This window comes from Lactuca serriola, chromosome 4 (genome assembly GCF_051521515.1).
Source record: "Lactuca serriola cultivar US96UC23 chromosome 4, Lser_US96UC23_V15, whole genome shotgun sequence".
Lineage (NCBI taxonomy): Eukaryota > Viridiplantae > Streptophyta > Magnoliopsida > Asterales > Asteraceae > Lactuca > Lactuca serriola.
The window spans coordinates 360449527-360521615 of record NC_136411.1 but is presented as its reverse complement, the minus strand read 5'-3'; the positions used below and the strand labels follow the sequence as shown (position 1 = coordinate 360521615).

The following is a 72089-nucleotide window of genomic DNA, read 5'->3' as shown; positions in this document are numbered from 1 at the left end:
GAACATGAGATAGCGAAGATGGGTGGAATTGCTAAACGACTACGAATGCGAGATCAAGTACCATCCAGGTAAGGCCAACGTGGTAGCTGATGCATTAAGTCGGAAGGAGTATGCTAATCGCCGTACAAGAACGCACTCGATAACCATTCAATCTCATCTGGCCACTCAAATTGCATCAGTCCAGTCGGAGGCTATGCAAGCGGAAAATAGAATTAGCGAGGCATTGCGCGGGATGGAAAAGAACCTAGAAGCAAGAGAGAATGGGGTATACTACTTCATGAACCGTATTTGGGTCCCAAAAATCGGAGGATTTAGGGAGACCGTTATGAAGGAAGCCCACAAGACACGGTACTCCATTCATCCTGGTTCGGACAAGATGTATTTGGACATTAAACAACACTATTGGTGGCCTAACATGAAGGCGGAAATCGCGACCTATGTTGGTAAGTGCCTTACGTGCGCCAAAGTAAAGGTGGAGTACCAGAAACCTTCAGGATTGTTACAGCAACCGGCAATCCCTAAGTGGAAATGGGAGGGGATTTCTATGGACTTCGTGACCAAGCTGCCCAAGACGTCGGACGGACTGGACACCATATGGGTAATAATCGACCGACTGACGAAATCTGCCCATTTCCTACCAATCAAAGAGTCCTACAAGATGGAGAGACTGACGCGTTTGTACCTACGAGAAATCGTAAGACTCCATGGAGTGCCAAAATCTATCATCTCGGATAGGGACAGTAGGTTCACGTCGCGCTTTTGGCAGTCACTCCACAAGGCAATGGGCACTCATCTCGATATGAGCACCGCATATCACCCACAAACGGACGGTCAAAGTGAACGAACCATTCAAACGCTTGAAGACATGCTTCGTGCATATGTGATAGACTTTGGAAAGTCTTGGGATACCCACCTACCGTTGATCGAGTTTTCATATAACAATAGTTACCATTCGAGCATCAAGGTGGCTCCTTTCGAAGCACTGTACGGGCGTAAATGTAGATCACCGTTATGTTGGGCTGAAGTAGGTGACACCCAGCTAGCAAAAACGCATACGTCAAACAGGGCACTAACGGGACCGGAGATCATTCGCGAAACCACAGAAAAGATCGTCCAGATCAGAGCTCGATTACAAGCATCGCGTGACCGACAAAAGAGCTACGCTGATAGACGGCGAAAGCCCTTAGAATTTCAGGTCGGTGAGCGAGTATTGTTGAAGGTCTCACCCTGGAAAGGGGTTATACGTTTCGGAAAACGAGGAAAGCTGAACCCGCGATACATTGGACCTTTCGAAATCGTCGCCCGAATAGGTCCGGTGGCCTACAAGCTACAACTACCCGCGGAGCTAAACGGTGTACACCCCGTGTTCCATGTCTCGAACCTAAAGAAGTGCCTATCAGACGAAACCCTTGTCATTCCTCTTGACGAAATCGAAATCAATGAGAATCTCCTGTTCGTCGAAGAACCAGTCGAAATCATGGACAGGGAGGTGAAGCGTACTAAACAGAGCCGCATCCCGATCGTGAAGGTACGGTGGAACGCAAAGCGTGGGCCAGAATTCACTTGGGAACGCGAATACCAAATGAAGCAAAAGTACCCACACCTATTCTAGCATTCTCAAATCTAGCTTTCAAACAGAATTTCGGGACGAAATTCCCTCTAACGGGGGGATGATGTCACAACTGGAAATTTTGTGTCATGTAAACTATACACTCAAGCTAAAGTGAATCAAAAGCTTAAGAACATGTGTAACACCTATGATTATGACTTCAAAAACTTCAATCAAATACATCATACAAAGTACTACAAATAGTCATCAAATAATTGGAGATCCTAGAAGTCCTTGCTTAAGTCCATTTTGGACTAGGACTCCCTTATTGGATCCAAATGAACCAATAAGCTTCCAATTAGACTAACATGGGCTTAGAACCCTAATTGGGCTCTAATTGGACCCACACTAATTTATTTCAACATTTTGGGCCATGTTGGACCTAGAATGAAATGAATTAAAAGCCTTGATACATGAATAACCTAAACTAGTCCAATAAAAATATAAAAAAAAAATCCTACCACATTCCTTTAGACTTAAAACATACTCAAGATTAACTCTAACATTGGGCTTAGGGGCAAAGGCCCAAATTTTTCCTTTTCCCTTCCAAATTCTCGGCCCACTGCCCAAGCCCAAGAGGAAATGGAAGAGTTGACTTTACCATTGCCACCTCATTTTTATCCATTGGACATCCATGCATTATTTCTCATTCTTCCATGCACATCACCTCAAATATCATTTCTCCTTCTTCTCTCTCTCACTCTCGGCCACACCTCAAACACACACACATTTCACAAACTCTCTCAAGAACACTCAAGAAACTCTCTCCTTCCTCTCCAAAATTTCGAGATTCTAAGAAGTTTTCAAGAGGATCTTTCAAGCTAATCACCATCTTAGGTAAGTATTTACTTATATACATGATCTAGCTATTTCATTCCGTCAAAAACCTCTTCTAAATCCATTCCAACTTGTGATCATACACCTTAGAAGTCACCAAACTCGAGATCTACCAAGGAAAGGTGCTAAGGCCGAAAAATCACTTCATTTTCTTCCATCTTTTCCCCGAAAACCGAAAGCTTCAAACAAGGTGAGCTTCATACTCCCTATTTTCTGTTTTTATGAGTTTTTTTTTGGGGGGGGGGGAATACAAGTGAAAGTGTAGATCTATATGTGTTTTGTATGCTTTGTATGATTTCCATGCTTATATGTGTGCTTTTGTGTGTGTTATAATGTTGGATCTAGCCATAAAATCCCTCAAAACCGTGATATACCTCATGTTAAATGATTTTAGCATCAAATATATTTCTACATACAATGTGTTTCTAGAAAAATAGCTACATGGCTTAGTAACAATTTCTTTGGGCTAAAAACACAATTTTTGGACTTAAAATGTGAAAAATACAAAATTTAAGGGCCCAAATTGACAAATCACGAATTCTGATGGATGAAGTGTGTCAAAACAGTTTCAATAAAACAATTTCTGGAAATATACTCATTTAGAGGATTAAAAACATAAATTTCAAGCTTAATGGGCTAAAAATGACATATTTGGCCCAATGAGGCCCATTATGCGAAATTTTCTGTTTTGGAGGGCCAAAACTATGTTTTTCTGTAAAACAGTGGACCATAAGTGATCCAAGTCCTTTTCAAAGGTTTAAAATGCTTTTTAAATTTAAAAAGGACCAAAGTTGCAAAAATTTTACAATTTGGGCCAAAATTATCAAACTTGCGAAAAAGAAGGGTTATAACCGAGAAAACTGAAATTTCAGGGACTTAAGCTGTTTTCTATGAAAAATATGCTTGAAAATATTTATTTCAATAATTTTTGGTGTTAAAATGTCAAGAAAATTGATTTAAGGACCAAACCGGAAAGTATTTAAATAAAGGGTTGAAAAAGTAAATTTTACAAACAAGGAGGGGTTGAAAACAAAAAATTTTCAAGACTAATTCAATACATGCAATTTGACCAAATAATGGTACCACGACTATCGACAAAATACAATACATTACAACACCAAAAGTCGTTGTTAAACGAATTGGTTCGGTCTCGAACCAATAAAAATCCGAAACTACTAACACGACGACACTATGATACTACAACACTACAATTCATAAAAAATAACGATTGGGAATTCATTATACATGCGAGTGTGCACAGACGTCTACGCACCATCTTTGGGCCCCACAAGTGTAAAATCTTGTTTGTTGAGCCTAGCTAGCCCAACGACCTGATCTTAAGGCCCGAAGACTTCTATCTTACGAATTGTTGGGTTTTACCGATCCGACACGACATAACCGGACTTTCAATGGCTTGTATACTACTGGTCCCCAAGGGTCCTTTGGTGTCGCTAGTAGAGTCTACCTTTTATGCAAGGCGGGTCTGGGACCCCTCGTACCTTTTTATCCCCAACCGGCTAATGGAGTCATCGAGGCCTTCGTGTCCTCTTTCTCTTCGGATGTGGGACTACACGTAGTCAGGGCGGTTGGATAACGTGATTAGTATGGACGACGCCTACGGGATCGTTAGTATTGCTATAGACTAGTCGTTTGTGTAACGCGTGTTTGTAGCAGATAATCATGCTAAAAAATAATCCAATGTCGCCTGGTAATGATAACTTCATGCGTTGCAATAGTTTCAATGTAAATTCATGGAATTCAAAGAATTAGGAAAACATCGGGTTTTCCTAGGGTTTTCAACACATACAGATTCGAAATACCTACAATTTCAATAAACAATTTTTTTTACAAGTATAGAAACAAACAAGCATACTGATGGATCTTCACAAACGTTTTCAAAAGCTTCTCTTTTCAGAAAATATCGGATTTTCTGGTGGTTTTCAAACGATACGAAACATTGTTTCAAATACAACTTATGAACTCACCAACATTTCATATGTTGACGTTTTTTTTCAAAATACTTGTATTCTCAGGAACCAGTGAATCAAAGGAAATCGTATTCTGTGATGGCTTGCCATTTATTTATGTACGAATCGAACAATTTATTTTGGGAATGTAATGGTTAAACAATGTACTTCATGTAAACTTTACTGGTTGTACAATATTAATGCATGGTGATGAATGTTGTTACGTTTCATATATATACAATGTTATGGTATTCAATTGAGTCACGACAGCCCCCGAACGTTTCCGCCGCTTGGTTTGGGGGTGTGACACCAAACTTCACTACTCTTTCATTTTCCAAACTTCTAAAATCACGCAAATTCTCTTTCCTTCCAGTCATGTGACGTGAGCAACCACTATCAATGTACCATTTCTCATAATATTGCTCGCCACACAGTACCTATAATCATTAAAAGAATTTAGGTACCCAAGGCTCTTTGGGTCCTTGGTCATTAGTTTGAAAAAGTGAATGAAATTTAGAACCTAAAGCCCAATTGCGAACTTTGGTTTTGAAAGTATCAATTAAGTCGACATCATCAGTTAAAGATATCGAAACATAATTTTTCGATAGTTTTGGACTTTCACTGACTTTCTTCTTGTGCTTCTCAGTATCTTTTACTTTTGAGATTGGTTTCCATTTCTGAACTGGAGTATTTGATTCTTTCGAAGATGAACTTCCAGATGAAGTATCATTCAAATACTGTTTATAGGTCTTCTTGATTTGATGTTGAGAAAACTTTCCCGATTGATACTTTTTCCCTTTTTCCTCAAGCCAATGATGGATTGTTTCCACCCTAGATGAACCTTTTGTGTATGAAACTTTAGTGGCTTTGTGTGCAGATGGATTCAGAAAATTTGGTTTTTGTGCAATAAACTTTGCAGATGTTTTGGATTTATCTTTCACAAATGTTTGATTGTTTGCTAACTTTCAAAATTTTTCAAATTTTCAAACATTCTCAAATTTTCGAGCATTTTCGTATTGACGAATATTATCAAATTTTTGAACATTCTCACATTTTCGAACATTTCCGAATTGACGAACATTAGCAAAATATCGATTTGTTCTATTTGAAGAAAATATGTTTTGATTATTTGTTGGTTTTGGAAAAGATGAAATTGAAGTTAAAAACTTTTGTTGGCTTTTTGATTGAAAATTCTTTTGTTGAACATTTCTTTGAAAAGTCTTTGAAGATGTTGATTTTGAAAACTTCATTGAATAATTTTGAGAATCAAAAGAAATTGGTTGAGCGGGATGTTCATTTTTATCCGAACGAGTTGAAAACTTTGTTTGTATTGATTTAAACAACCCATTTTCAGACATTTTCTTGATTGGTATTTTTTTATTGCTTTTCATTTGACACAACTTGCCAAAAACAAATCCTTTCGTGACCGTCTTTTCGAAATACCCTTTTCATTTGAAGATTTTTCAACAACATCCTTAAATTCTTGCAAATTAAGTTTCACATTCTCATTTGTTTCATTAGATTCTTGTTTCAAAATCTCTTTTGTATCTTCTTGTTTTTCAACCCATTTTCGTTGTGGTTTTTGTCTTTGAAAAACATACGAATTCTTTGTTACATTATTTTTGATAGTGTTTTGATTTGAAAAGAATCCTTCGTCTGATGTTTTCTTGTTATCTTCTTCAATTATTTTTTTGAACTCCAGTTTGATGTTTTCAACATTCCCAGTAGTGATGAGCACTTGATTTGGAAATACAACATCATCTGTGCACAAAAAATTTGGATACACCATAGTGTTTGTTTCCAGAAAATGAGCACCTTTTTGAGATAACACTTTGTCAAAATTTTCAGTATCTCTGAACACATGGTTAACAACAATTCGTTTAATGGTTGTTTTGTTTGTAACATACTTTTCTGTTTTAGAATTTTTCAACACTTCTTCTTCATTCTCATCATTACTACTTTCTGTTTGACTGTCTCTTACGCTCACGTGATCAAAGTTACAAACATTCGAAGTGGTGGGTCTATCAGTGTCATCCTCAAGCATCGAATCATCACAAATTTCTTTACCTTTTGAATTAGATGTGACATTAATGAAAGATAACTGAGAAGAATCGATACTTTCCTCCTCTTAAATTTCACTGATTTTGCTAAAACTATCATAATAATCATCGGTATCTGCAAAATCAGATTGAGAGTCAAGTTTTGAATTCTCAGGTCTTTTCAAAATTTTGATTTTTTCACTTTTGGTCAAAGTATCATTCACTATCTCAACAAGTTCATCAACATTCAAATATTCATCTATCTTAATAATACCATAAGCAAATCGATTATCAGGCACTTTATCGAATTCTGCTATGGTTTTCTCCTAATCATAGGACAAACTATCAACTTTCTCAATTTCAAAAACAAGAAAAGGAAATAATTTCCTATGTTGTTCTTTGCTTATATTAGATGAATGATGCAATGAAGTCAATTTAGCATACAGTCTTTTTGCTGAATTAAAGTAAATGTTTCGCTGAGCAAGTAACATTCGAACTTCATTATCTAGACATTCCCTATCCTTATTCACATTATTCAATTGCAATTCCAGATACTCTACCCTATTTCGTTTTGAATCTAGCAATTTTTGGGTCTCTAGCAACTGGATGTTTAGTTTCTTAGCTTCATTACTAGCAGAAACCACAATTGTATCATAGTAAGCAATAGTATCATCAAATGCAATTATTTCAGAATCATAAGCTTGTAAAGGAATGTTAAAAGATTGAAGAATAGAACGTACCTTCGTTGTCATCGGTTATTTGTCTCCTGATTTGGTCATGAAACAACAACCAGTCACCATTTCGTCCTCATCCTCTTCAAATTGTACAAACATAGCCTCTGCGTCGGATTATGCATCTCTTCGTCATCAAATCCTGAAGACTAGATCTGATATGTGCTGGCTTCCTCACCTTCTCCTCTTGCAACCAATGACATCCCTTTTGCTTTTGTACGTACCTCTTCCAATTTCTCCACATAATATGTTTTGTCCTTGACCTTATTCTTTTTCTCTTCTTTCTTACGAAGCATGCAATCATTAGCCAAATGATTTACTCTGTTGCAATAATAACAGTCAATGCCCGAATCTCCCTTGAGTTTCTTCTAGCTTTTGGATTCAGTTGCCTTCACATCATTCTTCTCGAATTTCTTATACTCCCCACCGATAGATATATTAATGACACATAGTTTAGCATCACCTTGCTTCACCTTGTGATTCTATAATGATTGCATCTATAGATCAGTTCATTAAGACGATCATAGTAAACTTTAATCGTTTCATTCTCTTTTTGTCTGAACTCTTTCAGATCCACAAGACATTGCTTAACAGAATTTATCGTCGTATTCTCGCTTCCCTGATACTTTTCCTTTAGAGTGTTCCAAATTTCCTTTGTAGTTTTACAACCACGGACTTAATTGTAAACAGCAGGTGGCAATGCACCTTACAATTCTCTCAAACAACGCTTTTCGTTGTTCTTCAGCCTAGTGGATTGATTAGTGGCTACAGGTGTTGATCTAGATGATCCAATAGTAAAAACATTCGATGGAGGTTGAGCGATTCTAGTAATACAACTCCAGAGTTCCTCATCCAATCCGTTCAAGTAATCCTCCATTCGATCAGCCCACTGATCATAGTACTCTGGAATCAACATAGGAATCTTCATAGAAGATCCTAACAGATGAGAAAATGAAGTCATCGTGTTCATGTTGAAATTCGCCATTAACGTATGGATGAGATCTTTCAGAAAAACATGAAGAAATTTGAAATTTAATGAATGAATTGATTAGAAACTCAAAATCAATTACTCGATTACACAATTCAAACATAGAATCAAATCAATATTGTAGATCAGAGATGATTTTCATAATCAAACAGTGCGGAAACTTTTGAGACAAACTCGTGACTAAAAAACTAGAGATTCAATTGAAAATCAGATGTCCGCAATATTGATTCCTGCTCTAATAACAATTGTAGAAATGTTTAATCGAGTATGAGAATCAAATCAGAGTAAAATGATGTAATATGAACACAATAAGTAAATAAGATATGGTTTAGCTCATATTACTTTTAGTGAAAAAGAGTACAAAACTGATAGTAAATGATTGGAAAACTCTCCTATCAACTCCAAGTTCAGCTCCTATTTATAGTAGTCTAAAAGTACAAAAAATACTAAGGCTAGACATTAAGCTTCGTTAGTATGACACCTTAGCAAATACATAGAAAACATACGAAAGTGACAAATACATAGACTTCAACATATTACAAGATATTTTCACTCTACAATTAGGTGATAAACATTAAGAGTGCCAAGTTAATTTTCATGGTTATTCACACCTTGTTTTGTGATCCTCAGCATCCCAGTCACAAAACTTGAAGGGCACAATCGAGATTGAAACATGCCATTGAAATGTTCAATGAATCTCAAAAGAATCTAGGAGTTTCAAAACCAATTAAAACCTAATAATACATTTCGTTTTCATGGTCGAAATTGTTGAATCGTCATTAACCTACCTTCAAATATTTTATAGCTTGGATTATGGCATACCTCTTGTAAGTTGTAAAATATTGTGTTGGGTCCTAGCCTTAATATTACATTTGGGTGTCTTATTAAGGACTATCTTTATATCTAATCTAAACTGGTCTTTCTTCCTTTTCAGATGTCTTCCAACAATGCTGCTTCTGGCTCAAATCCTACTAGCTCCTTCTCTCTCATGAACCTTTGTGGGAGAGCCATCTTTGATGGGAATAATTTCACTGATTGGATTAGGAACATAAGGATGGTCACTCACTATGAGGACAAGGAATATGTCCTTGACAAGGAGCTGAAGGAACTTGATGAGTCTTCTACTACTCCAGAGAAGATCGTTGACTTCAGGACTAATGAGAGAGATGCCACTAAAGTGGCATGTATCATGTTGGCCATGATGAAAGCCAAGCTCCAAAAGTCCTATGAGGACTTTTATCCTTTTGAGATGCACATGGATTTGATGGAAAGATACCATCAGAGTGCTTGTCAAGAGCGATATGAAATAATCTCCTCCATGATAACGACCCAAATAAAGGATGGTAAACCCATCACGGGCCACATGCAAAAAATGCAAAGGTTTGTGGACCGTCTGAAGAAGTTAAATGTGAACTTCCCCGAGGAGTTGGCAATTGACATCATATTGTACTTCTACTCCTACCACCGCTCCTATTCTGGCTATCTGGCAAGGTAAATGGAAGAAGAGGAGGAGCCCTTCGAAGGGTACCAAGGAAAAGTCTCTTGATGGATCCACTTCAAGTAGAACCAAAAGTGGTTATGTCACTCCTTCTGCCGAACCTAAAGAGGTTGAATGCTTTTATTTCCATGAAAAGGTGCACTGGAAGCGAAACTGCCCAAAGTACTTACAAGATGTTAAGGATGGGAAAGTGAAACCCAACCATGTAGGTATTTACACTATATTGTCTAATAACTCACCAAATTCTAATTATTGCGTCGTTGATACACGTTGTGGTATTCACATATGTTTTGATTTGCAGAGACCAAGAAGAAGCGAGAATGTGGAGCATGGGAAGATAAACTTGGTCATGGGGAATAGGAAAGCTTCACCTGTCACCAAGATTGGAGTTTATTCTTTGTTGCTAAGTAGTGGGTTAATATTAGATTTGAATAAATGTTGTTACTCATCTGAAATGGCGAGAAATATTATTTCCTTTCATGGTTTGTACAAACAAAGATTTACTTTTCCATTTGATAATGAATGTGGTGATATTAATGCTTTTTATAATAATGTTCTTTATTTTAAAGCATTACCTTGTGATGGTGTATATGAAATTGTGTCGGTTGTAGATAACCTAGGAAATAATGTGTTGTGTATTGATTCTTCCACTAGCTTCGATAAAGCATCATTATGGCATTGTCATCTTGGACATGTGAGAAAGAAACACATAGGCCAACTCCAAAAGGATGGAGTCTTGGAGTCATTTGACCTAAAGTCGGATGATAGTTTTCAATCTTATTTACTTAGAAAAATGAAAAAATCACCCTTCATTGGTACCTGTGCTAGGGGTCAAGGTTTGTTGGATCTCGTACACACAGATGTGTGTAGACCCTTCAAAACCGCCACAAGGGATGCTAATCGCTTCTATGTGACTTTTACTGATGATTACAGTTGATATGGCTACGTCTACTTAATCAAGCATAAGTCAGAAACCTTTGAAAAGTTCAAAGAGTTAAAACAGGAAGTGGAAAATCAGCTGGGCAGAAACATTAAGATGCATCGATCCGATCGAGCTGGTGAGTATCTTAGTATAGATTTTCATGACTATCTTGAGGAATGTGGGATTGTCTCACAATTGACACCTCCTAGAACACCACAACTTAATGGTGTGGCTGAGAGGTGTAATCAAACCTTGTTGGACATGGTTTGTTCCATAATGAGTTGAGCTTCGTTACCAATCTCATTTCAGGGGTATGCCTTAGAGACTGCCGCCCATATCCTTAATTTAGTCCCTACCAAAAAGGTTGCCAAAACACCTCACGAGATGTGGACTGGGAAAGTTCCCAATTTGGACCACATCAATATTTGGGGTTGCAAGGCTTTAGTGAGGCGTGAGAGTCACGATAAGCTGTAACCTCGGAATGATCAGTGTATTTTCAACGGCTGCCTAAAGAAATCCTTTGGTTACCTCTTCTATAGACCCAATGATAATGTGGTCTTTGTGGCAAAGAGAGGAGTCTTTCGCGCGCGAGAGAGAGATAGTTCATAAGCCATTGAAACAGTGGGAGGCAAATTGAACTTGAAGAAAATTAAGAGTCAAGTGGTGAAGGAACCTAAAACCCTATGAATCAACCTGAGGCGGAAACTCCTGTTGATCCAAATGACGACTCTATACCTCTGAGGCATTCCACTAGAGTTAGGAATGCACCTGAGCATTAATCTGGTTTTCATATTACTGCGGAAGGTGATACACTTATCAATAACAGTATACTGGTAAGTTTGGATGAACCTAACAACTACACGGAAGCCATGGCAAGCCCCGAGTCTACTAAATGGAATGAGGCTATGTATAGCAAGATACAGTCCATGTATGACAATCATGTTTGGAACTTGGTTGACAATGTACTAGGTCATAAGACAGTCGGGTGCAAATGGATCTTCAGTAAGAAGACGAACATGGATGGGAATGTACACACTTATAAGGCGCGACTGGTTGCAAAGGGATTTTCTCAAACTTCGGGAGTTGACTATGATGAGACCTTTTCACCAGTAGTGAAGATTAAATCTATTAGGGTTATGCTTGCCATTGCTGCATTTCATGATTATGAAATATGGAAAATAGATGTCAAAACCGCTTTTGTTAAAGGAAAGTTGGATGAGGATGTTTACATGAGTCAGCTAGAGGCTTTTGTCAGCACAGAGTACCCTAATAGAATGTATAAGCTTGAGAAATCCATCTATGGATTGAAACAAGCACCTCACAGATGGAATCTTTGTTTCGATGAGAAAGTCAAAGAGTTTTGTTTTTCCAAGAGCGAAGATGAGTCCTGTGTATATGTCAAGGCTAGTGGGAGTATAGTTAGCTTTTTGGTATTGTATGTGGATAACATACTACTCATAGGAAATGACATCCTAACTCTGCAGGAGATGAAGTCCTGGCTTGGGAAGTGTTTTGCTATGAAGGGCCTTGGAGAAGCTGCCTATATCCTAAGGATAAGAATTTTTAGAGACAGGAGTAAGAGACTAATTCGACTTAATCAAAGTACCTACTTGGATAAGGTGCTGAATAGGTTCAGCATGCAAGATTCCAAGAAAGGAGAGTTACCGATACAGAGTTATGCTGGATTGAGTAAGACTCAGAGCCCGAGTATAGAGGTTGATATAGCTGAGATGAGTCGAGTACCGTATGCTTCTTTTGTAGGCTTGATCATGTATGATATGACTTGTACTCGTCCTGATGTGCCATTTTCTTTGAGCATGATCAGCAAATATCAGGGGAACCCTGGCAATGCTCACTGGACTGCGGTAAAGAACATTCTCAAGTACCTACGGAGGACTAAGGACTGGGTCCTTACACTCGGTCGGAGTGATGACTTCAGAGTAGTAGGGTATAGTGATGCTGGCTTCTAGACTGATAGGGATATTTTCCGTTTGCATTCAGGCTGGGTCTTTACCTTAAATAGAGAAGCAATTCCTTGGAAAAGTTCCAAGCCGGAGACAGTGGCTAATTCAACTTGCGAATCAAAGTACATAGCAGCAAGTGAGGCAGCAAAGAAGGTGATATTGCTGAAGAACTTCATTGGAGACCTTGGAGTAGTACCAGCTATAAAGGAGCCTATGGAGATTTTCTGTGATAGTGAAAGTGCAGTTGCCTTAGCCAATGAACCAAGGGATCATGGGAGATCCAGCCACATCGACAGAAAATACCATTTCGTTAGACATAGAATACAAGAAGGACCCCTCGTGGCAAAGAGGGTATCATCGAATGAGAACCCAACATTTCTCCTCACGAAGGGACTAAGTAGGGTTAAGCATCTTCAGCATGCGAGGCGTATTGGGCTAAAGGATGATATTAGTTTTAGAAATTAGATAGCTTTTGAAATTTGTAAAGTGTAATTAACATTTGATGATTAAATAAAATTTGTTATTTATTTATATGTAAAGTGTTACTATCTTCTGTTAATCGTTTACTATCATTTCAATTTTGCATGTTTTGAATTCTAGAATAATTATGTTATGGTATATCATATTATTCAAACCATGTATAGTCACCCATACTTTGGAAGTAGGTAATGATGCAAGACTTTCATGAATGTGTCTCCAGTTTGTCTGGTACAAAGGGGCTGTAGTGTTCATGAGTACTCCTCGAATAGTGATTCGAGTATTGGATTCAACCCACACTCACTTGTATCACTTTATGGAATTTATCTCGAGTGATCGTGAGACGGTAATATCCTATAAGTTTTCAAACCTAGAGATATGAGTTGTTGACTATGAGTTGGTTATACATTGATTCTACGAAGACACATTGGTAACTCGATGTTATAACACATGCCTTTGTGTATAATTCAACAGGTAGTAGAACAAGCATATGAGTCAAAGCTTAGTTGTTCCTTTTAGTCCCTGGAGGAATAAAAGCGATATTTGGTCCCCTCAATGATTTTGTGTTGACCTATGTATTAGGCCCGATCAGAACCAAATTGATGTGTTCAGTTTAGTTCTATGTCAAACAAATCGGAAATCGGGATACAAACTGATGGGCAATAAGTACGACATTGTTCCTTGTATTTGTCCGGCTGATATCTTAAGAGCAGAGGATTGTATGATCACTTATCTTAAATGGCAGGTCATCTTAGTTTCGTGAGACTTTGAAAGAGCTACGATTACTGATTGGTTCCTGAAGTCATACTTGCAGTTATAGTTATTAGACATATCCAAGTGGGAGACTATTGGATAAGGTGTCTAAGTCCATAACTATTTTTGGTATGTACTTGACCCGGTTGGCATGGTCCATTTGGGTTGCATGGCATCATGATAATTGGATAAACAAAATGAGAAGGAAACTTATGATTTGTTAATATATTATAAGTTATAATATATTAACATGAAATCATATTGTTTATTTAGTATTAATCAAGAATTAATTTGGAATTAATTTTGTGATAAAAAAGAGATTAATTAAATATGGGGGTTGCTTTGTAAATCATCCATTCTTATATAGTGGGCTTATTATCCATGGTTTATTGGATTGGGCTAAAACCCATAGGGTGCTCCATGGATGGTCCATGGAGGTTAAAACCCATGGATCATGGAGGAAATGAAAAAGCCATGTCAATTGGGGTTTACATGGTGTAACCCTACTTGTGACCCACTATATAAAGACCCCATAGGCTAGCAAAATCGGCACTAAGACAAGAACAAGGAGGGCTAGCCGATTTTGATTAATAGTGTACTACTCTCAAGTTATTCCAAGAGTTGTGGTGTTGTGTGAAACATTTGAGGCATCGCATTTGGGGTGCTAGGCTCACAAAGTTCTTAAGGAATCCAAGCAACAAGAAAGGTATGTTCTTCTACTAGCTTTTATGTTTCAAGTTCCCCATGCCATGCTAGTTAGGATAAGAACCTTGGAAAAGTCATATTTGCATGTATCTTAGTAAAACATAGATCCAAGGTTTCTAGGGTTTCCTGTACACCATAGGAGTGTTAGAATGCTCAAAACCCATCACTTACGACGTAACTACTTTGTCTTATAGCTGATGATTTCTATAGGCTCTTCAATCAGCCGCCTATCTTTCGTTGATCCTTAACTTTGAAAGTGGAAGCATATCCACTTTTTCTCCTGAGTACTTCCTCAAATAACAAACGTGAAAGTTATTATGGATACCTTCCAGTTCAGAGGGCAATTCAAGCTTGTAAGCTTGATTCCCTATTCTTTGAAGTACCTTTAATGGTCCTATGAAACGAGGACTCAACTTCACATGCATTCCAAATCTAATAAGCCCTTCCATGGTGAGACTTTAAGTAACACTTGATCTCCACATCAAATGTTACCGGTCTTCGTTTCTTATCTGCTTAGATATTTTGACGATTTTGGGAAGCTAAAACCCATTCCCTAATGACTTTAAGCTTCTTGATGGTTTGATGTACTATATCTGGACACGCAAAATGCTTCTTTCCTGCTTCTAGCCAACATGACGGTGTTTAGAACTTCCTTCCATATAGTGCTTTGTAGGGAGCCATCTTGATGCTTGAGTGATAACTATTGTTGTAGGAAAATTCGGCCAAGGATAGATGGTCATCCCAGCTACCCGAAAACTCTAAGGCACATGCCCACAACATATACTCCAAGGTTTGGATAGTTCACTCACTCTGTCCGTCAGTTTGCTGATGATAGGTAGTAGTCAAACACAACTTCATGCCTAACTCCATCTGCAGACTTTTCCAAAATATGTAGGTGAATCTACTGTCCCTATCTGACATGATATATAAAGGCACTCAATGAATCCTTATGATTTCCCTTACATAGGTCTCTGCTAACTTCTGAATAGACCAATTCTCTCGTGCGGCTATGAAATGAGCACTCTTCGTAAGTCGGTCTACTATAATCCATATCACGTCATGACCTCTTTTTGCCTTTAACAATTTTGTTATGAAGTCCATGGTAACATCATCCCATTTCCCTGTGTGTGCTGGTATGGGTTCCAGACTCCTATATGGCTTCTGATGTTGTGCCTTCACTCCCTCACAAGTTATGCATTATGCTACACATGCTGCTATGTCGACCTTCATTGTCGGCCACCAATAATAGGGATTCAAGTCTAAATACATTTTGGTGCTACCTGGGTGTATAGAATAAATAGTATTATGAGATTCTTCCATGAGAAGAACTCTTATCACACCTGTCTTTGGCACCCAAATAGGATTCTTAAATGTCTTCAACCCTTGTTTGTTTTCTTCAAACATGAACATCTTGCCTAGAAGTTCCTCCTTTATATCACTCTCAGCTAGAGCCCTTTTTTGAGATTCTTTGATCTTCTCTATAATTGTTGAGATTACTTCAATCTTCAACGATCTATCTCTCTTTCCATCAGGACTCACCTTTCTACTCAGGTCAGCGGCTACGATATTTATTTTACCCAAGTGGTAAAGTACCTCGCAATCGTAGTCCTTAAGTAGCTCTATCCATCGCCTTTGTCTCATATTCAACTCCTTCTAAGCAAAGATATATTGTAGGCTCTTATGATCTATATAGAGTTTGCATTTGGTTTCATAAAGATAATGTCTCCATATGTCTAGGGAAAAAACCACTGCTGGAAGCTCAGATCATGAGTCGGATGATTCTACTCGTGGGCTTTAGCTGTCTTGATGTGTAAGCTACGACTTTGTCCTTTTCAGTATGGAAACATCCTAATTTAATCTTAGAAGCATCACTGAAAACTATGGAATCTTTAGTTCCTTCTAGTAGGACAAGGAATTGTGCCTCATATAATCTCTTCTTCAATTCACCAAAAGCAATTTCTTGCTTCTCGCTCCACGTGCATAAAACTCCCTTTTTGGTTGGAGCTGTCAATGGAGCCGCAATGGAAGAGAAACTTTGGATGAATCTTCGATGGTAGATTGCCAATCCCAGAAAACTACAGATTTCAGTACGAGTCTTTGGTGTCTCCCACTTCATTACAACTTCTATCTTTGTTGGGTCAACCATAATGCCTTCCTGGTTAACTGCATGACCCACGAACTGAATCTCCCGTATCCAAAATTCGCACTTGGAGAACTTTAAATAAAGTTTCTCTCTCTAAAGAACTTCTAGTACTTCTCAGAGATGTTTTCCATGACCTTGATTGTTCTTGGAGTAAATCAAGATGTCGTCTATGAACACTACTATATATATATATATATATATATATATATATATATATATATATATATATATATTGAATAACTCTAGTGAATAGTGGAATTATATGTGAGCTACCTGTCACATTTTCTCAAATAGAGGATGGTTCGGAAACTTCAAGGTTCTAGACAATGGTGATAAACTGTTCAAGGGAAACTCAGTAACTTCTGATATCCAAGGTGTTGGGAATATTGTGTTGAAGATGACGCAGGGAAGAAACTTGGCTTTAAATGAAGGGTTGTGTACCCGAGATTAATAAGAATCTTGTTTCCGGTTGGTTGTTAAATAAAAGTGGTTTTCACTTGGTGTTTGAGTCGAATAAATTTGTGTTAACTAAGAATGGTGTGTATGTGGGTAAGTGGTTTTCGCTTGGTGTTTGAGTTGGATAAATTTGTGTTAATTTTGATACTCTTAGAAGTTTGATTAAACTCGATCGCGTACTACACTTTCACAATGACTCAAAATACAAATTCAACACTTGTGTTGGATCAAAATTAACATGGAAATATTTCAAGTCCATTCAAAAGACAACTAAGCCACTTGGACTAATTCATACATATATGTGTATGAAATGAATTCGATTCCATCTAAAGGTGGAATAAGCACTTTATCACTTTTATTGATGATTAAACTAAATTATGATATGTCTATTTACTTAAAAATAAAGATGAGGCTGTAGAGAAGTTTAAAGTGGATAAAAGTGATGTGTAGAGTCAACTCAACAAGAAAATTAAAGTACAAAGAATTAATTGTTGAGGTGAATATGTATCACCATTTGAGAAAATTTGTGTAAATCATGGTATAATACATGAGCTTACTGCACCATATTCACCACAAAAAATGGGATCACGAAAAGGAAAAACTATACATTGAAGGAAATAATGAATGCCATGTTGCTGAGTTCTTGGTTGCCATCCTCAATATGGGGGGAATCTGTATCAACTAATTAACTTTTAGATAACGTATCACGAAAGAAATAATATAAAACACAATATGAGTTATGGTCGGGTCTAAAACCATCCTACAAATACCTTTGAGTGTGGGGGTGTCTTGTAAATTATATATGGTAGCGGAAGCATATTAAAATTCTAGTCAAATGTACATATTATAATATGAGTTATGGTCGGGTCTAAAACCATCCTACAAATACCTTCGAGTGTGGGGGTGTCTTGTAAATTATATATGGTAGCGGAAGCATATTATAATTCTAGTCAAATGTTCATAAAAAATCTACAAGGATCCGATGTTCATAGTATTATTGCAACTATAAGAAAGTTAAGATTAAATACCTTTTTGTAAGCCAAGGATCTCCTTACTTGCAATCTTGTTCTTGGCACCTTTATTAGATACCAAGGATGCAAATGAGAATTCCTATAATCGAATCATACATAAGATCACCAAATGAGTTATGTGACAAATCCTATGAGATGAGAAGAGAAACGTTAAAGCAACATACCCTAAAAGGGTTGTTTTACGTCATCCTTATGAGAGAGGCAAGGGGAGACCGAATTTTAGCTAGGGTTTTGAGGCTCAAAGGTTTGATCCCTAACTCCTGATTTGTAGGCACCTAGTTACTTAATGCCAACACAACTGCCTTTTTGCTGAAAATTCCTCCTGAATTGTTCCAATTAGTTATACATTTTAATTAATTAACATTAAGTCCCTATAATTAACTAATTCTCAATGAATTCCAAAATAATTTCTAATTAATTTATCATAACACGACAAATTAATAAACTAATTTCTCCCAAATTCCTTTTGTGATTTAATTACTCAGTTGGGTCTTAAGGGTAACCCAAAAAGACATTTCTATTATATGAAAAATTACCAATATCTATGACCCTGGACACTATTTTGCAAAAGTCTCTCACTTCGACAATTTATCAACTATATGAGGTCTATTACATTGAAATTATAAGCAGAGAGTGTGTCATCCAAGAAATCGTTTAACTCTGATCAAATCAAGAGATATATGTTAGATAAAAAAAATCAAATATTCCTTTTTTCTACAAGATATATGTATAAACCTAAGACATGGAAAAGTGTAAATATTAGTGTTCAAGATTATGCTTTCTGATAAATATTTGAGATGACCAGATCAGACTACTCAAATGAACATATCATTTTAGTTAAGGCTCGGCAAAGCACTTAGATGTTAGTACCAAATCATTACTGGCCCATAGATATCGCTCCTCCTATTAGGGAAGAAGTAACAAATAAACTTAGACTACATAGTTTCCATCCACTCATCATGTCACAAACGGATATACTTTGTACTACTACCAGTTACAGATAATGTTGGAGTAGACCAATGCATAACAAAATTCAAGATCAAAAACCTCATGTATATTTGTATGAAGAACAAGAGATACTATCATATTAGAATTACTTGTGGCTTTAACAAAATTACCTTAATTGTTAATTAGGGTTATTTGGTGTGATTAATAGGTGGAATCTAGTTCCAGCAGCTCGAGTGTGAGTTCTATCAGTCTTTTGTGCGAGGTGAGTTTTCTTACTATACTTGCATGTGTGGTAGTATATGTATGTGCCAACCAGCTAGGTCTATTTACTATGATATGTGCCGATGTGTGTACTAAGACTTCAATTAGTCTCTAGGGTTACTGATAACCCACAAGGCGTATTGTTTGCCCACTAAGGCTTCGGGAAGTCTCGAGGGTTCCTGATAACCCATAGTTGTTCAGTTGTGTTGTGTTGTATGTGATATTTTTGGAAAACTCAGTAAGTTTTGTGCTTATAGTTGTTGATTAAATGTGTTTCAGGTATTTCTAATGATCGCAGGAAGTTGAAGCCTTGATTGTAGACATTCACCTGTAATTTATGATTCCGAATATTTTGGGACACTATGAATTGTGTTGGATCTGTTGCTATTAAGATCTAAATTTGTTACCCTGGAATTATGAAAATTCCCATTAGTTATGATTACATTTTCTTCTAACTTTGCAAGCTCATAACTTATTCACGCTTTTACTAGTTTAGCCGATTCCTTTTATATTGTTTTGTATTATATATCATCTTTCTATTCCAACTTTGTTTTTCCGTAACACCGATTTTTGGTTAGCCTACAAAGCTTCAAAGTTGTTACTTTTCATCATTTTTATGTGAAAATAGAATTACATTTTCTCTTATTTCATCCATTGAGTTTCATCTACTCGAAATAAAACTAAATAAGCTTAAATAGATTCTTATAATGATCATACTTACTAATATTTTCTTGTTGGTCATGTGAAATGACCAAAATGCACTTTTACTATTTTACCACTATTATATCTTCTTGCATTTTCCAAATCATTTCCTTGTGTTTACTTACTTCCTAAACATTCAAATTATTGGATGTTACACTTTCTCTTCAACTTCATATGTCTTGATTACAATTACTAAAGAGCTTGTGCATGCGATTTTGAGATGGAAATCAGAAATCAACGTCGATGATGATTTTGAGGACGACTGGAATTCCAATAAAGTAGACACATGAGTATATCGATAATGCTGGATTTTAATTATATTTATCATAACTTTAAATTACAAATAAAAAAAGATTTAAAAAAATTGGGCAAATAAAAGGATAGACAAATATGATGATCGTTTACATTCCTTTGATACATTTCCTCAATAAATACATTGATTTAGGACATTTTGATAGATGTCCTAAATACATACGTTGCTTTAGGACATGTATTTATTTAGGACATGTATGAAATTCTTACATATTTAAACAAAGTAAATGGGAAAGAGAATAAATAGACATCCAACAACTTATTTTCAAATTAATGAGGTTAATGATTTAATTTTCAAAATTGAGATATTATCCTTTCCGGATGTGAAATAAATATGAAAAATTTCAAACTTTGATCACCTAAAAAAACTCCCTTGACAAACAATCATTTTAATTTATCACTTATTTTCTACAAAACCTATATATACACATATTCATTAAAGAACATATATCAATAAAATCTAACAAACGGACCCTAAAAGGTTTGGTATAATCCAACCTTTGGAAATACAACATCTTTCATTCAAGATAGTCACATGATCTAGTGGCCAATTGCTTGATTCCATGTTGACTTCCGAGAGGAGCACCAAATGAGCAACCCAAAAATCTCAAAAATATTTTTTAACTCTAGGATAAATATAGTTTACATTCGGAGGTCTAAAGAACTATGTGTTTAACTTTAAAGAGTCAAACTGTTTTGATTTCTTGTTGATAACAATGGTTCAACACCTGCAAGATTTTTTTCATTGATGGGCGTTTCTCTTTTTTTGGATGAAGACATTTTGAAACAAGTTGAGCCAACTTGAATGCTCCCTTTGGAGGGAAAACGTTATATTGAAGTTGTGGGTCCATAATCGTTCTTAGATTTACCTCATCTGGTAACAACATAATAGCCCATTCCACCAAATTTTCCTTTCCGAGGGGTCTCTCATCATCATACACCTTCATCCCGGTTAGCATTTCCAGAAGTACCACTCCAAAAGCATAGATCTCACTCTTCATTGCAAAATCTGTCAAAGTTGTTTTTGATTGGTCAGCCATTGATGCATGCACTAATGACTAATTAGGGGGCGTTTGGTACGTTGGATTCCATAGGATTTGGCCCAAATTGGAATTTAGTTTCATTCTAATCCAGCATTTGGTTGCAAATAAGTACAACATTGAAATCCCATGGAATCAATACCAACATTTCCTTGTTAAATTGAAGTTCCCCAATACCATTTTAACCCTCTCATTTCACAAGTAAACGCACATATGCTTTCCCTCGAACTTCTCACAAACACTAAGAATTGCATTCCATTTTCTGCCAACCAAATGCGTGACATAATTCAATTCCTTCACATTTCAAATCCTTTTGGCAAATTCCAAAATATGCTACACTCCAAACCCCCCCTCAAATTTTTTAGCCATAGGGGTAAGTCATAATTGCATGGTAAATACTTGGTTGGTAATTGGTATATCATTCAAATATATATTCATAAGATAAAAAATGTTTCACTTTCAATACCATCTGCAGGCGATAGTCTGTGAACACTATCAAATGTTTCTTCGTGCCTCTCAAGTATGCCTTCTTGATAACGAAACCATTCAGGGGCGGCATAATATCGATTTATTTGGACCGTATAAGAATCAAAAACATAATCTGAGAACCGAGCATTAGAATCCTGCAAACAAGCATCAAAGATATAGAAAAAGAAACTAAAATTTATGCGGAGCATATGGAGAACTTAGCAGAGTCCTTTATGGATAAATTGGAGAAGGAAAAAAGAGGTCAAACCTTCGTAACTTTTAATCATTCAAGAGTTACAAGGCCCAACTTTTATGGACGGAAAGTTCTTAAGTCTTAACAGAGAGCTCTGAACAACTTATTTTTACAGGGCCCCACATGTCGGCCCTATTTTTCTGTTTTGGCCTCCGATTATAAGTTTCCCACAATTTATGCTATTTTCCCATTTTAAATTATTTTTTTTGGTTGGAAAATCTTGAGAACTTTTTTTTTTCTTTTTTTAGAACGATTTGTTAGTGGTTAGAAGTAAAATTTACCAAAATTCTTTTTTGGCCTCAGATTATGAATTTCCCCCATTTCATGCTATTTTCCAGTTTTAAAATTGAAGTACATTCTTATTATCGGTAACGAAGTGTAGATAGGTTGCCATCATTGGTAAAAAAAAGTATAAGTACGTTGCTATTCTTGATAAGAAAATAAGGTACATTGCACATATTGATAGAGAGTAAAGTAGATTACTATTTTCCCAATTTCCTTATATTTTATGCCAACCACTCAAAGTAAGCATGTTTGTGCAAGGCTATGCCTGAAAGATATTTACAACTAGAGGAAAATTCGTTGGGAACATCCGTGACAAAATAAAAACTATAATGCCCTATTAAGTCAATTTCCCTTTACTATATGTCAAAGCTAGAGCTGATCATCCGTGTTCTCAACTTCAGTAAGTCTTTAAGCATATGGTAATTCTCGTAGCCATGTTCTTCTTCTCCTTGTTTTTTCAATATTCTATATTTTATTCTAATTAAAATCTTTTGGAATTTGAAATTTACAGGGTTTAGGTTTAATGGTAGGTGCCAGAACTTTATGATCCTCATGGGAGCTATTTGTCAATTTATGATCAACCTGGTCTTGCTCTTCGTGTCCAGGTTAAATGTATGAAATAGCAACATACTTCCGTTTATTTGTGTATTATTGCATTGTATTTTTATTATTTTTATAATAATATTATACATTCATTTTTTTTCTTATCAAGGCATTATACTTTGATAGGATCTACCCAATTATAGCATTGTACTTATAATATATTTCTTATAGGGCATTGTACTTTGAAAATTTTATCTTATTACAACAGTAAAAATTGTTTTGTATCTAACGACACAAATTTTCCAGAACATGCCAGGATTTTTTGACAACAGTTGTCAACCATAACAGAAAAACTTAACGTTAACTGTCTTAAATAATAACAGATTAAAATATTTTTACCTCACATAAAATTTTGTGGATGTTTAATATGTTATTATTAATATTTTCTAAAATACAACTTAAACAAAGCCAAATCAAATTTATTTTAATCAAAAATCCTGCTTCACGACATAAAGACTAACACGTAACAATCATATGAAAGTATTCTGATTCTTAAAGACAGCTGAAGGCCTTTGTAAGGCTTTATGTTATTAGGGGCATTCAATTCGTTATGCCAGAGATTAACTTCTACCCAAAATCTTGGCATTTGGTTAAAAGTGTCATATACCAAACCAAAAGGATGTTAAATACAAAACCCATAAAACATCAACAGATAAAGTGTTTGTGTCACAAAATTGCACAACATCATTAGATAATGTGGTTGTGTCACAAAATTGCAAAAAAATCATTACATTCTCGAATAGCTAGATTATCGATCACATCACATAATAATAATAATACTAATTTATGATAAACACATATACTACCATACCCCGCTACACCTGACAAAACTAATCAATTTTGTAGTGCACTTTTTTTCTGGACAGCAAATAATAACAAAACAGAATACAAAAACCAAAATTCCAAAATGAGACTACAAAAGCATCTACACTCCACAAAAAAAAAAAAAAAAAAAAAAAAAAAAAAAAAAAAAAAAAAAACAAGGGATATACAAATGGAATATACCATATCAGCGAGGTGAGGATTGTTTATACATAAAATCTTGGGAGGAAGTACTGTAATTTAAATCGAGGTTGTGAAGTTGTTCCATAAGTTGAGAGCGTCGTTCTTTGAAGAAATCAAGACGGGTTGTTAATTCCACCAAAGTGGAAGAGGAGTCTGATTGGTGTCTGGGATACCCAACCACCTATGAAAACGAACAAAAAAAAAAAATTAAAAGTTTATGGCTAAAAATACAAAAAATCACAACATACTTTCACCATTATACCAATTTTGGTCACTGAACATTTTTATATCAGTTAGCCACCAAACTCTTGATGTAACAGTAATTATAAATAAAAAGTCAAACCTCGGGTGGGCTGGATGAAGATGGAATTATGCAGGCAGAATCAACGGCTCCAAAATAATCCACAGATAGAATTGTAGAAGCCTCTGTGGTTTTAGAGTCACTCAAGCTTGTGGAGTCTATCAACTGCTTTCTTGAAGTATCAACTGTGGTTACAATTGGTTTATGGTGTGAACTGAAATCAGATTTGTTTTCTATTGCAGAATCAACTTTGCCTGTGAAAAAAGATCTAAGCTTGTAAATGAATCCATCTTCTTCAATATTAGGATTGGCACTTTCTCTTTCTTTTGAAAGAATAGACTCGAGCTTGACCACAACCTCCGCCATGGTAGGGCGGTGTTTTGGTTGGGTGTGTAAACAATGGCCTGCTACGCTTGCAAACTCCTTCAAGCATTTTCTGGAGATTTGTCCGATTAGTCTTTGGTCAATAATTTGATTGAGTTTTCCCTCTTTGATTTTGCGTTGAGTCCAAGCTGCTAAACCCCATTCGTCTTCATCAAGGGTTGAATCTACGGCTTTTCTTCCTGACAACACCTCAAACAATACAACACCAAAAGCGTAAACATCAGATTTCATAGTCAATTTTCCTGTGTAGAAGTAGCATGGATCCATGTACCCAAATGTCCCTTTCACAGCTGTGCTCATATGAGTTCGTGACTCGTCTATCACCCCAACTTTAGCCAATCCGAAATCTGAAATTTTTGCAGCAAAATTGGCATCCAACAAGATATTGGAGGTTTTCACATCACGATGTATGACTCCATGTTGAGTTGATGTACCCATGTGAAGGTAATCTAATCCTCGAGCTGCTCCTATACAAATCTTGACTAGTTGTAACCAGGATAAGGAGGAATCCGGTGAGCGAAGATGATCTTCAAGTGTTCCATTCGGCATGAACTCATAAACGAGCACCATCTCCTTTTCATCATTGCAATAACCAATTAAGGATACGAGATTACCATGTCGCAACTTAGAGAGGACCTTGACTTCCGACTCAAATTCATTGGCTCCTTGATTGGACATGGAGTGCAATCGTTTGACTGCAATTTCGCTCATTGCCCCGATTTTGGGACATTTATACACCTTGCCGAATCCTCCCCGGCCAATGACTAAAGCCTCGTCGAAGTTTTGGGTTGCCGATTGAATCTCAGAAAGTGTAAAACGTTGACATGTTTGGTCTGGGTGCATGAAAGAGGAGTCAGTATCCTTCATAGGTGTTGGTAACATCGTTCGTTAGCTTCTCCTGATCGGACCTTTAATTCTTCACGATATCTCTTGTATCCAGAAACGAGGTTCAGATTTCCGGCTGTGAACCGGATGATTTTGGTGTCGGTGATTATTGTGCTGCTAACCGTGTCCGTTGACCATTGACTTTGTTGGCTTCACCTAATTTCCTTTCTGGGAAAATCGGAGGATAAGCAAAGACATTTATCTATTCATTATAAACTACATACATTCGACAATTAGTTACCTTTCATAAGCGTTTCGATAATTTCAGATTCTATCTTGCGCCGCCTTAATGGTTAAAAAGGTTATTGACTTATTGTCGGTTTTGAAAATCTAAATTTGCTGCAGTTAGCTAACTGGCATGGCTATTTCCTCCTTCCTATCATTTACTCTAACTTACAGTTTTTACCCCAGTTTTGAAAGTTTATTACAAAGTTGGCCTAATTTTTACAATTCCAGCCCATATTTGAAACTATGTTACAACTTCAGTCCAGAAAAAAGTTTTTTAAATATTTTCAAGTTTGAATTCTCATTAACAACTAGAGGGTGACCCATACTTTGCATGGTTTGGAGGTAACGAAACATACAATGTGATGCTTTTGAAGTTAAATTTCTGAGGAACTTATGTTTGGATCAGTTTTACAATGTTATATAAATTTGTATACTTAAAAATATAAAGGTATAACTTTGGAAAGAGAGTTACATGACCCTTTTGTGTTTTACTATAGGGATGGAGCTGCCATCTTTCGATCAACAAGCATTACAGATGTAACGCCCCGACTCTTAGGTATGGACGTTACAGCTTTATTTTCATATTTGAAAGGTCTACTCGACGAGTTGGATGCCCTGACTCGTCGAGTAAAAACATTTTTGGCCACGTGTTTAGGTGACCAACTCGACAAGTCGGAGGACACGACTCGACGAGTTGTAACTGAAGGATGAAACCCTAATTTCCGGGGGTTTGCACCCTATTTAAAGGATCATTTGCCCCCTTAGCCTCCCTTTACAGTCCCTTGTGAGTTCAGAAACCCCAATTAGTGTGTGTGCTCTATTTTGTATGATTTTCAAGCTTGGAAGGTGATTTGGAAGAAGAAGACTTAAAGCATAAAAGGATGTGTGCATATAGGAGCTGGTGGATCTGATTCTTCTGCTTATTGGCATCAGTTTGAAGGTAACAAGTCGTTACCATGACGTTCCCTCTTTCTAGATCTCTTTATGTTTAAGACTGGGGCTTTTCTAACATATATATTATCCATTTTTAGGTATGGGCTAGGATCTAAAGTTGCAACTTCAGATCTGAGCTTATCTTGGTCTCTATAACTATAAAGTCACTAGCTTTAGCAAGTATAAACCTTCCATTTTGAGTTAAACCCCATTATAAGCTTGGATTTGACATTCTAAGCCAATAGAGCATTGCATGCACGTAAAGTTTGCAACGTTACATGATAAACATGCCTTGGGCAGCTTGATCTGCAATATGGAGCTTTGGAGTGGCTTAAAAGGCATCTGAATGGAGAAAGGACTGAAGGGACTTGGCGAGTTGCATGGCCAACTCGGTGGGTCCAATGAATATTGTCATGCAAGGATTTCTGCATGGACTCGGCGAGTCAGTAGGATGACTTGGCGAGTCAGCTAGAGTTTTCCGGAAATTTTGAGATGCATGAAGTCGACGAGTTGCAGGGAAACTCGACGAGTCAACTAGGCATTTCAGGACTTCTCGAGTTCTGGAAGGACTCGACGAGTCGGTAAACTGCACTCGATGATTTGGGTCAACATGGACTGTTGACCTTGACCATTGACTTGGACTTTGACCAAGGGTTGACTAGTTGCCTTTTGGGGTATTTTGGTAGATTAGAAATTTATGGAAATGGTCTTATGGTAAATATAGGTGGTGGAGGTCGTGGCCATGGTTCGAGAGTTTGAGATTATCACTTCGATTCGACAGTTGAGAGGTGAGTTATCCTCACTATACTAAGGGGTCGAAGGCACTAATGCCAACCCGTTGGATATGATAGTATTATGTTGAGTACGAGTTAGTTATGCATTCTAGTTGTTATGCTAGTTAGTAGATCTGTAGGGCTACCTGTGTTATTACCTGATTATATGTATGTACATTAGTTATGTTATATGTCAACATATTATGTGGGTTGGGTTGAGGTTATACTGCTCCGTGCGGTAGCCAACAAACCCTAGAGTATTCCAAATATGAGCTGAGGGTTGGGCGAGGCATGCCAAACTCATACTAAGGACTCGGGAGCATTCCAGATACGAGCTGAGGGCCGGGTAGGGCATGCCAGACTCGTACTGTGGGCTCGGGAGCATTCCAGATATGGGCTGAGGGTCGGGTAGGGCATACTAGACTCGTACTTTGGTCTCAGAGGCAATCCAAATGTGAGTTGTGGGCCCGAAAGAAAATCCAGACTCACACTGTGGGCCATGGGTAATCCATTCTGTAAGCTGTGGACCCAGTACATGTTGTTATTCGTATATGTGTTATTTGCAGTGTATCGGTATTTTGGTGGAACTCACTAAGCTTTGGGCTTACAGTTTTAGTTTTTATTTCAGGTACATCGGATGATCGCGGGAAGGCATAGGCGTGATCATAAAGCTCCTCATGGTTATGATGTGTTTCTGGGATACTCTGATATTATACTATTTTGAAAACAAGTTTTGTAATGATTACTGGTTTTAAAATGTTTTGAAAAAGTTTAAATTTGGCATGATTTTTATGGATGTTACTAGTTGGTATCAGAGTCTTGGTTTGAGTAATTTGGAGGAACACTTGTGTGAATCCAGTCTCAAACTAAGGAAAAGATTTTCAAAATGATTTTCAAAAAGGTTTTCAAAATATCAAAGGAGGATGCAGGGTGTACGATCAGCCGGAGCCAGTAAGTAGACCCCAAAATACCATACAATTATTTGATTTTGTGATGTGTTAGAACAACATCCTAGTACTAGGCTAGGGATCTTCAGGAATTGCATGATAGAATTGCCTGATTACATGATGCTTGATAGCCTAGGGTTTTCCTTATATGAAATTGACATCATTATTGTAGTTGCTTAGTGTATACATCATAGGTTGTATATAATTAAGATCTTATAGCATGAGAATGTTCGGTTTAGCTTTATTTTCTGTTCCTTGTTCGGTTGTGCGCTTAGAGTAGGACCGAGTATTCGGATGTCTATGAGGTCCAGTGTTATGTATGGCTAGCATACAAAAGTGTTACAGGGTTGGTGGAAGTTTCATGGATGGGTGGATTGTGCGAGGTCGGTAGGCCAGTATGAGATATTTAGCATTCCTCTAGGAGTGAGGATTAAGTGCTCGCCAGGTTATTGTGTAATGTTAGGGCATTAAGATGATACTTGAGACAAATATGGGTAGGTGTGGAAGGTAGTATGGGCCCGTACTACTGAAAGCACAGGACCGATACATGTAGCAAACAAGTCACAACCCCTAGGGTTTAGTTGGAGTTGGTTCCCTATTATTATATGGGTTATCTGAGATCTCTCTAGCGTATTATCAGAATGGTGGTTACGAGACACTTCGTGACTGGATTCGGATCAGGATCAAGTGATGGTGGTCAGGAGGGTGAAATCCTGCATAATGAGGTCACTACTCTGTTAGACGAGTTGGACACCAGGATTCGAGAAATCCTGCATAATGAGGTCGCTACTCTGTTCCGGGCACAGCTGCCGGAGATGCTTGGGACTTTTAAGACTGTCATGGTTGAGTATTTCAACGAGCGCTATACAGCCTTTGCATAGACAGCTGTCGCAGTAGCTATATCAGTTGTAACGGTGGCAGGGGGAGGAGCCGGTTGGGCTTTTCAGTACAAGTACTTCGATAACACAAAGACCCCTACTTTTGATGGGACTCGGAACCCCATCAAAGCCGTGAGGTGGATTTCTAACATGGGGTGGTGTTTCTTCACATGTTCATGTCCTACTGACTAGAAGGTCAGATGTGCCCTAATCCTGCTCAGGTCCGAGGCGAAGGACTATTGGAGGTTGATGACTGGATCTTATAATGATCATTAGAGAGCTGTAGATACTTGGGAGCAGTTCAAGGATCTTCTCCATGCTCGCTACATTCCACAGGTCGAGCACAAACAATTAGCTCAGGAGTTCTTGGAGTTGAGACAGGATGGTGAGACGGTAACAGAGATCACCTGTATGTTCACGGAGAGGGCAATGTTCTGCCCGCAGTTTGCTTCTAAGCAGTCTCAGTTGACTCATTATCTAAGCATGCTCAAGACTGACATTCGACAGTTTGTGGCGAATCAACGTTATGATACACTTCTAGAGTTATTGGCGGCCGCTAGGCGGCATGAGTGAGAGATTGATCTGCAGTTGAGGGAGCGGCAGCAGGCCCCGACACAGTCATAGTGTGACAACCCGATATTTCGAATCAATGTAATGACCTAAAAAGTCAAGAATAGTAATCTCTTTTGATATAATGAAAATAGCGTCAAAAATAAAATGTTCAAAAGTCTCTATTGGGATAAATAAAGTGATAGAGATCGTAACTAGGTTTCCAAAAATATAAAGAACACTAAAATCCGAGTTATAACGAAGAAGTTATGACCAATCGAAGATACGCGACAATACCGGTAAAACACTGTTAAGCATAAAACGAGAAATTTCAATAAAATACTTTTCAACCTTAGGTGTCTAAATGAAAGTTGTAGGTATCCTAGAACCGTAAACATACATAAAAAGAACTCCCAAATCTGACTTCATATGAGGAAATTATGATTTTTCGAAGTTTCGGACATAGTAGTAGACAACTAAGAACTCGAAATCGAGATCGAGCGACTTTTTGCCAACATGACCTAAACAAGAATCTAAGATCTCATCAATGGTATTACAACGGTAAAAAGTCTGACGAAAACGGACACCGGATGAAGAAGTTATGGATTCTTAATGGACTTTTCCTGTCCCGGCCTGTTAAAAATATAATATTAAAAATAAAATCAAAATTTGCAGACGTAGTCTAAACAAGAGTTGTACAACATAATCTCACCTACGCGTGGATATAAAGAACGTCGAAAACGATGCTCATATGCAAAAGATATGAATTTCTGAAATTCGAGGCACGAGTTTCGACGTTGAGTCAGACTTGTCCAAGTTCACGACGTGAACTGTCTGATTGACCATTTCAGAGCCACTTGACAGATGACGAATGCCATGACGAATCGGGACAAACTCACGACGTGAATTGGTAAAACTCACGACGTGAACTTCGATTTTTAGCCTATATATAGAAATTGAAGCCTTCCGAGTTTGCCTACTCATTTCTATCATCTCTCCCACTTCTACTCTGTGTTAGGCATCCCGAGACCACCCCTAAGCCCTTATAACAACCCTAGCACACGACGCAAGTCCCGAAGTCCCGAAATTTTTGAGAAATTGACTTCTTTTCATTCGAAGTACTGCCCGGGTTGAGTCTCGTCTTCTTCAACTCACCTTCTTCAATCTATCAAGTGAGTTCATACCCCTTAATTAACCTTTTAAATGTTTTTAAATGCTTTTAGGGGCGGGGGGAATACAAGTTGAATCATACTAGTTATTATATCAATCACATGTGATTAATAACTAGCATACAAATGGATTTACTACACTTTTAGCTGTTTTACTCAATATACTACTTCAAAATGATTTCTCAAAAGGTTTTTACATATTAAACTGTCTTACATACTATATCATTCCTTTCAAACTCTGTTATAACTACGTTTCAAACAAAGGTCTTCATGTACTTCAAGCCGTGTTTCAAACAATGGATTTCTTACACTCTAAACTGTTCTTATCAGACAAACTGCTTTTAAATCGCTTTATAAACTTACATCAAGTCATCAATTCTTATTTATTAACTTTTCAAAGGTTTTTACAAAACTTCTTTTATACTTTTATATTTTCAAATGCATGCCTATATATGTATAGTTATATAAGTAATGTTTAAAGGACTTAGGACTGATAGCTCGCTTTAATTCCTTTTCCTTGTTTGGATGTGGCCTTAGGGCATCGGATATTTGTCCGAATGTCGTCTAAATATTAGTTATATATTATGTATACATATACAGACATAAAAGTTCTATTAGTCAATTCAGTACCTTTGGGTAGCAAAGGCATACTTTCGGTTATACACGTACATTACTAGTAACTATAATATGTATAGTTAGGAGATACTATTTACTATTCCTAGTACAAGGAATCACACTAAGAGTCAGTTCATACATGAGTCAATACATACACTACTCTAATACATACTATACGAAGAGACACTAATACATACTATACGAAGAGACACTAGTACATACTATACGAAGAGACACTAATACATACTATACGAAGAGACACTAGTACGTACTATACAAAGAGACACTAATATATACTATACGAAGAGGCACTAGTACATACTATATGAAGAGATACTACTACATACTATAGGGAGTTATACTTCTACATACTCATGGACTGACCATCCTACACTTGGCTGCTCGCAATAGAAGGTGTGTTCATCTTCGGATGTTCTCGGTTGTACTGTTCGGCGAATTACCACACCGTGTTTATCCTATACAAATGGATACATTCTTAAGGATTATATAATTTTCCTTGCTACCTTTACTTTGTGACACATTCACATAAACGATGAGGTAGACTATATTTTTATAATGATAGTTATACAAGGGAAAAACCGTCATTTTTACAATGATACATACTTTCAAAATAGTCGGATCTTGGTAGAAGACTACTTTTTATACTAGTAGGAAATATGGGATTTTATAGGGTTTTCATATTTATACAAACTTTTCCTCAAAAAAATTACAAGTCTTTCATTACAAGTTTTTACAAATCAATGACACTAAAATACTTATGAATTCACCAGCTTTATGCTGATACTCGCTTTCAAAATAACTTGTATTGTTAGGTCACCAATAGATAGCTACGATGACCAGGTTTTGAGAAGACGGAGTAGTCAAGACTCGTCTTTTATTTTGATTATTCATTATGTTGTTTTATTCTATGAAAGAACACACTTGTATTTAAAATTATACTATTAATGCAATGGATGATGTTGTTGCTTGATTACTACTTTGCATTGTTGTGATACTTTACATGATGTCCTCTGCCCCAGAACGTTTCCGCCGTTCTTGGTTTTGGGGTGTGACACATAGCCAACGCCAAAGCAGTCTAAGACAGCTAATTCCAAGTCAGGGGGACAACAGGGCTGCACTTGCGGCAAGCGCGGGAAGGGTCACTCGGGGGTTTGCAGATTGAGCAGCGCATGCCACAAATGCGGCAAGGAGGGGCATTTTGCGAAGGATTGTCGAAAGACAACCCCGGTTCAGGATATGATGATCTCTACCACTGTCATCCGGTTGGTCACATGAAGACGAACTGTCCACAACTCTCTGCCTGGTCGACACAGGCTCCAACGTCGGCTACACTGAGGATTACTAACAAGAGTCAGGGTAGAGCAACACCCTCGACGGCCTAGGGCACGGCTTCCAGCTTACAACAGAGGAGGCCAGGGCAACACCAGACGTGGTTGTTGGTATGTATTTAGTGAAATCCTTACCTACTTAGGTATTATTTGACTCAGAGGCGAGTCAGTTATTTGTTTCTCAGTCATTCAGTAGGGAGTTCGGGTTTCTAGTGGGAGAGCTAGAGTTTCCGATGAGTGTCTCTATCACCAACGAACACGGTGTTTCCGCTTATTTTTTTTGGGGGTTGCGTGTTGGAGATCTTTGTGGTATCTTTTCCGATAGACTTGATTCTGATTCCCATGGGGGTTGTGTGTGTGATCGTGGGTATGGATTGGCTTAGTCGCTTCGGTGCCAGATTGACTACGAGGGTCATCGAGTGGTAGTTCGAACCCCAAGTAGGGGAGAACTGATTGTCTACGGCGAGGGCACCAAATTAGGATCAGGGTTTTGTTTAGCCGCAAGGGATCGGCAGTACATTCAGCGTAGGTGTGCAGGTTATTTAGTGTATGTGGTGGATACGCGGTTCAGGGATCAGATTCCAGTTTCAGAGGTTCCAGTGGTCTAGGAGTTTGCTGACGTGTTCCCGGAGGAGTTACCCGGATTGCCTCCATAGAGGCAGGTCGAGTATAGGATCGACCTAGCGCCAGGTGCGGCCCCTATCGCCAAGGCGTCGTACCTCTTGGCACCACGTGAGATGCAGGAGCTGTCATCTCAGTTATAGGGGCTACTAGGCAAGCAGTTCATCAGACCGAGTACTTCTCCGTGGGGAGCGCTGATTTTATTTTTCAAGAAGAAGGATGGTTTGGACCGGATGTGCATTGATTATCGGGAGTTGAACAAGCTGATGATGAAAAACCATTATCCACCCCTAAGGATAGATGATCTCTTTGATCAGTTGCAAGGAGCATCTTGGTACTCCAAGATAGACCTGAGGTCCGGGTACCATTAGGTCAGAGTTAGGGAGGAGGACGTGGAAAAGACTGCATTTCAGACTCGTTAAGGACACTACGAGTTTGTGGTGATGTCGTTTAGGCTCACCAACGTCCCAACAATACTCATGGACCTGATGAATCGGGTTTGCAGACCGATGCTCAATCGCTCGGTCATTATGTTCACAGATGGTATGTTCTAAGACCCGAGAGCAACACGAGGAGCATCTTCGGGAGTTATTGGGAGTTTTGAAGTGGGAACGGATTTATTCCAAGTTCTCAAAGTGTGAGTTTTAGTTACGGGAGGTTCATTTCCTTGGACACCTCGTTGACCGGGAGGGGACTTTGGTCGATCCGGCCAAAATCGAGGCAGTTATGCAGTGGGAGGTTCCGAAATCTCCTTCGGATATTAGGAGTTTTCTAGGATTGGCAGGGTACTACTGGAGATTCATACAAGATTTCTCCAAGATTCCAGTACCCCTCACTTGTCTGATGAGGAAGGGGTGGATTTCCGGTGGGGCCCCGAGCATCAGAGGGCGTTTGAGACCATCTGACAGCGACTATATGAGGCTCGAGTCTTGACTCTCTCGGAGGGAGTGAAGGATTTTGTAGTGTTCTATGATGCATCCATAATGGGACTGGGGTGGTCCTCATGTAGAGAGGACGGGTGATAGCCTATGCATCGCGGCAGCTAAAGCCGCATGAGACGAGATACCCCACTTATGACCTGGAGTTGGGAGAGGTGGTATTTGCTCTCAAGGTTTGGATACATTATCTCTATGGGGTCCACCGTACTATATACATGGATCACAAGAGCCTGAGACACATCATGGATCAGCCGAACCTGAACATGAGACAATGCAGGTGGCTAGATGTAGTCACAGACTACGACTGTGAGATCCTTTACCATCTAGGTAAAGCGAACGTGGTGGTGGACGCTCTAAGCCGTAAGTCAGCTGGATCTTCCACAACGACATGTATGAGGATATCGGTGGATTCTCCACTCGTGAGTTTGATTAGAGAGGCTTAGGCTGAGGGAATGCGACCAGAGAACTAGAAGTTAGAGAGGATCAGGGGAGAGAATGTCCGATTTGTACAGGATAGTCAGGAATTGTTGACCAGATGTGGTCGGGTATGGTTTCTGATGTCTGGTGGGGTCAGGCAGACGGTTATGGAGGAGGCTCATAAGTCTCACTTCTTTACTCACCCGGGAGCCACCAAGATGTACTGGGATTTGAGTTTGAGCTACTAGTGGCCGTGCATGAAGTGAGAAATCTCTTGGTACGTCGAGAGGTGCTTGTCCTGCAGGATGGTCAAGGCCGAGCATCAGAGACCACATGGCAAGCTGCAGGCTCTAGAGATTCCCATGTGGAAATGGCAACATATCACGATGGACTTCATTTCCAAGTTGCCGAGGACGGTGCAGGGATTTGATGCTATATGGGTCATCGTGGACCGATCAACTAAGAGTGCCCATTTCCTGGCCATACGGGAGAGTTCGTCGGCCGAGAAGCTAGCCGTCATGTATGTCTGTGAGATCATTTCTCCCCACGGAGTTTTGGTCTCTATTATTTCTGACCGAGATGTTAGATTCACCTCCTGCTTTTGGCAGAAGTTCTACGAGGACATGTTGAGGGCTTGTGTCATCGACTTCGGTGGGAGATGGGATTCCCACCTACCACTTGCATAGTTCGACTACAACAACAACTATCATTCCAGTATTGGTGCCCCACCTTTTGAGCTGTTATACGGGCGGAGATGTCGCACCACGGTCTGTTGGGGTGAGGTTGGTCACAGAGTGATAGGGCGGACAGAGGTAGTTTTGCAAACTACCGAGCATATTCAGCAGATTAGACAGCGATTGCAGACCGCTCAGAGTAAACAGAAGAGCTACACCGACCAACGCCGATGAGAGTTAGAGTTCCAGTTCGGTGACATGGTACTCTTGAAGGTCTCGCCCTAGAAGGGTGTGATCTACTTCAGGAAGAGGGGAGAATTGGGGCCCCGTTAGATTAGGCCATTCAGGATCATTGCCAGGGATGGCAAGTTGGCATATAGACTAGAGCTATCGGAGGAGCTTAGTAAGATCCATAGCACCTTCCTTGTGTCCCAGTTGCGGTAGTGCATATTAGATGAGGCAGCAGTAGTGTCCTTGGAGGACATAAAGGTCGTCGAGTGCCTGAATTACATAGAAAGGCCAGTGGTCGTCTAACGTCCCAAAATTTAAGGCTAAAAATTTCATTTTTGTTAAATTATTGCATAAAACCGATCAATATAAAAACTTTCATAATAATATCTCATGTCAAAACCAAAGTGTCAATAATCAAAACATATTATCATAAAACCATATCAGAGTGTAATCCCAAGGATCCCTTGTGCGGAAAACACAGTGTGATGCGCTGCGACCAAGCCAACTCCTCTCCTTTGAAACAAAGTACCTGAAACACATAACATATAACATGGTAAGCACGCATGCTTAGTGAGCTCCCCAAAATACCGCACACATATAATTAGCCACTCGAGGCTATAGCTCTACGAGACCTTTCGGTCAATGTGTCTCAGTGGGACCTTGCGGTCCCACAACTCGGGTAGACCTTTCGGTCCTGACTCTGTAGAACTTCCGGTTGTACTCTGTTGACCTTCTGGTCCGTATTTTGATGACCTTCAGGTCCAAACCCTATTCACCTTCCGGTCCACACCCTACAAGCTCAGGATATAGCATATACATATCACATAGATAAGAACATATATCACATAAACAAAATGCATAATATCACATAGATAAAATGCTTAATACCACATAGCTCGTGTAAGCACATAAGACCTTTCGGTCACACATAATTACCACTCTAGGTAAGGTATAGTGAGATGACCCACTTGGCACTACTGAAGTCACGCAGACTCAATCCCACACTGCTGAAGTCCCACCGACTCAACGCCAACTATTGAATGACAGATTCCCGAACTGTCAACACCAAAATAACACCCAATTAATAATTGGGTCTCACTACATAACCATAAGTACATACGTTGGATAATTACTGCATTACCCTAAGCTTGGCTTATTCAAGCGTAAGGCCTAATCCTTAGGCCCAAAGTCAACTAGGAATCAAGGCCCAACATATAGTCCAACCTTCCAAACTGGGCCCAATCCTATACATGGTCTTATTCTGAGGCCCAACATCATATAATCATTAAGGCCCATCTATGGCCCAATTTTCCAAATTGGGCCCAAACCCCTTACATGGGCCTTACTCTAGGCCCATTAAATTATTCTAGTTCAATTGCTTGCTCTTGGATGGCCCATTATTGTCCCAATCATCTAGGCCCAACTTAAGGCCCAAGTGAAATTAGGGTTTCACATGAAATGAAAATTGGCGTTAAGTGTTTCTTACTTAACTCATTAAGGACTTAATCCACTAAGTCCTTTACTCTACTAGATAAGTGCTATGGAGTGATTGTGCTTAATACACAATCCAATCTCAAGGGCCCAAAAGTGGGTCCAAAATTTCTAAGGCCCAAATACTCATAATTAGGGTTTTCTAAACTCTAATTAGGGTTTCCACCCAACCATGGCCCAACAGGCCCAAAATTAAACTTTAAGCCCATTAGGGTTTTGCTAGGTCTATTAGGGTTTGCTTGTGGGGCACCACCCACTACCACCTCGGGTAGTGGTGGTTAATAGCAGCTCACGGCAGCGGCCACCACCTTACGGTGGTGGTTATTATTATCTTTTTCATTACTCAATGCTAATTACAAATACAATGCTCAAAACCAAAAACAGACACACACACTAACTAACATAATACACACACAGCCACCCTAGTGGCGACCGATGGTGGCTTGTGGCGGCGATGACTTTTTTCGGCCAAATAAACTCACACAACACCTACACACGTTTCTCATTTGCACTATGGACCCAACCACCCACCTGGTGGCTCACGGTGGTCCGACAGCAGCAACAACATGACGTCCATCAGCAACAACAGGGACACGGCGGTGACCATGGCTTTTTATAGCCACCCATGTCGGTCTGTGACTCCTCACCAGCAAATGCCCATGCCATCAAGTATTTACTCTGAAAATGAACCCAAACCCACCGGAGAAGATAGAGGTACGACGGCCCCGATGTCAGCCTCGTCTCCAGCAATCGCTGGCAGCAAACAGTAGCAATGGACTCCGGCGTCTCCGGCAGTCAACGTCACGATGGCGACATTCACCTGACACGACAGCAACGACCACAACCTTGGTGCTTCACATGGTGGCGTACGACTCACACGATAATGATGAAGTGGTTCTTCCCAGTCTTCGGTGGAACTCTCGTTGACTCACGTTGTTTCCGGCAGCGAGTCTTGATGGTGGCGGTTCCATGGGTGGTGGTGGGCGGTGACCTCGATGATCGGGGATGTAAGAGTAAGAAGGGTGGCGGCGTTGGAGAGAGAGGGAGTCATAAGGTTGGCGGCTACATCATTTAGGGTTAGGGTTCGCATGGGGGGACTAGGGTGACGGGTTTAATACCCGATCACACAACTTTGTGATCAATTAACATATTTGGTCCCTCCAATCCGATTTCTTTTCAATTTTCCTCCTTTATTTGCACTTTAGACCCCAGTTCCTAAATTCTTTTCAATATAATCCCAAAAGTTACTAAAAAGCCCCTCCTCCACAATTTATTCACAATTTGAATCCAACACTTACAGTCTTAGTCCATGACTCCATAAAATATTTTCAATTTCAATCCATTAATTACCAAACATACCCTTGCTTCTAAAATTATTCTCAAAACGACTCCATAACTTAGTAAACAACCCTCCACTATTAAAATTGTTCACAAATTAATCCGCGAATTACATTTATTAATTTATTTAAATAAACGGGGTGTTATAACTCTCCCCCAATTAAATTAGATTTCGTCCTCGAAATCATTCCTTACCATCTCTTATATGCCAAACCACTCTAGTAACATGGTCAGCATCCTAGGCGCACCCTAGCCTTCTCAGGGTAGCTGTGACTAATCATCACAAAGCCTTAACATCTGCAGGCGAACTAATCCCTCGCAACAAGATCACATCTACTTCATCTGAATTCTGATGTCTCGAGATGGTCTGAATCCCTGACAGACCACTCTTACTGAATAATTATTCCTGAGTCCATTCCTCTTGTCTCTCAGTTGCCTACTCATCTCCTAAAATCTCCAGGCTCCCACTAGAAAAGCAGAATCATAGATCACTTATCCCTGTGATTCACTTATACTTGGACAAAACTCAGATAGTCCTGCTATAAGTGACTTAGCATATCCTAAGCTATCTGCTATTCGACCGTACTTGCAAGCTAAAACACAGATACTAATACTGCCCAAAATGTTGGAACTGCCTGAACACTGAGCTGCCTGAAGCAGTATGTTGCCACATGAAGGCTTTCCAAAATCCCCCCCCCCCCCCCGAGGCATGGCTGGCCTCAACTCGTTCGACATTCATCTGAAATATTGGGTTCCAATCCGACTACTGAGCCCAACGGACTCACACACAGTCGCTCTACACGACTTCTGAACGGAATCCCTTCTCTAGAACTAGTTACCACTTGTTATCATGTCACTGTGGCTCTAACAACCTCCCGATCCAACCGATCGGGTCCATAAATTGAATCCTATCATCACCTAATACAGGCTAAAAATGATTGCTACCTAACCGATGGTAGCCTTATATCACAAGCAATCTTATACAGTCCATCGCTTCCCTGATCCCATAACTGTAGTGGAACTCCTATAGTCGTATCACTGGCTCAACCTGATCTAATCCTTCTAGGTAATTCCAAAATCCAGTCTGTGGATTTCCATATCCTCAATGTTGCACCCGAGCTGATGGTTACTACTGCTCCTTACGAGATCTGACAACACGCTCATGCTACCTACCAACCTAGTGAATGCTACGGCTACACCCGCAGTCTTACAACACTCTATCACTATCTAACTGCTAGGAAAAACATGAACCAAATGTTGGAATGTTTTTTAAACTTGCAACTCATCCAATCCTCAACCTTGATGGCCACTCGACCATCTTTCCCCCTGACGGGGATGCGAAACTCATCCTATTTTCATACCTACTTCTGCTCCTAGACACTTGATCGATTCTCCCCCACTTAGCTTCAGCTAAGTCTTCACGGTTCGTGAGAATTGAAGGACTCCCAATCCTTCTCTCTTCCTAGTATCCTACTAATGACACCATGTGCTTACTAATGCTAGCGATCAATCACCGGTTACATCCTAAGATCTCCCATCCTTTAAAATCTTGAAGAGTACTCATGAAATCTGTCCGGTCTGACACCTCAATCCACTTCCCATGCTGACAACCAGAGGCCTTAATCTTCACTCTGGCTGATGAATCCTCGTTCTCACTTTCATTCTCGTAGCATTACAGAACTCTAACCGAGCACAACGGATGAAAAAATTCAATTCTCTCGAACATTCAATGACCGAACACCCATACATTTAACACTCGCAACTGAGTCCACTGTCTTCATGCTACCAGTCCTTCCCTAGCAATGGTAGTGCCTTGAACTCCAAAGTTCTTCCGTAGGGAGCTAACGACCACACCCAACCAATGATAGAACCATTGAGCTCTGACTTCACTGTAGAATCATCGCTCTAATCCTGACCCAATGTTCTCTGAATAATAATCTTGCACCGATCTCGTCAAAGATTTGGAATGATAATGGTACACGTGGAACCTACTCCGCATGGTACATCCTTCTGTGGGTTCATCAAGGACCTTTTGGCATGTAGGATGGCATATATGATCCTTGATAACCCAAACACTATAAAAAAAACCCGACCTGAGATCTGTCCTATCCAAGCTCACTCACAATTCCAAGGCGATACAGGTTCCCAATATCCACCTTGAAGTTGCAAAAGGTAACATATACGCGAACATCTGGAGGAATACTTATCACCTTCAGCTGACATTACCAACCCTGCCACACCTGTAGCAGTCTAAACTCTTGGAGTGACAGACTCCCTTGTGCACTTTCTTGTACGTGCTACACTGTCTCAGGCCCTACTGGCATTTCAACCGATGATCAGAAGTCGTGGGTCTCTTCCCGGGACCTTCTTCTATAAGCACCTAGCACGAACCTCGCTTCTCAAAGTGCTCCAAATCGATCTCGCATTTACAACCTCTTGAAAATCATATCCTTAAGGGTCTGACACCCTGCCACACTTACTAGCTCACTTGCTAATGACTAAGCTGCAACAACCTTGGACATCCTCTTTCCCCCAAACTGGGTCACAAACTTCTCCCCAAATCTTCTCAGATTCTCCAAGACTCTCACCGATTCGAGTATGGATCCTATGCTCTTAGTAGTACAGGCCTAATACTACCTTCCACACCTATCCATACTTTCCTCAGCAATCCTCTCGAATCCTCCAAGTCACTTCCTCAAACTGGTACCCCAAGTCTCACTATGCCTCGCTACTAACCCACTGAAACATATCCTAGGCTTTCCTAGGTTCCCGAACTCACCCAATCCTTAGCTGCTAAAAGATTCCTAGTAATGTCAACTAGCTACCTCATGAATATAGCTAGCTCACATTACTAAGAGTCCCACAAAGCACAAAGCAAGCATCATTCGGACAATGGAAAATCTAACCATCCTATTCCAATCAAACCTTTCTATCCTCTACTTAGGGATCTGTGCATGCAATTCAAAGGCTCATACAATTAGGCATAACCGAAAGAGGCTATGCTATTACTAACTGATTAGCACTATCATGCAGCTCAACAAGCACATACAGCAGGCATATAAGGCATCTTCCTAGATGCTTTGCCCTAATCTAGCATGCAGTTCTCATACACATACAACAGACATATAAGGCATCCTCCTTAGATCCTTAGCCTAATCTAGCATGCAGTTCTCACAATCATATCATATCATAACATAACATGCATGGGTATCTTGGGTAAAACTTACTTGAGCTCGGCTGATTGCACGCATCACACACCCTGTCCTTTTCAAAGTTTTGTTCTCTTTTCAAATTCTTTTCAAACTTCTTTTATAAAATGATTTTACTTTTGAAAATTTTCATACCAAGACCTTAGTTTGAGTTCAGACACACCCGATAGGGTACCCAAATCCCTCAAACCAAGACTCTGATAACAACTTGTAACGTGCCAAAATTTAAGGCTAAAAATTTCATTTTTATTAAATTATCGCATGAAACCAATCAATATAAAAACTTTCATAATAATATCTCATGTCAAAACCAAAGTGTCAATAATCAAAACATAGTATCATAAAACCATATCATAGTGTAATCCTAAGGATCCCGTGTGCGGAAAACATAGTGTGATGCGTTGCGACCAAGCCGGCTCCTCTCCTTTGAAACAAAGTACCTGAAACACATAACACATAACACGATAAGCATGCATGCTTAGTGAGCTCCCCAAAATACCAATCATATATAATTAGCCACTTGACGCTATAGCACTATGAGACCTTTCGGTCAATGTGTCTCAGTGGGACCTTCCGGTCCCACAACTCTGGTAGACCTTCCGGTCCTAAATCTGTAGACCTTCCGGTCCTACTCTGTTGACCTTTCGGTCCACACTCTGATGACCTTCTGGTCCAAGCCCTATTGAGCTTCCGGTCCACACCCTGCAAGCTCAGGATATAACTGTTGGATTAGTGTCTAAGTCCATAACTATAATTGGCATATACTTGACCCGACCTGGCATGGTCCATTTGGGTTGCATGGCATCATGCATTTGGATAGACTAAAATGAGAGAAATAACACTTAAGGGTTGTTAATATATTATAAGTTCTAATATATTAATAAGATTATTTTATTAGTCTTGATCAAGAATTAATATAGAATTAATTAAGTGATCAAAAGAAGGCTAATTAAATATATGGGTTGATTGTGTAAGTCATCCATACTTGTATAGTGGGCTAAGACTCCATGGATTATCAAGTTGGGCTAAAACCCATAAAATACTCCATGGATGCTCCATGGTGTATTTTAACCCATGGATCCAAGGAAATGGAAAGCCATGACAATTAGGGTTTACCCTAATTGTAACAACTATATAAGCATCTTATTCTTGTGCAAAAATCGACCACTATGTGTGTATGTAGAGGGAAAGCCGATTTCATGAAGTGTGCATTTTCTCTCAAGTTATTCCATGTGCATTTGGTATTGTGTACCATTTGAGGTGTCACACTTGGGGCACTAGGCTCTTAAGCTCCATGAAATCAAGCTACATCAAAGAGGTATGTATTCTAACTTGTTATATTACTATGTATAAATGTTTTGGTATGATAGTTAGGATAATACCTTGGATGTTCATATTTGCATGTATAATAGAGAAAACATAGATCCAAGGTATTTAGGGTTGCATGTACACCATATGAGTGTTAGAATGCTCAAAGCCCAACAGTGGTATCAAAGCCTAGACTTGTTTTCAATTATACTTGATGATATTTGCAAGAAAAATCATATTTTTGGAATCTGCCAGTTCACCACGAGGTGGTAAAATTTACCACGAGGTGGTGACTGTTCAATAAAAAAATTTAGTTTTTTGTTGGCCTATTTTGGATTGCAATCATTACCACAAAGTGTTTTTGTTCATAAAACTTGATTTTGATGTTATGGTAATGTTTATTGTCATCCAAATAAATGATAATTGTCAAAGTATCAAGACTTGATTTAGTTTATGTGATTAGTTAAGTTCTTGAAAATTGTTGATATGAGTTATCTTCACTTATGAGTTTGATCTTGTTCATAGAAAAAAATACTTGATCACTGTGTTAATTGGTAATTTGATCTTAATGGTTTTTATGAACTCCATAACTTGTCCTCAAGTTTTGGAAAATGAAGAGTTTTTCTTTTAAAGTGTCATTAAAAGTCATAGGTTACAAAATGAAGAGTCTTTTCTCATAAAATAGTTTTTATGGATTTCATAACTTGTCCTCAAGTTATGGATGTTCAAGAGTCTCTTCATTAAAGTCTTTAAAACATTAATTAAACTCATAAGTTATGAAAATCCAAGAGTTTTGAAAAGTTTCAATACTTGCCTCAAGTTTTGGAATTTGTAAAGTTTTGCTTATGAATCCTTTAATTCCAAACCAAACCCTAGAATTTTAATAGTTTAAAATTCGACACTTATACTATTATTATAATTTTAATTATATAGATATGTATAATATGAAGTCAATCTTACCATTAGTAGGCCTCATTCACGAAGCCGGTCTATAAGGGGGGTATAAGGTTACTGCCTATAAAATGGTAGTTTAATGGGTGTCCACTCTTACCCACTGCTTCCTTGACTGGTGAAGGGTGGTTAGTTGAACGGGTAGGAAAGGACTACAATTCTCCCTTCATTAAAAGTATAATGCTAAATACTAAGTAAATAAACACTTATAAATTCCCAATCTTAGTTACTTAGGAAAATGTGAAAAGGTGCTAACCCATGAAATTGCACTTTGTACCTTGTTAAGTCGTTAGTGGTGCGTGTGTGGTTAACCGGCACACTAACCTGGGACTGACCAAGTGTGGCAAAGGGTAACTTAAATTTATCATAGATCGGTGGAGCGTTTGTGGTTAACCGGCACATCGACTAGGTGATAAATATTAAGGGTACCAAGTATATTTGCATGGTTCTTCACACCTTGTTTGTGATCCTCAGCATCCCAGTCACACACTTGAGAGGGCACAATCGAGATTCAAACATGCCATTGAAAGTTCAATGTATCTCAAAAGATCCAGGAGTTTCAAATCCAACAGTTGCTAACTTAATCATATTTCATTTTTCATGGTAGAAATTGGTAAATCGTCATTTACCTACCTTCAACTATTTTATAACTCGGATTACGACATTCCTCTTCCAATTATAAGTAGGCTGTTGGGTCTTAGCCTTAATATTTCATATTGGGTGTTATATTAAGGATTTTAAATCAACTAACTTGAATTTCTCCCTTATAGATGTCTCCTTCAGACACCTATGGTCTTCCCAAATCTTTAGGAACAAGCTTTCCTATTGAAGATGATATACCACAAGACAATCAAGGTGAAAGATTAATCCCTTTGTTGTGCTATAATAGGACTGGAAATCATGCTTCACTTCCTCCACCTCCTCCAATTATTCTGACTATCCCACAAGTTCAAATACTTGAAAAGTTCAAAGTCACTCAATCCCTATTGGCAAGCCGGCAGAGTCGGGTATCGAAGTGTTAAGGTAGCTGGCTGTTGACTTGGTTCTTCAGTCACACCCTGATGACAGATCAAGACATGACCCTTAATAATCTTACATATTTGCTTGATACTGCTAAATCAACAATGATTTGGAGAATTGGTAAAGCAAACTAGACTAGAAGATCTACTTCCCAAACCTATTTGGACATTGACAATGGTGACATTGGAAGTCTAGAAAAACTTTCTCTTCCCAATGGAAAGGGATTGGCCATGGTCAAATCATTTGACCGATGGTAAAGAGAAAGGCTAAGTCTGAGACAATCAAGTGTACCGTTTCCAAAGAGTCCATATGTCTCTTTTGCCAAAAGAAGGGGCATTGGTTGTGAAGCTGCCGAATTTACTTAAAAGTTCATAAGGATGGTAAAAGTCAAAAAGATTGACTTTGCTTCAGGTAAAAGTCCACTATCTAACTCTATTAATTTCCTATTTGGAGATTCTTAATACATGATGTAATTACATTTTGATGATTTGGAGTATCAAAGGAAGCTTAAAGAAAGAGTATGCTAATTCTGATCGCGAAAATGGATTTCGATCGCATGGTTCGATGATCAAAATTTTGAGCTGCTGCTTAAGAGTTATGATAGATTGCTTAAGGAATAGATAACGACATAGTTTTTATATGAATTTGCATTGTAAGGATAAGATATTTCCGCAAGTTTTAAAATAAAAGGAAAAAAAGAGTTTTGCTTTATTTATTTTTAGTATCCTTACAATGACATTTGTGACAAATTGTTGTTTATATGATTTCAGTGATAGCAATATTGGAAAATAGATTTGATTCTTTCATTTGTGGTAGTGTCATAATTACCAAATAAGGAAATATTCTCATCTCCCAAGTTTCAATTGGACCGAAACATGGAATCATGCAAGTTTTATAGTATGATGAATAAGAATTTTATCTTTGGAAAATTAAGACTAATTCCTTATTCACATGTATATTTGAGTCAAGTGAAGTACTAAAGGATCGGGTACATTTGGTTGTGTGTTGGTCAAGTCCACCACAAAGGCTACTAAGATTATTCATTATTATTTACTAAAGTTTAGTAAATATGGTTATGCATACAAGTTTAAGTGTAATTCTGAAACATTGGAAAGGTTTCAATGATTGGCAGAACGAATAAGAAGAATCAAATAAGGCAGGAAGATAAAAGTTTCTCCAATCTGAAGAGATGGGAGAGTGCTTGAGTATCTTGTTTTATGATTATCTTAGTGATTATGAAACCATATCACAATTGATCCTCTAAGGACACCTTGGTTCATTTGTTTGACTAAGGAGAGGAATCATGAATTGTTTAAATGGTTAAATCAAAAGATAAATCATACTTCGTTCGAAAATCAAATCTTAGAGTCATACTCCAAGATTGAGCCTTGAGTGACATAATCTTAAGAAATGTTTATAACACTTGTCAAATGTAGAGTAAAATGCTTTCTTACTCTTGTACATTTAAAATTGGTAAGTTGTGATGTTTTGGATAAGACAAAGACCAACTAAGACCAATTGTGAGAAATGCTTTTCCTTGATAAGAATCCGTACTAACTCTTAAATATTTGTTTTGTCGAGGTTTAGTTCTTGACAAAGAGAATCTTATATGTCAGGAGGACAGTGGGAGTCTTGAGATAGTTTCGAGAACTGATCAAGAGTATTGTTAATCACTAGCCCACGACTTAAGGTTTATAACCTATCGTGCTGACTTATTCTTGTTTCTGTGCCATTCTAGTTAAAGTTGGCTATGCTTGTGAGTTCTACGAGTTCTAAATTGTTTGCATAACAACCTAGAAGAAATGGTAGGACCTTGTGCTGCCGGGTGGCAAGAAAATGAGAGTGGGCAAGTTCAGTCCATATAAGTTTGGAGTTGCACTAACCTTGTCTTGTGATTATGGTTATGACAAATTCACATGGATAGGAACACTTACACCATAAAAATCTAAGTGTCATAAGGTCTCTTTGATTCATGAAAATGATGGTGAGGAAACGCTTCCACTAAGTAGAATTTAAGTAGATAGCAATTGTGATATTTGCATTCTCATGTCATTAATGGAGCGTGTGTGGTTAACCGACACACTAGCTAGTAAGAATGGAAAAAATGTCTAAGCATTATGATTACGACATCCCTATTCATAGTTGTTTAGATACACATGTGAGCTATCTAAGGAAAGGTGTATGGTTTTGATAAAGACTTATCAATCAACGCATCTCGTATCAGAAATCTAAACTTTGGTAAGAGAGTCAATAAAGTATTAATTTCTAGAAGTCCAGTTGATTTCTGGGTACATGTCAAAGCTAGTAGGAGCATACGTGTTATGCTAGTAAGATAATAATCATCATGTTAGTGGGAGCATGATTATTATGTTAAGTGTTGAAAGTTAGCAATGTTAATTATAGAAAACAAAAGTTTTAATTCGGGTTTGAAAAGTTGTTTTGCTATAACTAAGGGAGAGGATTTTATACTTCATTCGAATTCTACAAGCTTAGATTGAGATTTTAGTCAACTTTAGTCAAAGATATATATGAATGTTATGTTGCAATGGTTCAACATAAGGAAATTCTATATAGGTTGCGTTCTCAAAATTCGATTATGATTACGGCATCCCTCTTCATAGTTCGAATTGTGAGAACATGGAAAATAAAAAGGAATAGAACCAGACATGACTAAAATGATTAAACAATTGTCGAGGACAATTTGAGGTTTACCAAAGATTGGTTGATCGTGGAAAATTGGAAGTATAATGTAAACTTTGGAAAGGACCATATTGACATATTCTGAAAAGAGGAAACTCTTGTTCAGAAGTGATAGTCAAAATGGTAACATGGAATTGTTTCCATAGGTGGAAGTTATTCTCTGAATCTGTGCAAGATTAAAAAACTTAATGCAAAGAAGGATGTTCAGAGGAATGTACTTTGAATTTGAGACTTCATTTCCATGGAATTGCTTTCCATTGGAATACTCTGTAATGTCTGTTGCCAAGTTTTTGTGACTTCTGTGCATAGTCATTACAAGGTGATTATTGCATATAAGTTTAGAATCTAACAGATTATAGTAGATGGTAAAAGTTTGGTACTCTTACATTTACAATAAGGATTGGAATTATGAAAAAAAAAACATTATTGAAATATTGTCAATTGATCTATTTCACAAAGAGAAGACCATATTTGAACATAGTGTGCATACTTGGAGTATGGCATAGCTATTGTTTGGATGAACATAGTATGCATGCCTGGTGCATGGCATCACTATTGTTTCAATTCAAGTATTAAGTTGATAAATTGAAACAATGAATAATGAGTAATCAATATGGTGCTTAGATAAAAGGGTTTTATTTACACTCAAGAGTTTGGGACCATCTAGGATTAAGTATTATTCTTGTGTTTCACTTTGCATGATTTGACTTCCAGAATAACTAGGTCATTCTTCCCGAATGACTAAATTATTCAAACTCTCCACAATAAGTCATACTTTGGAAGTATGTATTGATTTAAGACTGTCATGAATTTGGCTTGTATGATTTGTCTAATGTGTATTAGACATTGCAATGGTTGCTACAACATTCATGAGTGCTCATAAGTCCTGAGTATTGGATTCAACCCATGCTCATTTGGATTCACTTCATGGATTTTATCACGAGTGAATCATGAGACGATAATATCTTGTATTCTTCAAACCTAGATATATGAGTTGGTTATACATTGATTGCACGAAAACGCATTGGTAACTCGATGTTATAAAACGTGCCTTTGTGTATGATTCAACAAGTAGTTAGTACAAGCATATGAGTCAAAGTTTTTCCATTCTTGGTACCTTCGGGATAAAAGCGATATATGTGGGCCCCTCGATGATTTAGTGATGGCACCCCTAAGTGCTTGGTCAAGCCTGGACTGATTTGATTTGTTTAATTAGTCGGTCATCATAAATCAGACATCGGGAAACAACAAATGGACAAGGGGTGTCAATTTATGACACGACACGACAAAAATACATGAAACAAAACAAAATCGGAACGAAATAAAAATTCGAATTCATGTTCGTGTCGTGTTCATGTCAAGATTAAAAAACACGATGTCGTGTCGTGTCGTGTTCGTGTTCATAAATTGACACGAAATTGACACGATTAAGCATGTGGTTGTTGTGTTTTTCGTGTTTGTCCTTTTTGTCGTGTTATATATTTTAAGTATGAATGAAATACACTAATAGTTAGGTAATATTATCTTTGTCGTGTCGTGTCGTGTTGTCGTGTTTTAATTTGTTCATTTTCATGTTAATGAAAAAAAACACAACATCATGTCGTGTCGTGTTCGTGTTATACAAAATTTGTCGTGTTGTGTCGTGTCAGAAAAAAACACGACACGACTGCCCGATTTGACAGCCCTAAAATGGACAGAGAGAATGATTATAATCCATGTCTGAATCCATATGAGATCTAGAATGGAGGAATATATGATCACTTATCTAATGGACATGTCATTGATTTGTTCAGAGTTCGGCAGCAGCATTTAAGAGCTACGATTGCTGATCAGGTTGTGAATGCGTACTTGCAATAAAATTTATTAGACTTATCCAAGTGGGAGACTGTTGGATTAGTGTCTAAGTCCATAACTGTAATTGGTATATACTTGACCCGACCTGACATGGTCCATTTGGGTTGCATGGAATCATGCATTTGGATAGACTAAAATGAGAGAAATAACAATTAAGGTTTATTAATATATTATAAGTTCTAATATATTAATAAGATTATTAAATTAGTGTTGATCAAAAATTAATCTGGAGTTAATTAAGTGATCAAAAGAAGACTAATTAAATATATGGGTTGATTGTGTAAATCATCCGTACTTGTATAGTAGGCTAAGACTCCATGGATTATCAAGTTGGGCTAAAACCCATTGGATACTCCATGGTGTATTTGAACCCATGGATCCAAGGAAATGGAAAGCCATGACAATTAGGGTTTACCCTAATTGTAACAACTATATACGCATCTTATTCTTGTGCAAAAATCATCCACTATGTGTGTATGTAGAGGGCAAGCCAATTTCATGAAGTGTGCATTTTCTCTCATGTTATTCCATGTGCATTTGGTGTTGTGTGAACCATTTGAGGTGTCACACTTGGGGCACTAGGCTCTTAAGCTCCATGAAATCAAGCTACATCAAAGAGGTATGTATTCTAACTTGTTATATTACTATGTATCAATGTTTTGGTATGCTAGTTAGGATAATATCTTGGATATTCATATATGCATGTATAATAGAGAAAACATAGATGCAAGGTATTTAGGGTTGCATATACACCATAGGAGTGTTAGAATGCTGAAAACCCAACAATAACATATACATATCACGTAGATAAGAACATATATCACATAAACAAAATGAACAATATCACATAGAAAAAATGCATAATACCACATAACTCGTATAAGCACATAAGACGTTCCGGTCACACATAATTACCACTCTAGGTAAGGTATAGTGAGAAGACCCACTTGGCACTGCTGAAGTCCCGCAGACTCAATCCCACACTGTTGAAGTCCCGCAAACTCAACCCCATATACTGAATGACAGATTCCCGAACTATCAACACCAAATTAATACCCAATTAATAATTGGGTCTCACTACATAACCATAAGTACATACTTTGGATAATTATTGCGTTACCCTAAGCTTTGCTTATTCAAGCCCAAGGCCTATCCTTAGGCCCAAAGTCAACTAGGAATCATGGCCCAACATATGGCCCAACCTTCCAAACTGGGTCCAATCCTGTATGTGGTCTTATTCTGAGGCCCAAAATCATATAATCATTAAGTCCCAAACTATTGCCCATCTATGGCCCAATTTTCCAAATTAGGCCCCAACCCCTTACATGGGCCTTAGTCTACCATTATTATCCCAATCATCTAGGCCCAACTTAGGGTTTCAAATGAAAGCACAATTAGTGTTAAGTGTTTCTTACTTAACTCATTAAGGACTTAATCCATTAAGTCCTCTCTACTAGATAAGTGCTAAGGAGTGATTGGGCTTAATACACAATCCAATCTCAATGCCCCAAAAGTGGGTCCAATAAGTCTAAGGCCCAAATACTCACAATTAGGGTTTTCTAAACCCTAATTAGGGTTTCCACCCAACCATGGCCCAATAGGCCCAAAATTAAACTTTAAGCCCATTAGGGTTTTGCTAGGTCCATTAGGGTTTGCTTGTGGGGCACCACCCACTACCACCTCGGGTAGTGGTGGTCAATGGCAGCTCACGGCGGCGGCCACCACCTTACGATGGTGATTATTATTATCTTTTTCAATACTGAATGCTAATTACAGATACAATGCTCAAAACCAAAAATAGACACACACACTAACTAACATAATACATACACAGCCACCTTAGTGGCAGCCGACGGTGGCTTGTGGCGGCGATGACTTTTTCTGGCCAAATAAACTCACACAACACCTACACATGTTTCTCATTTGCACTATAGACCTAACCACCTACCTAGTGGCTCACGGTGGGTTGGCAGCAGCAATAACACGATGTCCATCAGCGACAACAACGGCACGGTGGTGACCATGGCTTTTGATAGCCGCCGATTTCGGTCCGTGACTCCTCACCAGCAAACGGCCATGCCATCAAGTCTTCACTCTGAAAACAAACCCAAACCCACCGGAGAAGATAGAGGTACGACGACCCCGACGTTAGCCTCGTCTCCAGCAATCATCGGCAACAAACAACAGCAATGGACTTCGGCGTCTCCGGCGGTCAGCGTCGCGATGGAAACATTCACCTGAGACGACAGCAACGACCACAGCTTTGGTGCTCCACATAGCCGCATACGACTCACACGATGACGATGAAATGGTTCTTCCTAGTCTTCGATGGAACTCTCGGTCACTCACGTCGTTGCCGACAGCGAGTCTTGATGGTGGTGGTTCCATGAAGTGGTGGTGGGCGGCGACCTCGATGATCAGAGATGTAAGAGTAAGAAGGGTGGCGGCGTCGGAGAGAGAGAGAGAGTCATAAGGTTGGCGGCTGCATCATTTAGGGTTAGGGTTCGCATGGGTGGACTAGGATGACGGGTTTAATACCCGATCATGCAACTTTGTGATCAATTAACATATTTGGTCCCTCCAATCCGATTTCTTTTCAATTTTGCTCCTTTATTTACACTTTAGACCCCAGCTCCTAAATTCTTTTCAATATAATCCCAAAAGTTACTAAAAAGCTCCTCCTACACAATTTATTCTCAATTTGAATCCGACACTTACACTTTTAGTCCATGGCTCCATAAAATTTTTTCAATTTAAATCCATTAATTACCAAACGTACCCTTGCTTCTAAAATTCTTCTCAAAACAACTCCATAAGTTACAAAAAAACCCTCCACTATTAAAATTCTTCACAAATTAATCCGAGAATTACATTTATTAATTTATTTAAATAAACGGGGCGTTACAGGTCGTACTAAAGAAGAAAGTGAAGGTCCTATGGAACAAGGAAGTACCTTTGGTAACGGTACAATGGGAGCATCGAAGAGCATCTGAGTGGACTTGGGAGCCGGAGGCTAAGATGCAGGAGTAGTATCCAGAGTTGTTCACCGCTGTGGACTTCGAGGACGAATGCTACTTCAAGTGGGGGAGAATTGTAATGCCCCGACTCTGAGGTATGGACTTTACAGGTTTATTTTCATATTTGAAAGGTCTACTCGACGAGTTGGATGCCCTGAATCGTCGAGTAGAAACATTTTTAGCCATGTGTTTAGGTGACAAGCTCGACGATTTAAAGGATACGACTTGACGAGTAGGAGCTGATGAATGAAACCCTAATTTCCGGGGTTTTACACCCTATTTAAAGGAACCTTTGACCCCTTAGCCTCCTGTTACATCCCCTTGTGAGTCCAAAAACCCTAATTCGTGTGTATGCTCCATTTTGTGTGATTTTCAAGCTTGGAATGTGATTTGGAAGAAGAAGACTTGAAGCATAAAAGGATTTTTGCATAGAGGAGCTAGTGGATCTAACTCTTCTACTTATTCACATCGGTTTGAAGGTAACAAGTCATTACCTTGACCTTCCCTTTTTCTAGATCTCTTTATGTTTAAGATTATGGCTTTTCTAGCATATATATTATCCATTTTTGGGTATGGGCTAGGATCTAAAGCTTCAAATTTAGATCTGAGCTTATCTTGGTCTAAGTAGTTATAAAGTCTCCAGCTTTAGCAAGTATGAACCTTCCCTTTTGAGTTCAACCCCACTATCAACTTAGATTTGACATTATAAGCCTATAGAGCCTTGCATGCACGTAAAGTTTGCAACTTTACATGATAAACATGTCTTCGGAAGCTTGATCTGCAATATGGAGCTTTAGAGTGGCTTAAAAGGCATCTGACTCGAGAAAGAACTGAAGGGACTTGACGATTTACATGGCCAACTCGGCGAGTCCGATGAAGATTGTCGTGCTTGGATTTCTGCATGGACTTGGCGAGTCAGCTAGGGTTTTCCCGGAATTTGGACTTGCATGAACTCGGCGAGTTGCAGGGAAACTCGACGAGTCAACTGGGGATTTCATGACTTCTCGAGTTTTGGAAGGACTCGACGAGTCGGTGAACTGCACTTGACGATTCGGGTCAACATGGACTGTTGACCCTGACCATTAACTTGGAATTTGACCAAGGGTTGACTAGTTGACTTCTGGGCTATTTTGGTAGATTATAAATTCATGGAAATGGTCTTATGGTAAATATAAGTGATGGAGTTTGTGGCCATGGTTCTAGAGTTTGAGATTATCACTTCGATTCGACAGTTGAGAGGTGAGTTATCCTCACTATACTAAGGGGTCGAAGGCACCAATATCGGATCGTTGGATATGATATCCTAGCAGTTGTATTATGTTGAGTATGAGTTAGTTATGCATGCTAGTTGGTATGCCAGTTGGTAGATCTGTAGGGCTACCTGCGTTATTACCTAATTATCTATATTTGCATTAGTTATGTTATATGTCGACATATTATGTGGGTTAGGTTGAGGTTATACTCCTCCATGCGGTAACCAACAAACCCTAGAGTATTCCAGATATGAGCTGAGGGTCAGGCGGGGCATGCCAGACTCATACTGAGGACTCAGGAGCATTCCTGATACAAGCTGAGGGCCGGGTAGGGCATGCCAGACTTGTACTGTGGGATCAGGAGAATTCCAGATACAAGCTGAGGTCCAGGTAGAGCATACCAGACTCGTATTATGGGCTCGGAGGCAATCTAGATGTGAGCTGTGGGCCCGGAAGACAATCCAGGCTCACACTGTTGGCCAAGGGTAATCTATTAGGTAAAGTTGTGGACCCAGTACATGCTGTTATTTGTATATGTGTTATTTGTAGTGTATCGGTATTTTGGGGGAACTCACTAAGCTTTGGGCTTACAGTTTCAGTTTTTGTTTGAGGTACATCAAATGATCCCGGTAAGGCAAAGGTGTGATCGTACAGCTCCTCATGTTTATGACTTGTTTCTGGGATACTCTGATACAATACTATTTTGAAAACAAGTTTTGTAATGATTAACGGTTTTGAAATGTTTTTAAAAAGTTTAAATTTGGCATGATTTTTAATGGATGTTACAACAGATCAGACTATTTGATGGCATAAGATAATATTAGTATGTGACTTCCATGTAAGATTACACAAGATTAGTTTTGTGAAGGGCAAGTCGAGTTTGCACTAGTAACTTCTCTGTCCAGCTGTCCAGCATAACATGCAAAGAGTGGGTTATGGAAGGAAGGTTTTTTTTATAAAGAATAACAATGTATTGTTAGTTCTTTGTATAAAATTAAATAAACTTAACCTTGTTCATCGTATTGTATTCCACACTATTTATAACACAAAGATATACATAAGATAATAACTATATGCTAAATTATATGGGATAATCTAAGTGTGATTATATACAAGATTTATCGATAATACCACTTTTCAAGCATAGAGTTTGTGGACCAACACGTAGCTTCGCACGAAATTGCTCGAATAAAGGACACGGTAGGCTTTTGGTAAAAATGTCGGCAAACCACAACGATGTTGGAACAAAACGTGTGTACAAACGTCCCGAAGCTACTAGTTCATGAATAAAATTGTAGCCAATATTAATATGTTTCTCCTATTTGTGGGAGATGGGGTTTTGACTGAGAAATAATCCACTTTTGTTGTCCCATAATAGAATAGGGCAATCCGAAGGCAAAGCAAGAAGTTCACCTAACAAATGAGTAATCCATACAATTTTAACAACAATATTAGCCATTTCTCGACACTCTGATTCACAACTTGGTCGAGAGGTAGTAGATTGCTTTTAGCCCTCCACGAAACCAGTTTTCCACTGAGAAATATTGACTAACCATACGAAGAGCAATGATTTTCAATACACCAAGCCGAATATGCATCAGAGTAGCCAATAAGAGAAGACGGGTGTGGATGTGTAGAATGCAAAATGTAGGATAAAGTACTCTTGTCATAGCGGAGAATTCGTATGACTATTTTGAAAATGTTCAATTGTAGGTGCATGGAGAAATTAACTGACTTGAATGACTGCATAAGATAAGTCATGCATAATGATGGTGAGATATTATAAAGCACCTATTGAGGAACAATAAGTGGTTGGATCAAAAGACAAAGAACCAATAAAGGTAAGATAATATGATGTCGATAATGAAGTAGATGCCGATTTGGATTCTAGTAGTCCTGCTGACGTAAGAGTATCATGAGCATATTTTTCCTGAGTAAGAAACAAGCCATCTTCTGTATAGAAAACTTTCGGTCCTAAAAATAGTTTAATTGTGTAAGATTCTTAACTGAAAATTCAACATGTAGTTTGGAGATTTATTTGGGAATGAGAGATGAGTGATTTCCCATGAGAATGATGGCATCCACCTAAACAAGAAGGTATAAGATTTGGAGGTCATGTTTGAAGATAAAGAGAGATGTATCACCTCTAGTGCATATGAACCCAAGACTGATGAGGAACAAACTCACTCGTTGAAACCATGCGCAAGGCGCTTATTTGAGAACAATAACGCATTCTTTAAACGACAAACATGATTGGGAAATTAAGGATCAACAAAACTTATGGGTTTCTCCATAATGACTGTATCAGTTAGCTTTGCATTTAGGAAATCATTATTTACATCTAGTTGATGTAGAGGTCGTTTGTGCATCATAATTAGAGCTAAGACAATACGAACAATAGTTGGTTTTAGGACATGACTGAAGGTGTGAGTATAATCTTACACTAGGATTTGTCTCAAACCTTGAGCGACTAAACGAGCTTTAAAGCATTGTATTGTCCCATTAGAATTGTATTTGGTGTGATAAACCCATTTTGATCCGACTACATGTGACAACCATCAAAATTCGAGACAGTTCTAGATTTGAATAAATTTAGTTGCACGTATAGGCATGACACATACTAGACTTAGTAACTATAAGCTAAGTCATAATCTACTAGAAACTTGGAAACAAGTAGAATCAAAGGATAGTGTACTTAGATTTCATATTGATATGTGAATTCTACAACTACTTTAACTGTAACAACTATCCAAATTCATGTTATTCCTTCACTTGAGCACTTTTGTACATTCCTATAGATACATCATATGTTTGACCTAGTAGTAGAAATTAGATCAGAAGCTTGTAGGAACATAAGTTAAAGTTGAATCTAGGATTAGTATACTTGATTCTTCAATTTCACTTAAATCAAAAAAATTACTACATATAATGCCAATGAAACGACAAAAACAAACTATAAACATTATTTTTAACTAGAAAAGAGTTATGAAACTCTAACATAATTTGAAGTCTCAATGAATTCAATTTATTTTGATATCGAAAGTTTAACAAACTCCTTAAAACCCTACAAGCCCTAAAAAGTCAAATTTATAAACATTAACACCTAAAACTCCATAAAATTTGTTATGACTCTTACAATATCAATTTAAACAATTAAAATTAAGAAAATATAACTAACGAAATAAATTTTATGTCATTACTAATCACCCTTAATTTATAAGCCAACAATCAAGGTTTTATGAATAAAAACTAAATTAAAGTGCACATTTTATAAAAAAAAAATTGATATTTTTATAAAGAAATTGAATTTTAAAAAAATGGAAGAGAAAGAGAGAGAGAGAGAGAGAGAGAGAGAGAGAGAGAATCTCTCTCCTCCTTCATAATTTTGGCCCCTACTCCCAAGGGAGCCTCTTCCCAAAACACCTCATCATTTCTTCTTCTTTCCCACATTTCTCCTTCACACTTTCTCACAATCCAACTTTTCCACCACTTCATTTCTTTCTTCCTCTCTCAAAACCACGAAATGTTCCAGCAAATAAGGCCAAGAACACTCAAGATACTCAAAATCTTCATCATCTAGTGGTGTTTATGAAGGTAGAAGATGGTTTTCCTTCATTTTCGTTCAAGTTTTCATGGATTTTCTTGCATTTGCTTCTTCCTCTATACCTTTTATCTTAGAAAATTCATGTGCATCTTCATGCAATTGAGATTTGATGATGGTGGCGGTAGGATTTCACCCAAAAGCAACATGCATGTTGCAAATGGTAGAGTCCCACGACCCAATACTATGTCAAACTCAAAATAATCCATTTTAATACTAGTTTTGATGGAGAAATCACAACATGAACCAAAGTTTTCTTTCAAAAACGACTTTTGAACATTTCAAACTCATGAATAGCCTTTAAACCAACATTCATTTGATGATTTTCAAGCTTAGATGCTAAATGATCAAAATATGTTATTAAAAAACTTTCAAATTTGTCATAAAAAGATTTATTCACAAATAAATATCTAAAACTACTTTTTTGCTCAAATCTGATTTTTTTCGGATTCTAAACAACAAAATAAGATGATCTGGAAATTTTCAAAGAATAACTCATTTTTTCAAATTATTGTAAGTTTTGAAAGAAGACACATATATATTTAAAAAAAATATTTTTGTTGTTAATAAAATTCTGGAAATTTTCCGATATTACACATACATTATTTAAAGACGTTTGATGAAGTTGCATCCATTTCTATGACAATTTTTTGTTGATTTCGAAATTTTTTTTGAAGAGAAATAAATAGTAAAATTTAGTTATGAATGTCCAAAGCCATTTTTAATAATTGTCGCATAATCCGAACATCATAAAGACTTCATGCAAAAATTTATAGATTTTTCCATGAGTATTTCTTATTTTTCCCGATGTAATGAAGGTTTAAGGGGTTAAACTGATAGTAAATAGCTACACTTGTCCAAAAATTGTAAAACTTTACCAGAATATCTAATAAGACATACTAATCATGAGTAAAAGTTTAATGAACTATCCATACTGTTTAGTAATTTTTCATGAATTAATGCTTATTTATGAAAATAAATCAGGAAAAATAGCTAAAATATTCTAAAAATTACAAGAAATTACCATAACAATATGTATTAAAGTTTAACAACAAATAAAAATTTTGGGCACTTTTATAAACTGTTTAGCATTTATTTTTATTTTTAATAAAATAAATACACAAAATCATGCAAATAGGTTAAGTTGTTCCAAAAGTAGTTTTTATATTTTGTTTCCAATTTGTATACACCAAATAAAAATTTTAAAAATATTTTGATGAATTATCAAATCCTTTTGCTATTTATGCTTTGTTTCTTACATAAAATACAAAAATCATAAAAACCTAACTCTACTATGTTAAAACTACTTTTGACATTTTTCTCAGATTATTTACAATGTATATTAGTGGTAAAAAATGTTTGAGGATTTATTTAAACAATATTCTAGTTATTTCCAATTTCCTAAGATTAAACATACATAAATCCAAAAATCAGACTCCAATGTTCGAAAATCACTTTTGATATTTTTCCCAATATATATACATTTTATAATAGTTTTCCAAAATGAATGATAATTTTCTTAACATCTTACTATTTTTCCATGAATTTGTGATAATTCAAGTGAAAAAATATGGAAAAAATAGTTATATATTTCTAAAATTCATGAAAATTTTTCTAGAAATCTTTGACTACAATTTGAACACAAATCGAAAAGTTTTGTAATTTTTAATTACTATTTTCTATTTAATTAGAATTTCTTGGTGTAAAACATAAGTAAATTACAAAAACCAGGTTTTATTAATCAAAAGTAACATCTAATAATTTTCCCAGTTTAAGGATACCGTGAGACAGTTACACAAAACGTCTAAGAATTTTTCATGATAAGTTACTATTTTTCCATGATTTTATGATGCTTTGAAGTAATAAATGGTGAGAAAATAGTTAAGAGCATCTAAAAATCATGACAAATCACAAGCAAGTTCTTAATTGCAGTAGGAGTTGAAATACAAAGTTTGGGAAATTGTAGAACTAAATTGATGTAGTTTTTGAATATTTAATCATTGAATAACCTCCTAAAATGTTAAGTTTTAACATTTCAATAATGAGAATTCCCACTTGAATTTGTTATATAATAAACTGATTCATAGGAATCTAAATTTCATCGAAAATGTTTGTAACTTATAAATATTAAATTTTTGACACAATATTGGCATAATTCTATTCTAGTAGTAAGTATACTAGTATTAGATTTCGATTACAGAAACCACTTGGGTTGTGGTGACTTGGTAAGGCATGTGGAAGATATGGTGGATAACCTATTGACCCATGTTCAAATCTTGGCACTACTCAGCCCTTGTGGCCATGGAGGTTCGCCTGCAGTGACTCCAGGGCATGAGGCAAAGTCTCATGTTTGCAGCGGGGGATTAGTCGGTGCGCGTAAGCTGGCTCGAAAACCCTCGTTAGGGAAGTTCCCTTTCCAAAAAAAAGATCGTTGAAGGAATCGATAGTGGTACAAGTGGAGCGTAGTTCTAGGCACCATTTGCATTATCTCAAAGCATTGTGATTATTCACAACCCCTATTTTTCAATTTTATATTTTGGAGTTCAAAAGCATGTCCTAACTATTTATGTTTGACGTATCTATATTGAATTGTATCAAATTTTATTGCTACATTTTGCGATATTTTGCTATGTATTTGTATGCAACTTGAAACATGAGACCTTATTGTCTTAAGTCCCTTACACTTTACTCCAACCATTAACTCTTTAAAGGAATGGTCATTATGAATAGCGCTAATAGGAATTGAGAACTCCTCACTCGCCAATTGCTTGAGTGCATTTGACCATGTTGATCGATGGAATGATAGACATATATCTTTATAGGGAATCAATCATAGGTTTGGTTGTGAAATCATTGTGATTGATACATGCATACAAAGACTATTACATTAATTCATGCAAATTTATTTAGTCATTATAGCAATGAAACGTGTTTACTAATTTTAGCAATGAAAGTTGTCTACTAATTTTAGCAATAAAACTTGTTTACTCAGTCTAGCGACGAACTTTATTTCCCATGAGAATATGAACTTTGCATCACATTTTGGCAACATACTTTATTTCTCATGATGTCAACAAACTTTGTGTAACACCCAAAGTTTTGAAGGCGAAGAAAGGAAAGAAAACCCTAACTTTAAGGGGGGACTCGGCGAGTCCAAGGAGGAACTCGGCGAGTCCAAGCAGGATCCGGGTCGAGAAGTAAGTGATCGACTCGACAAGTCGGCTAAGGAGACTCGGCGAGTCAGGTCTGTTCGAGGAAAACCCTAAATTCGGGACTTGGGGCCTATTTAAGCGCCTCATTCTCTCCCCTAGGGTTCCTTTACTGCCTCTTGAACCCAGAATGCCAAACCCTAGCCGCCATATCCATTGATTGAGCCAATTGTTGTCTTGAGGAGTGCATTAAAGCTTGGAGAAGGAAGAAGGATCTTGAAGGTGCAAGGAGGGGGCTATAGATCTGAGATTGGGTAGATATTTCTGAACATCTAAAGGTACTAAGTCGTTTCCCCTTCCTTTAGATCTATTTTTGGTTGTGAGTTTTGGGGCTTTTAGCCACGAGTAGTGATCCTTTTGAGTTAGAAGCCTGATCTGGAGTTGCTACTTCAGATCTAAGTATATTTTGGTCTTGGAAAGCATAAGTTTCAGCCCTTGAGTTGATTATGGAGCCTCTTTGCCTTAAACCCTAGTTTATGGTGTATTTTGCCTAGATCTCCTTCTCTACACGTAAAGTTTGCAACTTTACGTGAGGAATAGGCTTGGGAATGGTAGATCTACAATTTGGAGTCCATGCATGACTCAAAAGTTCTCTGCATGTATGGAGATCTGAATGGACTCGGCGAGTCCTTTGAGTGGACTCGGCGAGTAGCATGAAGATTTGGAGGAACTCGACGAGTGGGATGAACAGCTCGTCGAGTCGGATGAAGTTTGGCAGGAACTCGGCGAGTTGGAAGAACAACTCGGCGAGTCTGTTGAAGGTTGTCTTAGACTCGGCGAGTCTGTTCTTGGACTCGGCGAGTCAAGTCGCGAAACCTCAAACCCTTCGAGTTGAGGCTCGAATCAGTGAGTCGAGTGGAGACTCGGTGAGTTGGACAGGTCAGGACTCGGAATCGATAGACTCGCCGAGTCATGGACTGACTCAGTGAGTCGAGTCGCAAATAGAAGGACTCTGAACATATGAACTCGGCGAGTCAATAGGGTGACTCGGCGAGTAGGGTTGACCTGGAAGGTCGACTTTGACCAGGACTTTGACTTTGACCAGAGTTGACTTGGTTGTCTTTCGGGGGTCAGTTAGACTGAGTGTTGCATTGATATTGGTAGCTCGTGGAGCGAGTGGAGCAGGAGTTCAGAGAGTTACCGGGCAGCAGTTAGTGGGATCATCAACAAGTTCAGCCAGTGCAGGTGAGTTTCCCTTTGTGTGAATGGGTCTAAGGCCACAATGTCGGCCCATGTTGTTATGAGTAGAAGACCCGGGGGTTAGCCTTAGGCATAGTATGCTAGAATGATATTCAGGATGAGGTTCATTGGTAGCGGGCAGGTGCCCAAGGAATGGTTTATGTGATAGTTTATACTTGTTGTTTGTGTGATACTTGTATGTGCGTGGTAGGGAGGTGAGTGTGGGCGAGGTCTCGTAACTCACCAATAGCAGAGTGTGGATGGTGTTCCACATCTCGTTAGCAGCAGTTCAGGGGCGAGGCCCGAGTTAGTAAAAGAGTTAGTGTGGGTTGGGCCCGTATCTCACAACCAGTAGGAGTATGGACGGGGTTCCATGACTCATCAGTAGCAGGATAAGGGCGAGGCCCAGAGACAGGCGAGGCCTTAGGACAGGATCAATCGTATGTGTTTAGCTCATGTGTTATGATATGTTTCTGTGTTATTATTTGTTGGCGGGCGAGGCCTAAGTGAAACAGATATATATTCGAGCGGGGCTCGAAGCCAGGCGGGGCCCGGAGCGGCGGGGCCGTTGTATCGGGCGAGGCCCGAGGTAGGGGCGAGGCCCAGGATAGCGGGCGTGGCCCAATATGTGCAGTATGTGGTTATGTATGGTATGTGGTAGGGTGGGGAACTCACTAAGCTTCGTGCTTACGGTTTTCAGTTTTGGATTTAGGTACTTCCGTTCGCTGAGGGAAGAGCTCGGGGTGATCGTATGGCACGCACCATAGATTAGACAGCCTGGGAATGTTTACTCTGATAACGAACATGTATTTTGGAAACTAATACTCTGTTTATGTTTTGAAATGATGAATTTGCTTAAAGAAATGTTTTATTAAAAGAAATTTTTAGTCTTGAATTTTGGGATGTTACAAGTTGTTATCAGAGCCTTGGTTTGAGGGATTCGGACATGCTCTCGGGTGTGTCTGAACTCAAACTGAGGGATTGGTATAGAAGTTTTCAAAATGAAAAGGCAGTTTTGTAAAAAGAGAGTTTTGAGAAAGAAAACAGTTTTAGAAAAGCAAAAAGAATTTCGAAAGAAACGAATTTTGAAAAGAGAAAAAAAGGGGTGTGGTGCATGCAATCACTCGAGCTCAAGTAAGTACCCCAACATACCCATACAAGTCTATGTTTTGATTATCAGTTAATAGAACAGCATGCTAGAATAGGACTAAGGATCTAGGGATGATGCCTTATGTGCCTGTTATTTGTACTTTTGAGCTGCATGATAGTGCTGATTAGACAGCAGTAGGATAGCCTGTTTAGGTTATGCCTGATTTTATGAGTTTGTGTTGCAAGCTAGTTCAGATTCTTGCTATGTGGATATGATTTCTTGAGTATGTTATAGTTAAATTTTCCCTTGTCTGAATGCTGCTTGCTTTGTGCATTGTGGGATTCTGAGTGATGGGAGTTAGCCATTAGGTGGATACGACACGTCACATGTGATCAGGGTTGAATAATCTCAGAGTGCTGGATTTGGTCCTATTACGCAGCTCTTGTTTGAGTCCAACCGTTGTAGGGACGAGTCTTTTACTTGAAGGATTATCTGAGCCTCGTCACATGTGATGGTATCCAGGTGATGGCTAATTGGCATCACAAGGAGACCTTCATCAGTTGAGAACTGGTTTGATTTGAGTAAGAGGTTTACCTAGGGTAAGCCTAGGATGAGATAGTGCTGGGATAGTAGTAGTGGATAAGGGACCTGGTGGAGTCAAAGTAGTTCCTGAGGAAAGTACGGATAGATGTGGAAGGTAGTATGGGCCCGTACTACTGAAAGCAGAGGATCCGTACTCGATTCGGGAAAGGCCGAGACAAGACCGGGAACCTGGTAGTGCGTGTGTTTGGTCTCGCAGCAGTGATGAGTATTCTGATAGTGGTTTTGTTATCTGTTTCAACATGGTGACGTTGCGAGAGAGACCAGTGGGCGGATCAGGCACCGGAGAGGGATCAGGCTCGGGTTCAGGAGCCGAGCAGCTTGAGGAGCGGATGAGGGAGTTGATATCAACTGAGGTTATGCGTAATATTCTAGATCAGACTCCTGTGATCTTTGGCACTGTCAAGGAGGGTATATTGGAGATATTGGATGAGAGGCTGGGAGCCTTCCGCACCGAGATGATGGCACTGATGGGGGCGCGTACCTTGACATTCCGGGTGTTCCGGGCTTGCGGGGCACCAGATTATCATGGAGCTAGGGACCCCATTGCTAGCAACAGATGGTTGGCTGATGTTGCCAATGCGTTCTGTACAAGCCGGTGTCCTGAGGAGGACAAGGTCAGACTTGCTTCCTGTCTTCTGAAGGACAGAGCGAGGGATTGGTGGGAAGAGATTGGTCTTGCTTTGGGAAATGATGCCGCATTGGACGTGATGACTTGGAGCGATTTCTCAGCAAGGTTCAGGGCGGAGTTTTCGCCAATTATTGAGGTACAGCAGTTGGCATGGGAGTTTCAGGATTTGACGCAGACCACTGAGACTGTGGCGGAGATCACCGCCAAGTTCAGGGAGAGGGCTGTTCTTGTACCGCAGTATGTCACAGATGAGGAGATGAAGAAGGCCCGATATCACGAGATGTTGAGGGCTGACATCAGGGAGTTCGTGAGCCGGTACGGCTGTAAGACGCTGGAAGATATGATTTCTCGGGCCAGGGAGAGGGAAATCGATTTAGAGCAGATCCAGAAGAGGAAGCCGGATGATGTTCAGGTAGCCGCGAGTTCGGGCAAAAGGCCCAAGGGATCGGATTCGAGATCGAGGGATTATCAGGACCGCAGCCAATGCGGGAAGTGTGGCAGGGCGCACGGGGGCGCGTGCAAGAGTGGTAGCGGTGGTGAGTCTGGCTACTTCAAGTGCGGTCGGACTAGTCATTTTAGCAGGGATTGTACTATTACCACCACTCAGGGATCCGACTTGATATGTTTTCACTGCAATCAACGGGGCCACAAGAAGGACCAGTGCCCCGGTTTGGTTTCAGTAGGACGGGTGATGGCACCTGCCCCTGCAACTTTCAGGATCACAGACGGCCATCAGGGCCGTGCAGTGGCGCCTGCGGTAGGAGGCAAGGCTTTTCAGATGGCTACCCTTGAGACGCGAGCAGCAGCGGACATTGCAGGTATGCAATTTCCGTTTTCAGTTGTTTTATTTGTGCATGGTTATGTTGTTATGGTTCTGCATCATTATTTGTATGAGTATTTTATTTTGTGCGGCTTGCCTATGATCGAGTTATGCCATCTGCATACATTGGATATTGGAATAGTAGATAAGGGATGGGTTCTATTAGAGAAGGTTACTTAGGGTGAAGTAACTATAGCATGCCTTGGAGGGACTTGGTATGCCTCGTTAGTTCAGAGCCGTATAGCGTTAGAAATGGACTGGTTAGATCCCTAGCTATGGTAAGCTTAGGGTTCCTCAGCAGGTTGATTATGGAATGGTAGCGAGGATTGGGATTTCTTTTCGAGTATTGAGCAGCAAGGGTTAAGCAGGATCGAAGTGGGGGAGAATCCTCAGAGCGTGCAAGGGTAAGAGCATGCAGGTCCATAATGGTTATGCGGTCTTTGAGAAGGAAAAGAAGTGGTATAACATTGATGGATTGAGGAGTTTAGGGTTGGGAGCTTGAGAAACTTCCCCCCTCCCCTCCCTCAGCCAGTGCGTGTACTGTGACGGTTAGAATGTGGTTAGGAATATAGGTTGGAGGATCGCCTGTAGGACTCGAGTGAGTTAGAAGGAAGATCTTGAGAACTGAAAGCATGGGGTGCTTTCATATTAGCAATCAGTAGTGGAAAGTGTTGTCAGACTACGGGGTAGCCGTAGCATTCACTAGCAGACGGTGATAGAAGGTGATGTAAGACTGCGGGTAAGCCGTAGCATTCCATAGTAGCTTCATTGGCGGAGTTGGGGCGAGGCCCTTATCTCCTAGTGATCAAATAGGGATCAGGAATGAGTAGTGGATGAGAATGTTGGGGAGTTTGCCTGTATAGCCCTAGGGAGATGAGACCTTGGGAGAGGCCGCTCCAGGATATAGTTGGGTGAGACCCGTGGGCGAGGCTCGTATGAGATTAGCAGTGTAAACGAGACCTGAGAGCAGGGTTGCTCAGTAGTGTGGTTGGGTGAGACCCGTGGGCGAGGCCCGAGCGAGAGTGTTTAGACTAGTGGGACTAGAAGGATAGAGGCGGGTGGGACCCGTGGGCGAGGCCCATGAGTTTTAGCAGCACAGGTGGGACCTGGCAGGGACCTTAGTGTCAAGATAGGGGATCAGGGATCCCAGGAAATTGTAGTGCCTGTATGGCAGGATAGATTGAGCAGTTTTAGGTAGTCGAAGTTTCTTCGAAAGTCGCTGGGAGCGACTAGTAGTTGTGTTGGGTCAGCGATCGGTGGGAGTCGGTAATCCAGACATTGATAGGTTGGTAGGGACCAGGGTGGTCTCAGTTCATCCGGAAGGCAGGCAAGGAATAGCGGAATTTTCAGTCAGTAGTATTGCGGGTAAGCTGTGTATGGTGGAATTCAGTTAGTTGAATCGAAGGGTGCTCGGCACCAAGTTTTGGCAGAGAGGAGTGTCAGTAGCTACTGACGGTGATGACCCGTATTGGAAATAACGGGGATGATGGAGTTGGTGAAGGATAGGACCTTGACAGTGACAGAGAAAATAGTTGGTTATGGAGCTTTGCCTTGGGAAGGCAAGGAATTTGCACAAGGAAAGAAGGGGTGAACCCCTATAGGTTCAGTGCAGTACTCGTTGAGTACCAGAAGGATTGTTGGTGAGTAAGTTGTGTTTCCAGGATGTTCAGGGTTAGGTTTGATCCCGAGGTTTTTATCCGCGAGGAATATGTTAGTCAGAATGACCGGGTGGAAGACCAACGAAGGTAGAGAGCTGGTGTTGGGATAATTGGTGGGTTATGAAAGCAGATCGCAGCCAGTGGACCATAGCAAACTTCGAGGATGAAGTTTAGTTGAAGTGGGGGAGAGTTGTAACACCCAAAGTTTTGAAGGCGAAGAAAGGAAAGAAAACCCTAACTTTAAGGGGGGAATCGGCGAGTCCAAGGAGGAACTCGACGAGTCCAAGCGGGATCCGGGTCGAGGAGTAAGTGACCAACTTGGCGAGTCAGGTCTGTTCGAGGAAAACCCTAAATTCGGGACTTAGGGCCTATTTAAGCGCCTGATTCTCTCCCCTAGGGTTCCTTTACTGCCTCTTGAACCCAGAATGCCAAACCCTAGCCACCATATCCATTGATTGAGCCAATTGTTTTCTTGAGGAGTGCATTAAAGCTTGGAGAAAGAAGAAGGATCTTGAAGGTGCAAGGAGGGGGCTATAGATCTGCGATTGGGTAGATAATTCTAAACATCTGAAGGTACTAAGTCGTTTCCCCTTCCTTTAGATCTATTTTTGGTTGTGAGTTTTGGGGCTTTTAGCCACGAGTAGTGATCCTTTTGAGTTAGAAGCCAGATCTGGAGTTGCTACTTCAGATCTAAGTATATTTTGGTCTTGGAAAGCATAAGTTTCAGCCCTTGAGTTGATTATGGAGCCTCTTTGCCTTAAACCCTAGTTTATGGTGTATTTTGCGTAGATCTCCATCTCTACACGTAAAGTTTGCAACTTTATGTGAGGAATACGCTTTGGAAGGGTAGATCTACAGTTTGGAGTCCATGCATGACTCAAAAGTCCTCTGCATGTATGGAGATCTGAATGGACTCGGCGAGTCCTTTGAGTGGACTCGGCGAGTAGCATGAAGATTTGGAGGAACTCGACGAGTAGGATGAATAGCTCGTCGAGTCGGATGAAGTTGGGCAAGAGCTCGGCGAGTTGGAAGAACAACTCGGCGAGTCTGTTGAAGGTTGTCTTGGACTCAGCGAGTCAAGACGCGAAACCTCAAACCCTTTGAGTTGAGGCTCGAATCAGTGAGTCGAGTGGAGACTCGGTGAGTTGGACAGGTCAGGACTCGGAATCGGTAGACTCGCCGAGTCATGGACTGACTCGGTGAGTCGAGTCGCAAATAGAAGGACTCTGAACATATGAACTCGGCGAGTCAATAGGGTGACTCGGCGAGTAGGGTTGACCTGGATGGTCGACTTTGACCAGGACTTTGACTTTGACCAGAGTTGACTTGGTTGTCTTTCGAGGGTCAGTTAGACTCAGTGTTGCATTGATATTGGTAGCTCGGGGAGCGAGTGGTGCAGGAGTTCAGAGAGTTGCCGGGCAGCAGCTAATGCGATCATCAACAAGTTCAGCCAGTGTAGGTGAGTCTCCCTTTGTGTGAATGGGTCTAAGGCCACAATGTCGGCCCATGTAGTTATGAGTAGAAGTCCTAGGGGTTAGCGCTAGGCACAGTATGCTAGAATGATAATCAGGACGAGGTTCAATGGTAGCGGGCGGGTGCCCAAGGAATGGTTTATGTGATAGTTTATACTTTTTGTCTGTGTGATACTTGTATGTGCCTGGTAGGGAGGTGAGTGTGGGCGAGGTCCGGTAACTAACCAATAGCAGAGTGTGGATGGTGTTCCACATCTCGTTAGCTGTAGATCAGGGGCGAGGCCCGAGTTAGGAAAAGAGTGAGTGTGGGCTGGGCCCGTATCTCACAACCAGTAGGAGTATGGACGGGGTTCCATGACTCATCAGTAGCGGGACAAGGGAGAGGCCCAGAGACAGGCGAGGCCTTAGGACAGGATCAGTCGTATGTGTTTAGCTCATGTGTTGTGATATGTTTATGTGTTATTATTTGTTGGCGGGCTAGGCCCTGTGACAGGCGAGGCCTAAGTGAAACAGATATGTATCCGAGCGGGGCTCGAAGCCAGGCGGGGCCTGGCGCGGTGGGGCCGTTGTATTGGGCGAGGCCCGAGGAAGGGGGCGAGGCCCAGGATAGCAGGTGTGGCCCAGTATGTGCAATATGTGGTTATGTATGGTATGTGGTAGGGTGGGGAACTCACCAAGGTTCGTGCTTATGGTTTTCAGTTTTGGTTTCTGGTACTTCCGGTCGTGGAGGGAAGAGCTCGAGGTGATCGTATGGGACACACAATAGGTTAGACAGCCTGGGAATATTTACTCTGATAACTAACATGTATTTTGGAAACTAATACTCTGTTTATGTTTTGAAATGATGAATTTGCTTAAAGTAATGTTTTATTAAAAGAAATTTTTAGTCTTGAATTTTGGGATGTTACACTTTGTTTATGAAAACTTATTTACTCATTTTAGCAACATACTTTTATTTATGGAAACTTCTATCAATACTTTGATTACGATTCATGAAACCAATATTTTTTTAACCTGTGAACTCACCATCTATTTCAATAGTTGACACTCGTTTTACATAATTTTTCAGGAATCTTCAAGTAAGTGACACATAGAGACTTATCCCTTATCAAGTGCTAGGATAACCAGTTAGGTTATATCACTAGCCACCGTAGGAACAATCCACAGAGTATTGAGAACAAGTACTCCTCAATAGCTATTGACTCTAGACGTAAGGTTAGTAGCTAGAAAGACACTAGTAATAATCTTAAGACGAAACCAATACCAATTATACATCAATACCTCTTCATCGTCTTCATACTAGAGAGTTACAACTAGGAAAAGCATTCTGATACCGAAATGAGTGATAATTGGAGCATCGCGTTAGAAGGTAGATGACTTGCCATGAGTAGTCACATGGATACCTTTGGCGAGCATTCCCAATCCGAATCATGAAGATACATAGAGGCTTAACCCATTGCTACTGATACATGAGACTTCTCTTCTACGTAATGATTTTAGATTTCGGTTATTTCCACCTTGAGCTTAAAACTTAACATATGATATCTCTTTGACCCAAAACCTTTTCTTTAGGTAGTTCTTACCCTACCATCTTTACTTCATATATCAAAATTTAAGTATAAACCATTCCCCCTTATGGAAAAATTTACAAGTCTTAGTTCAAGCCTCCTACGTAGAGTGTTGTAAAACTCGCCGAATTGGCCGATTACTCCTCTGAGTACTCGCTACTCGACCCCTTACCGAGGCGAGTTACAGAATCCCGAGTACTCCCCAATAGGCCCCTTAGTGAACTAAGCAATGTTGTAAAACTCGGTCAACTTGGTGATTAATATGTATAATATACTTAATGATTTATTATTTAACACACACACATGTGATTGTTACTACATATATATCTTAAATTTTTAGTAATTACTCACAAAGTGAGACCATTATGTGTTTTTAAGTATTTGTGAATTCACATTTATCTAATTTTGTTATGCATTTAAATCAAATTACGGTTTTAACTTATGATTTTAACATATATAATTTCCCTAAAAATATTTCTACATGAATTACCAAATCTGAGTACTCCCCGAGTACTCTTGAGTACTCGCTACTCAGTAGTTGGCCGAACAAGTACCGAGTAACGAGTTCTACAACCTTGCCTACATGTACTAGTAATCATCCCAAGTACACCCTCATCTTACACTTTCCAAATTACTAGCATGCTTCACACCCAACACCAACCTTAAATTTTCATACCCGATCAAACATCAGACTACTTCGTTGTACGAATCCTTCTTAAAAATTTCAAATCCTCCTTCGAACCTTATTATTTTCATACATTCGTTTGAGCCTTAGCGAAATTACTAACATTCTGATCGTTATAAAGGATTTCATCCTCTTACAATGTAAGCCAGACGCCAAACCTATAACTTAACTTTTGACCCTTATAAAAGGCTGTGAAACTACATTGACACCATAAAACGTTTTCCAAACAACTTTTCTGGTCCTTCATTTGGGGGAAAAGCCACCGGTACTCGCCTTATACTCACATTAGTATTAGGTATGACTAGTTACACTAACCCACTTAGTCCTTTATTCCTAATCTTTGACCAAACCTATTTCACTTCACCAATTTTATTTACCATCAATACAATATTTTATAACCACTTCATATAACTTACTAGGCCTTTCCTAACCATATAAGCCATATTTCCCGCTAATGACAACTAAATTTACTTTTGACAACTTGCCTTAACTTAACACTTTTCTTTAAAAACTTAATTTAACTAATGTTGGTTTTAACCTTGCTAGTTCAATTTCATTTCAAGTCCATTTCAATGGATAGATGTTCTTTTTAAGGGCATATAGACCATTTTAAACTTTGCTTACCATTTTGGCACGTTTTTGAGAAACTTAGAAACATTCTCTTTTATAAAAGTGTTTAAACTCCATGCTATAAAACTTAAACGTACATATGGCATTGAAGTTCATATTATGTGTAAAAGCTTCATCAGATCTTTCAAACCACTTTTGTATTGACTTTTTTGACCACTTTCACATTTAGGCATTATAATTTACTCAAAGGTCTTTTCTTGAAACCCAACATGATATTTTTCCAACTTTCTACTCCAAATGTGTTTATAATACATCACTAATGCCTACATTTCAAAACATACCTTATTTTTTTTATTTTATTTCAAATTAGTTGTATAATCTATAAAGTTTCTAAAATTTAAAGCATTGCAAAAACTTAGTGTTCACTTTTAAATTTCCAATGACGCACTTTCAGCAATGTATATCAACTCTTCTAAATATATTGAGTCTTTACCTAATCCATTTAAACCATTCTTGTACTCCAGTCTAAAAGGTCAAAACTGTCAGATTTTCAATTGCCAGTTGTAGTGCTTCTTCTTTTTCACAAATGGAGTTTAACTTAATAGATAACTCATGAATTTTGATTCAATCTTAGAAAACATTTTAAAGCTTCCACATGTCTATGTAACACTCACCATACATCAAGGATTGAATTTTGAAATATATCTCAACCTAGTTTTAAATCTACCTATAGATATTTTTCTTATAATTTTAATAATAACACTCAATGCTACTAATACCATCCTTTTTCTTTCCCCAACACTTGAATTCTTGCTCTCTATCTGTGTTGAAATCTCACACAATGGAGCAACATGAGCATCATGTTCCTCCATTGTCTTCTAATATATCATCAATTTCCAAAAGTGTCATTGATTAAGTTGAGATGTTTCTTGAATGTTGGAATGTGTCTTGAACTTGAAGATGTATAACTACGTGT

General features: G+C 38.9%; 1 protein-coding gene and 1 long non-coding RNA gene across 3 annotated transcripts; one reads left to right on the top strand and one right to left on the bottom strand.

The window, feature by feature from the left end:
- Positions 1–23652: 23652 nt before the first annotated feature.
- LOC145097616 (putative serine/threonine-protein kinase PBL22) lies at positions 23653–25752 on the bottom strand. The gene is made up of 2 exons (XM_079035217.1): positions 24341–25752; positions 23653–24178 (listed from the first exon to the last, which is right to left on the bottom strand). The coding sequence occupies exons 1-2, from the start codon at positions 25562–25564 to the stop codon at positions 24002–24004; spliced, it is 1401 nt and encodes a 466-aa protein (XP_078891343.1). The 5' UTR covers positions 25565–25752; the 3' UTR covers positions 23653–24001.
- LOC145097617 (uncharacterized) lies at positions 25743–28279 on the top strand. Of its 2 annotated transcripts, XR_013704438.1 has the most exons (4): positions 25743–25868; positions 26293–26351; positions 26634–26735; positions 28130–28279. It is a non-coding gene; the product is annotated as an uncharacterized LOC145097617 (long non-coding RNA). The 2 variants fall into 2 exon arrangements; XR_013704437.1 differs by having other exon boundaries at positions 25836–26351.
- The last annotated feature ends 43810 nt before the right edge of the window (positions 28280–72089 follow it).

Excerpts from the sequence above, each read along its gene's own strand:
- LOC145097616 (XM_079035217.1), bottom strand. The coding sequence starts at position 25,564 with ATGTTACCAACACCTATGAAGGATACTGACTCCTCTTTCATGCACCCA. Across the intron at positions 24,179-24,340 it reads CTTCATCCAGCCCACCCGAG|GTGGTTGGGTATCCCAGACA; the intron begins GTTTGACTTTTT and ends TCGTTTTCATAG.